We start from the raw sequence: 60,948 nt of genomic DNA, 5'->3' as shown, positions 1-60,948 counted from the left end.
GAGTGGAGAAGTCAGGAAAGCTACTTGAGAACTCAAGAAGATATCGACAAGCCAATTTAAAGAATTGAAGATTGGAGATATCGACAAGTCATTCCTTCACTAGAGAACTCAGAGTTTTCGATAAGTCATAGTGAAGATGTGAAGACTAGATATCTCGACAAGCTGAAGAACTCTACAAGTCAAACTCTATATGGAATGCTAGAGATCTCGATAAGCCTATGTACTTATTGAGATGTCAAGTGTTCTATTAATTCAAACTGGAGATCTCGAAGTACAGTCTCAAAGTAAAGAATTGCAGATCAGTTCAATATCCAAGATAAACAATCAACAAACAATCCAACAGCTAGATTGACAAGTCTACAAAAAGCAGTTTGAAGAGTGTGCAAGATCAATGACAAAGATTAACTGACAGAGGAAGATTAAAGTAAATACGGGATGCTAAAGATATACTAAGCCAGAAATGGAAGATTTGCTTTTCTATAAATAGAAATGACAAGTGACAGTTTAGAAAAGCTAATAGCATATTTATTATCCACTGTGTAAACCAGCAGTTAACTGAGTTATAAAGTTAATACTGGTCCTCTAGTTAGATATAACAATTTAGATCAAATCTCTTGTATCACTCTCAAGAAGAAGCTGAGCTCTTTAACATCAAAAAGCTTAGAAATTTTGTAGCAAAACAATCTTAATTTTTAATATAAAAATTAAGTGAGTTTTGAAGATTTGTGTTCTTTATTTTATGCAAGTTTAAATTCTGCATGAACACTTTTCTATACAAGATTTAATTTACTTTGTTCAACCATTAACTTTCAAGAAAAGCCTAAAATCAGAAAAAACACATTCACCCCCCCCCCTCTGTGTGTGATTCATTACCTAACAATTTTGATTCTTGAATCCGTACATTTTGACTGATTATGACTAATTGGTTGTTTCTAATGGTGATCATAGGCGCAACCCCAGAAAATCTGCTCACAAAGTGGCATGTGCTCGTCGGGTAGTATTCATGATCGTAGGCCAGTTTCAACATGTTGCTTTAGCAATCAACTGTTGACTGCAACAACCTCTCTTCAATGCCTTCTGTTACTTGCACACTTGGTGGAAAACATTTGACCTCCCTGCAGATCAGGTAATTGCAGGAATGCAACCATAGGCTTGAGATAATGTCACCTTAGTAATTGCGACTTCTGAGATTATGGACCAGTTACAACCAATTTTCTTTGAAACTTGCCAGTAGGAAATTAAAATTATCAAAATTTGGGTACCATATTTATATAATAATTTGGGTACCATGTGTATAATTACCTTTGTTTGTTTAAAGTTGAATGTATTTGTTTACCTTTGTTTGTTCTCATGTTGTGTATTCGATTTGCTATAAAGAATGATATAAGATAAACATATTTTTCTTGTCTCTCATTGTCTGGGGTTTCAAATCACTCCCTTATAACTGTATTCTTGTGATACACATGTTTTTGTTGATTCTCATTTTATGGGGTTCCAAATCACTCCCTATAAGTAGTTGTATTCTTGTACTTTCGAAACCTGTATAGACGTAATTCAGGAGAAAAAACAAGCATGGTTTATCTTGATTTTCTTCTATCAAATTACAAACATTAGTTGTCATGCCTGTTATGTTGAATTGCTTGATTTATACTTTCTTGCTGCATTTTTATGTGGTACACTAGGCTCATGTTTTTCACATTGTTGTTGTTGTGGTCATGCAGACAATGAAAATTTTGACGGCTTTCCAGGAGACTATTGTGTTTTATGCTTAATGCTAAGTATTTTTCTTCAAAAAGACTTAATCTGATTTTTATTTAATTGATTCTGAATTAGGCCAGCATGGAGAGTAAAAAGATGAGAAAAAATCTTACATTGTATCAGACGTAAGATGCTACATCATTCGAATAAAACTCCATATGATGTGAAATATCCTTTTAATACAATTAAATAGGATCTTTCACATCACCAGGATCTATAAGTTTTATCCGAATGAAGTAGCATTTTACGTCTGATGCATTGTTAGATTTTTCCCCTTAATTAATGCTCTTGGAAGATCAACCTCGATGAGTCAGAAAATTCGACAAAAGCAGCAGCAGAGTCCGAATAGTCGACAGAAGCTATCAAGTGGTCTACTGATTACCTTCTCAAAGCTATTGCCCATCCAATAACTTTTGTTTATGTAGTTTAACTTTTGTTGGATGTTGGATGTTTTAGTAGGGGGTTGGATGTTTTAGTAGGATGGTTGGATGTTTGTTGTTTTGGATGTTTTATTGAATTTGGGGTTGCTTAAATACCAATAGCACATTTTCAATTTCTTATTTGTCAAAGTGTTACATTAGTTTCATAAACTGTTACCGTAGACTGTGTAAAATGTTTCAGTAGCTTGCTGACAAATGTAACATTAGCTACTAAAAATGTTACCATAGGTTCTTAAAATACACCATAAAAGTGGGACCCACATGCCACATCATCAATGTGGGGCCCACACTGCCACATCAGCATGCCACGTCAGCATTCCACGTCATTTGAAAATTCATGGGCTCTCCAATGTAACATACGTTTTACGTTACATTTGGACTGTTTTTTGTCACCTTAGGGGCCTAGGGTAACAGAAAAGGCCATGTTACAGTAGGCGACGTTTATGTTAGATTAGGTACCCTAAGTTATCACCGAAAAAACTAACTTAAATTTTATGTTACCTTATGTTGTTTTTGGCCTTTAGTAACGTAAAAAGGGCCCTGTTGTAACATTTTTTTGTTACAACAGGCTGTTTTTGGTGTAGTGATTATACTAATGTGAAATTCAGTCGTCATGATATTTCATTTATGCATAACTTTGTTATTTGTTGTGATTTTGTTTAGTTGATTGTGGATTACACTAAAATGGGGGAGGATTGATGGATATTTTATTGTAATTGAACTGATTAGTTGATCAATGTAATCATAATGATACATCGAACAAGTCGGGAGAGTACGGAGTGTACGCTATGTTCCAGTTTATTATGATTTTGGTTTATTGCTTATGAGGCATATTCATTGGTATCAGTCACATTTGTTGGGAAAAGATGTGTCTGTTGGTATTAGACAAACCTGTTAAATTAAGATGTGTTAAGATGTGTCGACACATCTGTTAACATCTATATTAGATTAAGAGGTGTTGCATTGATCATTTCATGAATGGTTCATTTTGAAATTCACAACAAAAACACATTCTCTCTTCTTGTAGAATTTCTGACTTTATCCGGTTGATTTATTTGGTGAACTACAAATAACTTCAATCCGAAAGTGTTCACACGACTTCAGAAAAATCCAAGTTAATACCATTTATACAACAACTTATGTCAATTTTACTTCATCAAAATCTGTACATCAAAAGAAAATGCACCCTGAAAATACTATAATATCCTTGCACCCCTTGTCCCTGTGCCTCAAATGGTTTGCAAAACCATGTACATACATATGGTATATGAAATGGAGTAAACAACTAGAGGCCAAGTAGAATTTTAGTATCAGGGAAGTACTTTAAATTATAAACGAGTTCGTATAAACAATTACCCCATCCGTCCCTAAAAACATTTCATATTCATGTTGAACACGTTTGGCAATGCATAAATTTTATTGTTAATATCTTTAATTTCGTATTAATATTAAATATAAAAAATTCATTGTATTAAAGTACTCATAAATACGAATTCAACAAGATCACTCATGACTATATTTGATTTTATAGATTAGACGTAAATTAATAGTCAATCGTTGTCAGAAGTCAAAATAAGAAATGTAAAATGGGACGGAGGGAGTATCTCGCAAAGAGTAACGACTTGACGAGAAAATGACCGACACTTAAATATACTCGATGTCTCTCGAAAAAATTAATTCCTGAGTCCACCTCTAAGCTCCAGCTAAATGTTACTTGACATAAATGATACAGGGACTCACAACCTGTGCTCTCAACGTGGATTCTTACATGCACAACAAGTATGTATCCACTGTACACAACATACCTGTATCAACATTTATTCATTTAACAAGCTCATAAGATAAATTGTAGTGTAGTAGATAAGGTAAAAGAAAAAAAACACATACACACACAGTGTCACAAATGGTTAGATTGGTAAATGAATTGAAAAGGGCAGTCACGGGATGTGTTTTTACAAGATAAAGACAGAGTTTTCCTGAATCAAGGTCTGCAATTTTCTTAAAATAATGCAACTAAAATGAGTGATAACAAACAAGCACACAGTTTATAAAACCAGTCAAATACTCAAATCTAATTACTATTTTATATAAATCTAATTTTGGAATTCAGCATGTAGTTGGCTTGTGTCATTTTGCAACAGTTCATGAATGTGACTGTTATTGTAGTACAAATGTGTGTAGGATCTTGATGAAAATGATATATTAAATAATGTTTTTTTTTTAAAATTTTGGATGTTGAGTAAAATGTGACACTCTATATAGATGAAGTAAAGTGTGGATTAATGCATGTATTATTGGAAATGAAATTTAGTGCAAGAAATGTAAATTCTATTTCAGAAGACATGAAATTCAGGCATTAAAATGATTGCACAAAAATTTAGAACATTGTTTCTAGGTTCTAGCAAAGTTGAACTTTAATTTCCATTATTATATATCAGCTGCTACAGACCTATACAGTTCCTTTCTCACATGCCCATGTCAAAGTCTTTCTTCAGTATTTTCTCAGTGGCTCTTTCAGGTCTCTTTCAGGTCTCTCTCTCTCTCTCTCTCTCTCTCTCTCTCCCTCCCTCTCTTTCCCTCTCCCCCTCTCTACCTCCCTCTCTCTCTCTGTGGAAATTGTGATGTTACTGTAGAAATATGTATGTTGTGCATTTTTGTATGTGTTGAGTGTGCCAATATGAAATACAGAGGTAGCATAAAATAAGTGCAAATAGATGACCATGAGTAGGTTTCACAATTATATCTTGTTCTTGAAATCAACCATAATATTCTTGCAGTTTTTTTATCTTGATTTGTTACTTTCAGGGTTGGGAGTGAAATAAGTTGAGCATCATTGCCTGGCAGCTATGCAAAAGAATATAGTGAAAAGGACTCAGATAAGTGAGAAGATTCAGGTTAACTGCAAATGGAAACTCATTGGTATTTGTAATAACCCTCAGGCTCTTGTTCCAAATCAGAAGCTGCTTTCCAATGTAAAACATGTGAACAAACATGTCACTGGTAATTATCTGAATTTTGGCATGTAGATTTCAATTTAAGTACATGTTTTAAATTGGCTATGTTGTTAAAACCTGTTCCATTTTGATAATTGAACACATTCACGCCCGAACTTTGTCTTTGACAAGATTTGAACCCTCAGTCTCGGTAGGATAAGGTGGATGATGCTAGGCTAAGAGCCTTTTGATATTAGAAAACATGTTTTATGCTTGAAGCCATGTTTGATTTCCCCTTCTTTTTCCATGTTTCATAAATTGTAAGTCTATACTCACACTATGTCTTTGACAAGATTTGAACTCTCAGTCTCGATAGGACAAGGTGGATGCTGCTAGGCTAAGAGCCTTTTGATATTAGAAAACATGTTTGAGCCTTTTGTAAAATAAGATTTCCCCTCAGTTTTCTTTCTGTGTTTCATAAATTGCAAGTTTATATTATATTTTTTTCGAGAACAGGGCCTCGAAGGGGGAGTACTGATACACCAATTCTCAGTAAAAGTTGCAGAGGCCTTCAAGTAAGTATCAATGAATCTTATTTTACAGACATATGTTTACTTTCAATTTACAAGACAAGTGATGACATATAATGCCTAAACGCTATTGCATTGCTAGCCTTAGGTAAATGCTAACTCTAGTTTGTTTGTTCAGTGCGAAATACCAAATGAAGTTATGCCAGTTGTTACAAACGAGAAAAGCTTTAGCAAACCAACTGTGGATGATGAATTGCACAAGTCTAGGGCGCTTCTGAAAGCATTTGATATTTTGAATTCAAACAGCGATCTCTTCTTAAAACTCCTACGAGATCCGAATTCTCTACTGATGAAACATATCGAGAGCCAAAAAGGTCTGCAAGAGAAGACAGTAAGCACTAATCTCCGTCAGGAAAACAAGCTTCCAGAATGTGGCAGTAGTAAAGCTCCAAATAAGTATCGGAAGCCTGGACATACTGTTCGCAAGTCCTTGCTCGATATAATGAATGATGAACATGAATGTCCATTGAAGGATGATGAAATCATATGTACTTCAAATTCAGTTAGTCTTCCCAAGCCAAGCCAAAAAGAGCATGGAAAACACAAGTTCGGGAAGCAGAGAGATTTAGGATCAAGCAGTATGGCTCAGATACCGGCCACTACTGTGCATATGACTGATAATGTACAGTCGACAACTGTTAGCTGTTCTAACAAAAGAGATTTAGAGGCAAAGAAACGCCTTTCTAGAAGGTTAAAAAATGTAGAGAAGCGTGAGAATTTATCAAGAAAAGAATCCCCAAGAACGTTGAAGAGAATACTGTCTTCGCCAAAACATGACTGTGTGGTCTCTTCTTGTCCGAAAATGGAGACAGAGTTACATATGAGCAGTTTTAGCACAAGTGCCTTCCAGCTGTTCACTGAAGACAACAGTTTGCAGCCTAACGATAAAGATGTTTCAGCAAAGCAGAATTATATGAGACCTAACGAAGCTTTGAAAACCTTAAAATCCAATGGCAAGATTCTGGAAACTGGCCTTTTAACTGAGGATTTGAGCTCTGATGGTAACTCAACAATCACATAATCTTCCCATTATGCTTTCAGATTCCAATTTATGGCTTTTGTCATAGTCCAATATACTGGTCATTTTGCAGCTTGTCAAAAGAATTGGAAAGTGAATAATACGATACAGTCAGTATCCGTAAATCTTTCAGAAACGCCCTCAAAGGAAAACAATGCTCATTCTACCATTGCTGAAGAAGGAAATACAGCGAAAACACGACAGCAATACCAATATTTGAAATGCTCAACACAGGTACATTTTTTAACTTTGCAGTCATACTATGCCTCAATAGAATTATTTTATGACTTCTCTTCAGCTTAGTTTCTGCAATTGTCTTTTCTAAGGATGTATATTTGGAGAATAAGACCATAACATCATCAGCAGAAGTACCCTCCTCAAATCCTGTTAGCAAATACAAAGTCGAACTTCAGGAAAGATTTGATGACACAGAGGAACATCTAAGTCCAGTTTCAGTACTAGATTCACTGTTTAGCGAGGATGTCACTAGCCCCAGTAGCAAGATAAACCATCTTGGTAGGTTTTAAAGAAAATTAATCTGCAAAATATTGGCATTCTCTTTAAATTTCCAGTCACGTTATATATGTTTGAACTCACACTAAACAAAGAGCCAATCTGCAGCTAAACCTCAAGTGGAACCTAGTCATGCTAATTTCGAAGAAAAATCCATTGAAGTTGATCACATTGATCAGAAACTCAATATATGTAGCTGCATAAGAACAGTTTTGCAAGCTTCTGAACTAAACTGGAAGGAGCTTTCAGAGAACTCACGCTCATCAGGCCAACTGCTTAACCTTTTTTCAGTTGATAGAAGGGATCTTTTTGCAGATTTTCTAAATGACGTCTTACTGGAGGTAAGCCAACACAATGTGGAATGCATCACATGGGCATCATTTATTAGACCCGACACTCAAGCCTTCTCAGTACTTGGCAAAGATGTGGTTGAAGAGGTAATGAAAGAAGTTCAATGGTATCTTGTTCCATCAATGTTACCACGTAAACTCGAGCACATTGTTGAAAAGGACATGGAAAAACCTCAGTGTTGGAGTGGCATGAGGCGTGATACTGAAGATATTGTTATTCAAATTGTAGATGATGTATTAGATGAATCAATAATTGAAACAATTTTTTCCCTTGAAGAGTAAGATTACTTCTTGTAACTTGACAATCTTCTATCCATATTTACAGTTAAATTGGAAATATATCATAGTGATGAACATAGTTATAACTTTGTTCATCCTGCAAGACACACATTTACTTATGGCTTGATGTACCTAAATATATGATAGGGCTTGATGACACTAAGGGTGACCTCAGGTAACCACCCTAGGTTAAAAAATATAACTATGTTAATGGGCAATAGCAACAGAGGTTAAAAATATAACTATGTTCACGGGAAGCAGACTCAATAAAATTCATCTAATCTGTGTACATTTTCTAAAATCACAAATTGGTGAATGGAAAACTATATTCACAAGGTACATAGCCCCATTCACACCTCTTTCTATGGTAATTGTGATTCGGCCATTGAATTTGAATTTTTTTCAGAGATGTCTTAATCACCTTGGTAAATAACATATAATGTCAATCAAATTCTACTATTTTAATGATAATCAAATTCTAATATCATCAGTACCATAATGTTAATAAATTAACATGATGTACGATATAATATACATTAATCTTATTCTAATATTAGTACCATAACTGTAAGTTATGCGTATTGTAGTTAAATTAAATTTTACGAAACGAGCTATGATATGTTATTTAGGAATAAATATATATTATGGGCTGGGTTATAATTTTTAAACCGATTTAATTGGGTCCGGTTCTAAAAACGTCTCCAACTCGGCCAACCCGACCCATAAACACCCCTAACAGGACTGGCATCTCTGAATCATTATTTCTACCAGATCTTCTTTAAGAACTGATTCATTTAAGAAGAGCAGCAAACAGTTGTAGTCTTCGTACAAAACATACAACCATTTTAAAATATCTACAGTACAAACACAACACAAAACCACCAATTCGAGATTTGATATTCAGAAAAATTTTGTAGAATTAATATTATGTTTGGTCATAATTCGATGTATAGATAAATAAGAAAGATACTACTCTCAAGTAGGAGTAAGTAGGATTTAAGAACCCACCAATTACCAATAGTAACATTTGATACTATCAACTTGATAGGATACTAGAACTCCCAATCTACCAAGGAATGTCTAAAGCATGTCTAAATATCGTAATTACTATTGATTTCAAATTTTGTTGCAAGCAAATTACTATTTTAAAGTATTTTAAAGAATTTCAACATCAGTGCCAGTTGACAAGATACTAGTTGTACTACGGACTGTTAATAGTACGCACAATTTCACAATGCTATAATTGCATTTGGATTTTGTTGCGAACTTGTACAAAGTGTTGGCAATTTAAAAGAATAATGTACCTTAACAAACTCTGTCCTTGACATACTCAAGACAAAAACTTCTTTTGCAAAGCAAGGAGAGCAGGGTCCTCCCTGTTTGATTTGAGCAAGTCGAATACCATGGAGGTGGTAAATGCATCCGCTGCGAAACCACGAGCAACCATCTCATCTACAAGCACGCATCCTTGGTCATATTTCTTATTCTCAAAGCAGCCGCGGATAAGTGTGTTGTAAGTATGATCATCTGGCATGCAACTACTAGCTTTCATTTCCATAAATATATCATTTGCTTCTTCCAGTAACCCTTCCTTACAAAATCCTCTAATCATAACTGTGTAAGTTTTCACATTAGGCCGTAAACCCTTTAAAGGAAGATTATGAAAAAGATTTCTCGCCTCGTCAACTTTGCCTGCCTTAAACAATCCGTGAATTAGGATAGTATAGATATATAGATCAGGATTTAAACCATTGTTTTCCATCATGTGAAACACGGAGAATGCTTCAACAACAAAACCATTCAGGCAAAGTCCATGCAGCAAGGTACTACATGTCACTATACCGAGTTGAAGACCTTGGTTTAGCATCTTGTTCTTAAAAAACATTCGTGCTTCAACATGCCTGCCCGTCTGAAATAACCCATGCAGAATAGTATTGTAAGTTTCAATTGTAGGTGTCAAACCTTCGCTGGGCATCTGTTCTAAGAGATGTATTGCTCTATCTACTTTGAGCTTCTTACAATAACCATTGATCAATATAGTATAGGTACGAGCGTTGGGTAAAATGCCCTTGCTCCTCATGGTTTCGAGCACTGCTAATGCTTTATCAACTTCTCCCCGCAAGCAGTAACCATCAATGAGTGAACTATATGTGACTACATTAGGATATTGACATTTTCGAATCATTAAATTTATCAGATCGTCTGCATCTTTTACCTTTCCATCTCTGCCATGTGCATCAACTAATATATTATAGGTATGCACATCTGGAGAAATTTTCCTGCTGTGCATATCTTTTAACAGTTGCATTATATCTTCCCATCGCCCGAAGTTGCACAGACCTTGGATTAATCTGTTATAGGTTCTTACATTTGGTATGATGCCTTTGTCACTCATTTCACCAAAAAGACTTAAAGCATGATCGACTAATCTGTCTTTGGACAAACTATCAATAATCATATTATACGAAACCGTGTCTGGCATACAACCTTTCTTCTCCATGTATCGAAACAACCTAGTAGCGGCAGAAGTATTACCAGTTTTGCATAGGCCGTCAATAATGGTGTTAAAGATAATTGCATTTGGTTCAATCTCTTTGTACTGAAGAAGCTTCTTGAACAGATTCTCAGCCTCCGTAAACTTGTCCTGGGAAACGAGTCCCCTCACAAGAGTTGTGTAGGTAACGATATTCGACACAAAACCACGCTTAAAAATGCCAGCCAACAATGCAAACCCAAAATCAACTTGTTTTAAGTGACAACAACAGTTAATGACAATATTAAAAGTATATATGCTAACAGGAATGTTTAAAACACACATACGCCTAAATTGCGCGAGCGCTACTGAGTATTCGTTCATCTTAACAAGGGCAGCTAATAGCTGATTAAAGTCGATAGGATTAGGCAGAGGTCTCATTTTAAGCATTTTATCAAACAAAACAAGAGCATCGTCGAGATTATCGAAACCAGCCTTAGATTTCTCTAACAGTAATTGTTGAAGTTTCGAAAGATAGGAGGAATTGGGTTTGTAATTAGGGTTAGGGGAGAAATGAGAAAGTGAACGAAACTGAAACAATGCAAGAGAACAACGAGTTTTATAATTATTATTACCTTGTTTTTGGAATCGAACACAAGTCTTTGAAATTAATGTTAAAGCCCTTCTCGTCATCATCATCGGAAACTCCCCCTTTCGCTTCTTCCCTCCTGTTTTTAGAAACTCTGCTCAAAGTGTGAGTGTATCCTACTTGCTTACCTTCAGTGTTTCCCCTCAGTTATTCGGTTTCTCAACCAACTTACAAGTTCCAATTTATAATTTACCAATTAAGATAATTATAATTAAAAAATTTTTTGTTTCAGTTCATTTAATTAAAAAAAATTAAATTATAAATAAAATTATTCAAAAATTTATTTAATTTATAATTATTTATGTACTTATCACTTGTAACTTGTAAGTCAGTTATTCATGTTAATCAATAAATTACTTATTATAAAATTTTCCAAACGGACACTTTTTATGGACTACTTACCAGAATTCGTTTTTAAGAAAATGGGACGGACTCCTGTAGTATAATGCGAAATAAAATAAATATATATTCAAATCATATTTTGTTACAATATTAATTAATTGTTTAACTACAAATACAACTTCAAGTATGTCTTTTATTTTCGTGTCATACTGTGTATTTAAAGGATAATTCAAACACAAAACTGGATTTCATATTGGAACAAAAAGAAATTCTAGATATGATATGTGTACATTTCCTTGTTAGGTTTTATATGCTGCCCGATCTCCACGAAACTCGTTTGACCACTATAATCATTTTATATATCATTTTGATAAATCTTGAAAAAAATTGACCTAAAATTTGATGAATTGATGATGGGTTTATTAGAAGTTTTAATAATAAAGAAACATATTTTTTTTATAATCCATGTGAATCGCATATCATTTGCTAATTAGAATTTTATTAATTTTCTGTTATTTTTTTCCCAAGATTTTAATAGAGCGATATATATTTTGATTCTAATGACTAAAACGAGTCTTCGTAAAGATCGGATAGTCATTTTATAGTTTTTTACCAATTACTTTGATATAAAATCTTTTTTGTGTTCTTGTGTTCAAGGCAAGATATTAAAGAAAAATGTTAGGTATTCAAAAAAATCAATATTTCGTTCCATTCAAATATTAATACGTCAATATATAATTGGTTAATTTTCTGATAATTTTATTATAAAAAGAGTGAGGTATATAACACTACTTAGTCCTCTCAACATCTCATAGTTCAGTTTTTAAATAATACTCCATACATCCCACAATTATAATCTTCTTTGAGAAAAAATAATTCCCATAAGCCATGTCAATTTTTAAGTTTCAATTTATATTTATTGATATTTTTTTCAAAATTAATATTCATGAAAATTGTATGACAATTAATAAAGGGTGAATTTGAGTATATATTCATGCATGTATGATGAGGTTTAAGGGAAAATGTGTCTTTATAAAGCTTTCTTAATAAACTTAAAAATTTGTAAAAAAAAATCGGATTGTTGGATGGAGGGAGTATAAAACAATGAAATTCCATAAAAAGTTAATTTTGTTTCAAAATATAATTTTAATTTTAAAATAAAATTTAAAAATGAGGGCACTTCATTTTTCAAAATTAAAATAATAAATTTTGAATAATATGGGAATACAATTAATTTTTAAATTGATTCTTAGAATATGAATGTTGACCGTAGAGATGTTCAAAAAATCCGAAACCCGAAATCCGATCCGGAAAAAAACCCGAAAAGCCCGATCCGGAAAAAAGTCCGGCCCGGTTCGGCCCGGCCCGCGGGCCTTAAATAGGCCTCCTTTTTTCTCGAAAATCCGGCCCGGCCCGAAGCCCGGATTTAAAAAAGCCCGGATAAAAGCCCGGTTCGGCCCGGATAAAATCCCGGGTTTTTTGAAAAGTCCGATTAAAAAACCGATTTTTTATATAAAATTTGAAAATATACAGTAATTTTTATGATTTTAAAAATAATATATCATTATATTAGAAACAATTAAAGTATATATGATTATTTATGTATTATATTAAAAATAATTAGTTATTTCGGTGTCTAAACTACTCTATCTGATATATCAAGATATTATTTTTTCCGGTATTTAAACTACTCATAATTCGAGTTATAAAATATTAAAATATTTTTTTAATATATAAATAAAAAGCCCAGATAAAGCCGGTTCGGCCTAATCCGGCCCGGCCCGCGGGCCTAAAACGGGCTTTATATTTCTTAGGAAACCCGGCCCGGCCCAACCCGATTTTTAAAAAAGCCCGACCCGATCCGTTTTAAAAAAAACCTGGATTTTTAAAGGCCGAATGAAATCCGGCCCGATAGACTTTTTGTGCATCTCTAGTTGACCATAGTTGAGATTTATTGGCTCTACACCAAAATTATCCATTTTGTCATTTTGATAAGTTAACATTTTTGACATTTGTATGCCTTATTATTTTGGTATGACATATTATTGTCCCTTTTCGTTGTTACGTTTATTTTTTCTACAGTCAAATTAAATTAAAATTTAACTGAAATTTATTAATATTTAATAATTAAAGAAAATAATAAAATTATATTATCGAAAAGAATATTTAATATACTTTAATATGTACATTTTAGTTTTTTATATAATAAATGTTCGATTTGTGGGCAAAAATTAGTCAATTTGATTACTAAAAAGAAAAATATGACAACCTGAAAAGTATTACATAACAAACATTAGATTTTCTCATCCTATCCAGAAGAGCTCACTTTGAACCTTTACTAAATAATTTCTTAACGTTTTGTAAAAAAATGTTAAAACTGTTAAAAACACAAATCCAAAACAACCCAAATAATAATGAATAAATAAAATCATACCTATTTTTTTTAAAAAAAGAAGAAGAATTATTTAGCTCATTTTTGTAATTTAGTCACTTCCTTATATCTTATCTTAAGGTGTTGTTCAAATAGAAATTTTGAAATTTCTCCAAACTTGTTCTTGTATTGGGATTATATAAATCAACATCTAACCTGCTCCAAAGCCACCTTCGGATTTTAAATAAGGGATTGGATTTGTGATTAAGGGCAGGGTAAGAGTGAGGGGAGAAATGAGAAACTGAATGAAATTGAAACAATGCAAGATGATTATAGGGGTGACCCTGACTATAGGCGAGCAAGACTTGTGCCTAAGGCCCCGACACATAAGGGCCCTAAAAATTTTTAACTACTATGGCCCCTCGAATCTAGGGCTGACCAAGATGACAAGTTCTATTATTATTACATTGTCGTTGGAGTTGAAAACAAGGGTTCAAAACTAAGGTTAAAGCCCTTCTCATCATCATCACAGGTAAGTAGTGATAAACTATGAACACAGTATTTTTAACTTGAAAGAATAACTCTAGTACTCTGCTTTTACCTAAGCAAAACAGAAATATCAAAAATGAGGAGACTTCATGCTCTAACAAACACAAACTCATAATTTCTAGGAACTTAATAACAACTAGTATGACTACTTCAAACTTATTATCTTCCCTGATTGATCATGAACTTAATACAAGCAAGCTTCTGAATGAAACTGGAATGAGCTTTCAGAGAACTCCTTACCTACTCCTTGACGTCCCATGTCGAATGCATAACATGGTCATCATTGTCATCTAAATGGCCACCTTGAATTGGCATATAGATATACTGAGCCAGGGTCCTCACACACCCAAGTTGCATATTTCCCCGTCTTTATAAATGTGTATAGCAGATATGCAAAAGGGGTGCACTTTTGATCTATTCAAGTTAACAAGATTCACAATTGATAAGTGTCTGTACTAGGGAAAAATTAGATGAGACTACAAATAACTTTACAAGAGTCAAAAATTAGATGAGACTACAAATGTTAAGAAATATTTATGTAGCAACTCAAAATACTACTAGGGATGCAAAAGCGGCCTATTTGAGCTGAAGCAGCATAATAGAGAATTCGAGCTACAAAAGAATGCATTTATAAAGGACTGGCAAAGTTACAATTGAGTATGAACACACATTTTAATCATGGTGATTGAAAATAACTTAGAAAAGCCCTACTTAAGAGCTTCATTTCCTAATCAACATACAGCTGAGGTCCATGACCACCAATATACAAAAGCAAACCTTCAACTTTGGTGTGACCACATCTTTCAACGCTTTCTAGTAACTCTTTGAATTGCTTGTCTTATTATCTTTGCAGATGGCGTTGATCGATTCACCTGCTAATAAACATAGTTATCAGTTGGCAGTAATAATGTTTTTGAAGCTTAGTGTAATGTCGATATTGGGAGAGCTAACTAAAAACTTATTCTAAAAGCACTTTGGGCAGGGAGAATTTATTGCACTAAAAACTAAAAGAAATTTATTATCACAGCTTTGGATATAAAGAGTATAAAAATGGTATGGCATTTTATATTTCTATTGTATCTGTTAAGGACTTGTACATATTGTTGATGTTAATTGGAAGCAAACCTTAGATTTAATAGTCATAGAGAGGTTTCCATCAATATTGGAAGACTGGACCGAATGAAAATCCAAATGAAGATTGCTTGTTGCACCCATGACTTCTACAAATAAATCTTCTCTCCAAGGACAAAGAATTTCTATGGTAATATCCTTCCCTGTTTTAGAGACGTTCACATCTTCATTTAATATATCCTCCTGTTGGAATGGCCTTATAGCCTTTATCTCACTGATTCCAGAAGCTTTCCTCTTCTTCAGCGCCTGCTTCTTGCACTTATCTATTCTCTTGTCACCGTAGTTATCTGAAGTGCTTTCTATTACATCACAACTTCTTTTTCTCCTTGCTGCTTCTATGTCTTGCAGTTCCTTTTGAGATTCCAACTTCTCAACCTTTTTCTCAAGATTCCTAAGGTAATCAATTGTGTCCTCAAGCAACGAAACATTGTCAACCTACAATAACAAATAGATATGTGACAACATGAGCATGTTAAGAATGTACCTACATGAACAAATAGATAGATATGTGACAATATGAGCATATAAAACAGTTGAAAGTGCATGGGAAGAAGTTTGCTGTTTCACAAGAAAGTTTTTCTATTTGAATGATCCCTATTCAAGGATTAAGCTACCTTGGCAGTTGAAGGTACAATTGATCCAAGAATCACAAATTTTTCCTGCATCTTTTCTCTTTTTCTTCTCTCTGCTAGTATGTGGTCTTCATCAATTTCGGCTTCTGGTCTCTTTAGCTTCTCTCCCTTGCCATTTTTCTCCTGCGTCTCAAGTAAGTGATTGCTATGCATTACAGGAACTTCATAAAGTATTTTTTTTAGCAATCTTTGTGAAGTTCCACCTGTAAACTTGTGACTACCCGATAATCTGCCTTTTTTCCATCTAACAAAGCATGTATCTTTAATACTGCTCTTGAAGCATGGTCCCATTATTAATTGGTGGGAAGTCTTCAAAAGAGTTGACACAATACTTTGGTAATGAATATCATCATTCTGAACCTCAACTGAGGTCAGTTCCGTATCTTTGCAGTCTCCTTGATCAAGTAGATGATCCTCATTTACCTTATCTTCATACTGAAGAGGAACACTTCTTTCAGGACTCACAATGGTTTGTGATACACAATCACTTGAATCTTCAGAATCAAGGACACCGTTACTGATCTCATCATCCATCAACTGCCAGCTTTGAACATGAGAGGCGCCCTCGTGTTTAGCCGTTAATGATTTATTTGCCTGGCAATTTGGCTCAAAATCTTCTGAACTGCTATTCGGGGAGCAAGTGTTGTGTTTTTTCCATTCGGTATCTGAGTTCATTTTAGATTCAATAATATTCTCATCAGGCTGTGCACAGTTACGGTGATTCCCATATCTTGCAGATTTGGGGACATATGCGGAATTATTGGAAAGAACTGTGCCTGGGGTCTCCAAGAAAGATGTTATGTGCTGAATTACACTTAGATCCTCTTGAACCTTCAACAGGGATAAAATGTTGGAACAACATCAGAATTCAGACATGATGGAAACTTAAATGTGCTAAGCAAAAAATATCAGCTACTTAAACTTGGCTCAATCAAATTATAATTAACTCACCAGGTCAGTTGTACCTAGCTCAACTACCCCACCTGAATACGGAAAGCATACAACTGTCTGAAACACAAAAAAACGTATCACTGAATGAATAGTTCTCTAGTGAAAAATATGATCTTAGCAAGTCACGGTTAAAGTCAATACCTGAATAGATGCACTCTGAGAAACATCAAGGATCCAGATGTTAAAAAGAACACAAGAGAAGAAGTATGTATTCAGTATCTAGAAAGTGTCAAGCAGAAACGTCAAATTTTCAGCAAATCGTGGTCTAAGATTGCAGCATATACCTTTGCAAGCAGAGTGCGACTGAAAACTTTGCTATCTGCATAACGCGCATTGCACAACCAAATGGTTTGATTTTTTGCTAACGATCTTCCAGGCAAGCTGATGAAGTACAAAAAGTTCATTTTATGTGACAAAGCAGAAATAAGTATAACATCAAGCAGCTCATCTCAGCATCTATTATAAATTTTCAAAACTAAGCTATCTTTAGATGCTTGGCCACAAGTTTTAAAACTGAAGTTATTAACTCCGTTCAACTTCAAGTCACTAATGTACTAGAAACCAAGATTTTCAACAAGGGCTTCTTGGATAACTTAGAACTTATTCAGAAATATTCACTAATTAGTTTGCAACTTATTGTCAAACACAACAGCTAATTCAGAATTTTTACCTAGTTAAAGACCAAACAACCTAATGAATGAGTTGATCTAAAATTAGTAAAGTCAACCACATTTATATCAAGATGGTAGAAGTATATTTCAAGAAGATGAACGCGTGGATTACCCTTCGCCAATATTGAAGACAAATGACATGCACACCAAGAAAAACCACTCAGTATCAGTGAGATCTTCGGGCGATAATGCAGCAGAAGGCCTTGCCGATTGTGGGTTGGTTTCGGCATCCAAGAGACTCTCATAAAGCTCCCTCAGTTGCTCAGTCCTTTGTAATCCGAGCTGATCAGCATCTAATTGTTCTGATTGAACTGTTTTTCTTGTCTTAATATCACCATTGTAGTATCCATCATTCCACTCAAGTGCACTACAGAATTTTAATTCACACAGTATTAACAAAATCAACATAATTTGATAGATATAAATGATCCAATCAAGCCATCTATTAAGACCCTGAGCTCATAGGAGACATTTTAAGTTAAGATGATACCAGACCTCAGTTAATGCCGGAAGTCTCAAGTCCGAACCTTGATACCTCCAATACTCAAATTTTAGTTTAATTTGATCACTAAATCTGAATGTTAGCCCAAATAATGCACTCCTACTGATCTATCCTCAAACTAAAAATAATAATTTTTCGAGGGAGGCGAGTGTCAAAAACTTATGATCCAATGAACCCTCTCCAAACAACTTAAGCTACTAGGAAAGTTATGAACTTGTCAGATCTCCATGGGGATATGCATTTTGCCTAATCTTATAACAAATCAACATTTCTTGCTGATTTACCATGAAAATTACTTGTTACTGCAGTAAACACCATTTCCTCAGTTCCACTAAAACAGAAGTAAAAACACTCCAAGAATTTGATTTGTATCTATCTACACTACATAGTAGCAAAAAGCAAGAGCAATCAAATTCAGAATGTGAAACAAAATGTACTAATTCAAGTCAACAAATGCAAAGAAACACAAAATCCATAAAACCCATCCACCTAACTATCCCAATTCAATCTTATATCATCAAGAACCATCAAAACAATTCAAACAAAAAAACCCACCTCAAAAAATCTTGAAACTTCACCAACAAACAAAAAGAACAAATCTTTACACTAAAAACAGTCAAAATCTTGATCTGACATACCCATTTTGAGCAGAAGAAGCAGACCAAAAAATAGCATAGCTCCACTGCTTATTTTTGACAGCAAGAGCAAGTTGTCTTCTTAAAATCCCTGCCATGCTTTTTCTTCTCTGGCTGCACAAGAGCACAACCACAAAGTCTTAAATATTTGTCAGGATATAAAATGTAATAGTCCAATAAATATAATATAGGTTGCTTATTAAGATGACACATCTTCATCCAACCAAAATGTAGAAAGATTTAGCATGTGTACATTTTTTTGTGCAGAACATAAACTATTGTGTGAACATGCATAAAAAGTTTTTGTTTGGAAAGTACAAATAATCTATTGGTTTGACCCTGAATGGAAACATGTGATGTCTCATGTATGTAATCATATCAGTGTGCAGTGGTTTGGCCTTTTACTGTACTAATTTAATCTCAGATATTTTTCTTCTGCTAATATTTTACCAGTAGCAAACTATGTTTATAAACAACAAATAAGATCCTACAAAAAAATATAATATACAGAGACACTGCAGTTCTATAAAATTTTTATTCATGATCTCACTGTTTTAAGTAATTCAACAACAATTTATTTTTGTTAATTAAAATTATTATTTTGTGTTTAAAAAATACAATTTCATTAAAATAAATTATTATAACTACATCTAATTTAATACTATAAAAATCGGCAATTGTTATCAATTTATGGAATAATATTGTACGTATTAATTATCGGATTGTATGTTTATATAAAATAAAAATATTTTATTTTACCTCTCTTAGAATAATATATTGGTCCATGTGTTGTGCCTTTACTCTAAAGTGGAAATTGAACCAATTAAATGTATTTTTCTTTCCATCTAAATTAAAAAATATATAATCCTATCAAAAATGAATAGAAAAGTATTCAACTCGTTTGACTGAGTAGTTAAAATAATTGTTTTTTAAAAAAATCATTTTGTAAATTTTAACATAAGTTATATATTTTTTTTTCAGAAAAACCAATTTTTTGAAATAATTATTTTTATTATTCAATCAAACCACTTTGAATTGTATGATGGTTATGCCTCCTGAGTTGTTCACGTTATTGCATGAGTCCGTAAAATCAGTGCGTATCCGAGCGGTTGCAGATTATTTCCGATAAAAAAAATAGTCAAATGAAAAATATATAAAAATAGGGCGAGTAACTTCAATTTTTTTTATTCAAAATTTTGATTAGATTGAGATTTGATTCTTGAAAAGAAAAATGGCAACGTTTGAAGTATAGGATACGTGCACGTTCGACGTACCAGAACCGTGAATCTCACAATAAATATTTAGGAGTAGTTGTGCCTAACTTGAAAAGAGTAGGTATATTTATTTAGTAGGGATATTTATATTTTATTTGAATTTATTACTATTTTTTAGTGAAATTGAGATCTATTTTGCTGTCCCGACACAACAAATAGTGTTCATGGCGGCTTTTATTACGTTTCTACTAGTATAATATTCTCAAAGCAAAGGATCTCAAATCTTTTGCCAAATACTCACATATCACATGTGTAACTGAATTGGTAACTTCAATGATAAATAGTTTCAGAATAAATAGTACTAGAGATTCTGAATTGGGATCAAAAAAGTTTTAAAATAATTTATCATAAATGACGTGATAATATGAATTATTTTAATTCATATTTTTAACGTAAATATATGGGTTCCATTTTATTAAATTATATATTAAAGAAAGACACGTAACATTTCGAAACCATTTTAAAATTCAATTTGGGTGTGTTTATAACGTCATAATCAGTATTTTAAAAGTTGGTGATTAATTTTTTTAATCACGATTTGGTAACTAATCGATTCAATTATGTTAAATCAGGTCAAATATCAACCTAGACAAAAATCATCAAAAATTAAATTAACTAGTTAAAATCGGACTTATTAGTCAAAATTGGCGGATTAAAATAAAAAAAATATATTAAAAATAATGAAATATAAAAAAAGTACAAAGGATCTCCAATAATGTATGAAAAAACAAATATATAATTGACTATAATTGATATGCAACAAATTTAGTTTAAAATTAAAGTAACATGTTAATACAAGAAGTACATAATAAAGATGTACATGGTATATATTTATACAATAAATTAAAAAAATCGGGTTGGGTTTGTTAAAAATAACTTAAAACACATACCCAACCCATTAAAGTCGGGTTAAAAATATCGGGTTAACATATTTTTAACCCAACCTAATATAGGGTTATAACGGTTCGGTTTAATCAGTCCAAAATATGGTTGGGTTGAGTCAGTTTGATCAGATCAGATTTGTTAACCGCACCGTAGATATAACGTTCATTATTTAATAATTGATAAATTAATAACCCACTATAAATTAATATTTTCAAATACAAATTTTTAATCTCAATATAATAGTGACAGCCAACAGTGCATATTTATCCTCGATAATTTAATAATCTCGATAAATTAATAAAATTTATCGACACCAACATTATTAATATACAAAGATTTTACTGTCGTTAAATTTTTTGGGCAATTTAGATTCTTAATCAAGCCTGTACTGTGCATTAATTTTTCTTTTACCTTCACAACTTTTCTCCTCTTTCTTTTTATTGATTTTACTAGGGGGAAATCTTGAGCTATTTCAACGCAATGATAGACATACAATATAAGTAATATGAATTACTAGTTTAAATTGCAGTAACATCTTACTTGTGGATAAAAGAATTAAAACCAGGCTCATGAAACCACACTGTGAGCCAAACATAAAAATTGTGGTCATTGGCTGCTAGGTAGGGTCCATGTCACGAGACTCCCCCAAGATAGACATATTTTTTGTCAAAAGGCATGCACAAATGACATGATATTTATCAATTAAATATAATAAAATTTAATAAATAATTATTATACTAATATACAGTGAATTAGAATATAAAATTAAAGTTAGTTGACAGTAATAACCAAATACCATCATAATACTCATTTACATTAGTAACTTTTTAGATATTAAAAAATATATAAATATATTAAAATTATTTTTATTATTTCTGGATATTTCTAATATTAAAATAATTATTAAAAAATAAAAAATAATTAGTAAAAAGGCATGATTCGTAAAAAGGCATGCCGATTCGTGAAAAGACATGTCTGGCTAATTGACGTCATGACATGCCCATCTTGGTATGCACGTGGCGCCACCCTACTGCTATGGCTACCCGACCAAAATACGAAAGTACACAGATTCTGCTCCAACAAGGGAAATTACTTGCTATCACTCTTTTGCCGCATAAATTACATCCAATAGATGTGTACATCTCACAAATGAATTTTCTCATCTGGAATGGACCATGTTCTACAAGATTTTTATATCAAAACACCCAAACTGAGGATCAAGGGCACATACAAAAAAACATGAAATGCAGACGACAACTGTTTTCCACTTGTGCGGAAACATTAGTACAAGGGTACACATCAGATGTGAAGATTCATTGTGACGTATAAAGATCACATATTATTTTTGCTTTAAAATTTCGACTATAACTATCAGTCTATGACGTACTGAACTGACTAAACAACAAAGTTACATTTGTAAAGCTCAAATGTAAAACTTAAGAGCACCATAAACTGAATTACGTATACCCTTGAACATTTTAGTAAAGAAGCTCCTGAAATACCGGATCTACACTTCTACCCCATTTTCCATGATACAGCTCTAAAAGCTTCTCAGCAGGTGTCACGCCTGTGACAAAAGTATACAATCCGTCAGAAGATGTTGAGAACACATTGATAACCTACGTGGTAACAAGTGTTCTAAAAGACGGTCTGGGCGGCCGCCTAGGCGGCATGTAGGTGCCAGGCAAGCTCTCACCGCCGCGATTTGGAGAATTGGAGGTAATCGGATCTACAGGCGTTTTCCGGCAGAAACGGTCAAAATTGGTCTTCGGCGGTTCATCCGGGAAAAAGGCGGTGGTATCAACTTAATCGGCGGTAAAAAATTGGGGGGAAATGGTCATGAAACAAAGATGAAGGTAGTTTTGCTTTACTCCGTCGGTGTAGACGCGTGAATATGAAATCAAACAATAGATACAAAAGCAACAACACGAATACCACGATAAACTACTGGGAATTAGGAAGTTAGGGCCTGTGGGTATTTCAAATTAATTTACTTCGCAGTGTAGTTATGTAGATTCATGGCTATTTTCTATAGATTTATTAAAATTTTCTTTTATTCATTTTAAAGTTTTTTATCTTATACAAATAATATTCATTCTTTAATATAATAGAATTTTAAATTTATGTATAATTTGATACTCCCACTGTCCCACTCATTTCTTTACAGTTTTTTTGTAATGCTTGACACGCATTTTAAGGCTACTATAAGGTATAGTTCCATAACTTTTTTAAAAAAATTCTTTTTTTGTATTAAAACATATTTATTTAGAAGAAAAAAATAAAAAAAATATATAAGGAGGGAGTATAATATAATTAATATTAATAAATTATATATATATAATTTTAATTTAAATAAATAATAATATTTAAATACGTCCGATTTATCTATCTGATTAATCCCCACCTACCCGATTAATCTCTAGGCAGTACCCCAACCGCCTTACGATTTCTATAACATTGGTAGTGACTGATTCTAAAAAGAGAAAAGACAGCATATTTGCTTTAATAGCGTGAAGAAGTGTTGATCAGGGCAGCTCTTCACTGGATAAGTACATTAATGTTTCTATAGTTAACCTATATATGAAAAGAAAGCTGGGTAAATCAATCGCAGCAACTTGGTTTTCCTTGTACTTGGTTGTAAGAAGAAAAAAAAAACTAAAAAGATGTTATTCTCCACCAAACGAGGGCAATGCTTAAGGGCGGTTTAGGGTAACAGGTTAAGGTCAACCCCAACAACACCAAAAATCCTTAAGGAAGTTATTCCTATTCCTTTTTTCCAACAAAAACTGATAAACCTTGTAGAGGAAAAAGAAATATCTCATGACAAACTGTGAAATGCAAAATACTCACCCTTGAGAGAAGGAAGTTATAGTGGGCAAGTAAAAGAAAAGAAGAGTAACATATCTGACGGATAGTACCTGTTCTAGCCACCTCTGCCACTTCATTCAAGAACCCTGTTTCCTTGTAGCCTCTCCTTTCCAACCCATCCTACCAACGACAACAATAATAGATGGTGAGCTGCTATCAATTTATTTGGACAGGTAAATGCACTAGAATCCAAGTTACCTTCGCTAACTGCATAACATCTTGGGCAACATGCCTCAATAATCCGTCTCGGAATGGTGTTTTTAGACCAGTGACTGGGACCTACTACATACTTTTGGTATTAGATTGCCGCATCAATTATATAAATTATAAGAGAACAGCATAACTTAAATAGCATTTAGTGCTTCTATACAAATTATCGTATGGAAGTGTACACATATTACTTATCAACGATAGCTGAAAGGCAGATGCATAACCTTAAAAATTCCCCTGGGAACTTCAATGTAATGTTTCGAAAACAAAAAATTTATATCTATTCTTGTCAATAATAGAAGGATAACTACATGTTACACAGTGCATATTAGGATAGACATTTTATAGACAGATATATCAGATATGGTCTTGCTTAAAGTGCTTGCTTATTGACTAACTTTTATCAACTGGACCAAGACTTCTTGTAGCCCCTGAAGAGGAGCAAATTATTCAGTTACAAGATTCCTACTCCCAGGTTTCTACTTTAATTGGATTAACACTGCCAAGATATCCAGAGGAGATGCTACAGTTTAAACAAAAATTATGCATATCTTTCCACTGTACAGACCATAATCCAACAATGAAGCAGTGCCCTTCCTTTTTTTGCTAATCGAGGTAATGTACTTCTTAAGGAACTAGTGATAAATGATCCAAAATCAGTACGAACACAAATCTTAAATCATTTAAATTACCTTATTTCTCAGCATCTCTCTTTCTTCCATTGTCCAGTCAGCTATCATATCCAAAACCTTTTGCAGAGAGATCTCATCGTATAATATACCTACCTGAAATTCAGTGATTGATCAAATGTTTCACAAAACAATGACAGCATAACTTATTACAATAAGATGGCAACACAAGAGGTTAGTAAGAAAGGTTTGTTCTTATTCCATATAAATTCAAGTCTGCACATAATTAAGAAACTTGAATTTTGTTTAATTTGCCTATTGGCCCTCGCTAATATGTAATTAATTCGTATTAAAGAAATTGGGACCATATAAAAATTTTAGTTGGACGGATATGAAAAAAAATTAAAAAAGTATAGGCTTCCTAGTACAATAGTACAATTTCATGAAAGCTGCGGCAATTAATACATGGGACAATACATTTTTCATTTGATTCAAATGTGGTTTCCAGAAGAATAATTCACATTCAAGGATTAATAAATGGGGCAAGGACAATAATATGACAGCCATGAAATATACAGGCTTGTAGAGGAACATTAAAAAAAAATTTGCTGAACGGCTTGTAGAGGAACAATTATATTTATCGATATAATTATATTCCAGAGGGGTACAAGTTGTCTTCTCTGTTTCATATCTACATTTGTGAATTCACTCTCCCTGCCTACAGACGTCACTACAGTAAGCCAACTCATAAGAAATCATCCTATCAATCAAAACTCTCAAAGTTGTTTAGAGCACCTACAACTTTAATAATGGGAGATGGATCCATTGCCAATATACCAGCTGATCTTTTTTAACACAAGTAGTATATCATACTGATCTAAATATCTGGTATATTAGATATTCAATGACAACAGAGTAATGGATATTGAAGGGATGGCGCCTATTCTATAAAAATAGCAATCCATTGAATTATATGCTTGTATCATCAAAGCTTATATTTGTACCCAAAACGCAGGCAATGCACATAACCTCCTCCAAGGACCGCCATCAGCACCCCTCATTTCCAAGTATCTCTTAAGCCTGACCTGAATTACAGATAACAAATAGAAAACACAAGTTGGTAAGCAGTCTGAAGTAGCTATATCACATGATATGCCTGTGATATAGAGACATATGGAGTAGAACATTAAGTTGTTCAGAGTCATCATTATAAAAATTCTCAAGCATCATATAAGAACCTCTGGAAATATTGTTGTCAAATGATTCTCCCAATCATTGAGGTTGGGATATTCACCAGGAATAGGAGAAAGTTTTCCGGCCAAAAAGTCCTGTGCAGGGTATAACATGAAACCATAATTAGCTTATATGAAGTAAAAGAACTCTAAAAAATCAAATAAATTGAGAAATAGCACCCTTATCAGGGATAGGTGCCAACCCGGAAGGATAGTCCAGCACAATCAATATACTTCTTCTTTCGGTATACGAAGTACATTGGGACATCAAGAGCATAATCAACATACTGCTCAAACCTGTTGCAATCAGTCATTGCAGATAAAACTGTATCAGCATGTATTAAACTGCCTATGAACACATCGACCTCAAAAAAATGAAGCATAAGAGGTATAGTGTACGATTAGAGACAAGTATACCAGAAGATCATCCAAGAAGACACTGCCCCTATCGTGATTTTTAGATTAGTTTGGCCCCTATCGTAAAAAACACAGCCCTTAAACAGGGTTAGACACCTCTTTGTTTGCTCTAAAACTAGGTTACCTTCTAGTACGAAGGTACGAAAAGATGGCATGAATGAGGAATTACTTCTCTTTAAATATTACTCCTTCTGTCCCATTCAAATCTATACAATTTCCTTTTTGGGACGTCCCATTCAATTCTATACATTCCCAAAATAGTAAAGTTCTATAATATAAAATTTAACCACATCCACTTACATCCACTGCTTTCTTCCACTACACTTACTTTCTACATTTAATATTAATTGGCCCCACCACTTTACCCACTTTTCTTACTTTTCCCCACTAAATTACATTTTTTCTTAACCTCCTTGCCGCACCCCATACCCCCATATGTATATTATTCAATGGGACGGAGGAAGTAACTCTTATGCTTTTTCATATCAAGTCAATGCACACCTGACAACAGTAACATGGCGTTGAAGTGCATATTCATGACTAACTACAGAACATGCCACTGTTACTTTACTGTGTGGTAATCTAAAAAACAAAACTCTGTTGTCTTATCTCCACAATATGCCTTTACTGTTTACCAAAGGCGTAGCTCCCAACTACTTTTATCATAGACATACAGAGATTTTTCTCCATATTAAGTTGCAAGAATAAGAAGCACAGTAATGTAGGTAGTCTGTAGCACTTACACCGTTCTCTAATCTCCACAATCTCCATTATAATATTATTACACAAAGAATAAACACAGTTCTGAATCTTATCATATGTTATTTTGCTTGTAGCAAATCATGTATCAAATATAATGCATGTCGTTCCTGGTATTGACACGTTTTAACAAGAAATTCAAAATAACTTACCCAAAGGAATCGTCAAACACAAAGGGAAGCATTCCAGCTCGATTGTTATCTGTGTCTGTCCAAATTTGGCTGTTGCAAAAAAGAAAGGAGTTACTAGCAGGGAAATTAGAAGTACTACTAAAAAAAGTAAGTGTTGTGAAAACCTTCTCATGCTGAGGTAACCATTGGGCTTTCCTTCTGTGAAAGGTGAATTTGCAAATAATGCTGTTGCTATCTGTTTATTCATACCACGACTTAAGCATCATACTATCATGTAACCAAAGATATCTCAAATAATAAGATATAAGTTTTCTCACAGGCTGTAATGCAAGACCAGCACGGAATTTTCTAACCATGTCAGCTTCAGAACTGAAGTCCAAATTAACCTGTTAAGAGTGAAAGGAAATTTCATCACTGTTTATTGTAATAAGGATATAATTGACTTTCAGGGAAATGAAAATGTCATTCATAAGGACAAGCCACTAGTACCCTTGTACACTAAAGCTTTCTAAGCTTCTCCTTGAGCATAAATACGTAGCTGGAAATGTAGTCAAATATTTGTGGCAGTCAAAGTAATAAAGGGTAGTGACTCTCACCTGAACAGTACAAGTCCTGAACATCATATCTAGACCAAGTGTGCCAACTTTGGGCATGTAATTCCTCATAATCTCATATCTTCCCTGAGCCAAAATCCCATATTAGTATGTCTGTTTATCAGATTCCATCACTTTGAATAGACTACAGGTTGTAGTTGAAATATATAATTAAAGATACCATGACTAACAAAAGTTTCTTTTTGCAAGCAATAATTAAGATATGAGCTTATTGCCATAGAGAAGAGTACACCTTTCGAAGACTTAATATATTACACCTATAATCAGAGATATACCTTGGGCATAATAGGTATGTCTTTTATTCCCCATTTAGGTTGGAAGCCAATTCCTAAAAATCCGATCCCCATTTCTTCTGCTACAGCTTTGACCTGGTAAAAGTAGTACATAAGTGCAAAATTCCAGTTTGATAAAACTAGCATCAGCATTATCTCATACGGAATGACAACTTGTTGGGAAACGGGAAGGGAAGGTGATGTTGGCAGCAAATAGAGGAACTGAATGCCAGTATAAGACAGTGAATGCAACAAAGGCAAGAGCATAAAATGGATGTTCTAACCAAAATGAGAAAAAAGGAAAGCCTTCCTTAGTCATGATACTTTTACAGCTTTAAATATAGTTAAATGAATAAGCAGTGGGCTTGTTTAACTTTAAATCTTTAATACACTACAAATCCTTAAAATACACAGACACATGCTGATGAGGGGAAGACTTTGGCAGAAAAAAGAGTAACTAAATGCCCCTATAAGATAGTGAATGCAACAAAGGTAGTAGACAGATATACCAGAGGTTGACAACATGAAAGACTGTAAATTCAGCTTTACGCTATCTTATCTTTTTTTTTTGAAAGCAGGCTAGTTTATTTTTTATAATTCTAAAGCTTCATGATTGTTGCGACTTGCGACCGGGGAGTCGTTACAATAGAGGTTCGGCAGAAGTCGACGAGTTAATACTAATTATATATATATATATGTGTATATATATATATATCTTCCTAGAAGAGCAATTTTAGCAGTCTTATGAAAGCATGAGTATGGTCACGCAACTGCAAAATATGTTTGTTACTTGTAAAACATAACATGTATTCAAATTTTATGTAATTTGTTACAAAAAAGAAACGTATTTGTACTGTAATATATAATTTTTAATTTTTTATAATTAATGAAGTGTAATTGTGTAAATTGAAAATAGGATTGTATCTGAATAGTTAAATTTTCAATTCTATATTTGTTTGTAAAATCTAAATCTTTACTAAAATAAGCAATAGGTATCTTCTTTGTACCAAAAAAACGTTACTGCCAAGAGCAGTTACACCACATTCTACTTCAAAAGGATTAGAGAAATCCGGCAAAGCTCGTAAGGAGTCTCACAAAATAAATTCTTTACAGCCTAAAAAGCCTTTTAAGCATCCCCATTCCACTCAAATATTACCATTTTGATGCTTTTGTAAATCTTATATTTTTAGTCTATTCATTGATAGTAAATAAAAATTTAAAGTATTCAAACATGCTGTAACTCTTCACTGTGCTTTCGATGAGAAAAAACATTTATTACCACAATACTGATAAAGAAAAAAAGGTAAACCAAAAAAAAACTAATACTTCATGTTACCCACGTCTCTTATACATCACACGTGTGTCAGATGGAAATGATATCACAACACCAATTACATTTTAAAAACACTCGAACATAAAAGAAATCTTCACAGAAGGAAAAAATAAAAAGAAAGAAAAGCAAATATAATGGAAAAAGATAGAATAACACAGGCAAGGAAATAAAAAGAGATAAAAACGAGATTGGCAGTGACTGAGAAAAAAGAAGCAGAGGAAAATTGTGAAGAAAGAAGCAGAGACCAGCTGGAGCAGGAAGGTACGTTTTTCTCTCTCTAGCAGAGACTTCAATTTGTATGAGATAGGAATATAATTTTCCAAAGAGGGTTTTTAAACAAAGACCCGCTGCCTTTATTTTAATCAAATAAATTATATCTAAGGATTTTTAACCAGTCGACAAACTGAATCATCCGGCCATTCCAACTAGTTGAATGGCAAGACAAATCGGTCGACCTTGATGAATCGACTCATCTGGACAATCCAATTAGTCGACTGGATTTGGAAGAACTTAGTTGACTTTCTCCCAAATTCAAAGTCGATAGCAGCATACCAACTTTCCTACTAGTTTTGAATTGCTGGAAGTCATGACAACCATGCAGAGCTTCAATAGAATATGCAGAGCGATTTTCCAACTGGAAGTAGCTACGTTATAACTTTTTGTATCCACTAGAAAATGAGTGTCCTACCTAGTGCTTATCCAAAATAAATGATGTCCGAACCAATAGAAGGTCCACATAATCTTTATATAAGCTGAGCTACTGAATACACAATAACTAGATGTTGTATTCCTCGAATTAAATTTATCTAGAAGAACATGCATCTAATATGTTCATAAATATGATGGATTATTTAGAGAAGTAGATTTTCACAATGATAAATGTAACTTGTCAGAAAATAGAAGACAAGTTTGCCCAGCTTTAAGTATGTGACAGACCTGGTATAGGTGGGAATTGACCTCGGCACAAGTTTGATGCAGAGTTTCAAGGGGTGCACCACTAAGCTCGAATTGACCACCGGGTTCCAGCGATATGCTTTGCTTCCCCTGCTCAGTAATATATGCAGACTTTAATGAATAAACAGCAATTACAAACAGGGAAATGAGGAAAAAGAAATAATTGACAGCAGCAATTTTTTTTCTGGAGATGAATTTGCCATTAAATTACGTCCTAAATAGCATGCCCATAACACGAGCGAGATAACAATCTATTATAGAGATATTTAGACTAGACGTAAACTTGTAAACTAGGAGTTATAATAACTTGAAGCACCTGCTTGAGTCCAATAATATAATCGCCTTCCATTATTTTATCCCAATCAAATCTCTCAGAAATACCATAGAGCAACTCGGAAATCTGTTCATACTTCATCGGTCGCAATGTTTCAGACTCAAATCCAAACTTCTCGTGTTCAGTTCCTATTCTGCAATTACAGGTTGTACCAATATTCACAACTATATAGAAAGAAGGAAAGAGTTTATTTGATCAAAGAAAGATATATTGAAGAGGTATTATGGTAGTATCATGAGAAATTGATATTTTAATTGCTCTCATGAAACTGAAGACCTATAACATAATTCCAGCAATGATTGCACCCTCAATAAGATAATGCAGCAAAGTCATTCTTGTCAAAGAAATGTTTAACTTTGAAACTGTTTGACACACATATCTCAAACTAGGAAACTTTGACAAGAAACAGGTATATATCTATAAATTGGAATATTAGGCCTAGATTTAATTTGTAAAACATATAATTGAGCAATTACAACAATCAAAAAACTAGCAAATAAGATCAGAAATACAATAATAAGCACTCTTGGTATCACCCCAATTATGTAATGAGTGGTGGAGAAAGGAAGATGGAGACATAAACTTTTCATGGAGAACCAACTTGATCAAACAAGTACTCATAGTGAGACAAAATAATCGGTCTCTCATCTTCGAGCTTATAACTTGTTTATGGTATTATATTATTCTCCCATCATCTTTAGCCAACAAAAATTAACTACTGCATTCACTAAAACATAGATTATTTATGTTTCAGATGATTACAACCCTTGAACCTGTATAAACTGTTCTTCTATACAAGCTGTTCAACCAAATAATACCAATAAGAGCTAAAAGTTGAACCTCCAATTTTCTTTGGTCTTGCATCCAGAAGCTAAATATGCCACTAGATCCTCTTTTGTTAAAGGTTCTGTAGCAATTACAGCATCTTCTGTAGGAGGACTTGCAGCAACAATAACCTGTTGTCCTCGCTTTCTACCCGATCTGATGCCATCGGAACGTAAATTATGTAACGTGTTTCGCTGGTCGCATGCTAAAGAAGCAAAGCTAACACAAGATCCTTTTATTCGGGATGCCTCCACATTGTTTGCTATGCTATAGACATTCGGGCCGGCTTTACATTGCATGCTTTCAGATGGAATACAGTATGACGAGCCCATTGACAAAGTTGCCATACTTTATCCTGCCAACGTTCAAGTCAGTTTTGCTAACAGACGGGTGTAATCTTCATAGTATCAATATGAGTTTAAATTATAAATTTCACAGAAAATATTCTAGTGTTTATCCTGGTGTGTGATAATATATAGTAACTTGCATCCCAGCTACATTTAAACAATATATTCAGCAAAATTTAAAAACGTTCCGTATTCACTCCCTATTTTTCTAAGCAGACCTCTATTCAATTGACATTAATATATCCGTTTCTAGTAACAAAATATAACAATTGTTCACTGCATCATGTTTATAAAATAGTTAACATGAAAACATTGAAAAATGAATTAGTGGTAACCTTCCTTATATCATCTAGTAATAAACAAATAATATATAAATATATATATACACACACACATTATATATGTATATATTCACATCTAGAATAGAATTTCCCTATATGTTATACAATTCACTCTCTCGTATATCACTAAAATTTTAAATAAGTAAAACCTGCATACACTTTCTTATAAAAGTATACAAAAAAGTCGAACATACGCTCAAACACTGATGTAACTCAAACATTATTTACTACACAGAAATTTACACCAGTACACAATCTCCTCGCTCAGAAACTTTATCCAAAACACAGCAGCTTAAGTCTACAAATTAAAATCACAGACAATTACACTAGAAGCCAATCTATCTCCCTCTCTCTCTCTCACACACTCTCTCTCTCTCTCTCTCTCTCTCAGGCAATACTATCTCTCCCACTCTCTCTCTCTCTCTCTCTCTCTCCCAGCCGATACTCTATCTCTATCTCTATCTCTCCCTCTCTCTCTCTCTCTCTTCAATTCAACACTCTACGGCTCTACTACACATCAATCCACAACAATTTCAACTCAAAAATTCAAATTCACCCAAAATCAAACCAAAATATCCACAAACACACACAGACATACATACACACACCACACACAAACCACAAACAATAACAATAAAATCAACTTACACAACACTCGATTCGTCTCGAAACACACACAATTACACACACATTGAAACGAAATGAAAAAAAGCGATGAATTTAAAAAGATAATTGAGGGCGAATTTACCTTTATTTAATCAAAAAGCGAGAATAAATATGATTGGTTTTGCGAAGCCAGAGGTTTAAAATTCAATTATTTTCGAATATTTATTCTTTTTTAAGTGTGAAATGGTGGGAGCTTTTTAGTGCTGTGTAAAAGGGGTTGAGGCGGCGAGAGGGGATTGATTTGGTGGTGCGGGGTGTATGGTTGTTATGGTGGGGTTGTTACGTCAGCTCTTACGTTTATGGGAGAGTGGATAATTATTGAACTTTGGTGAAGGAAAATGAAAATGATATTTTGTCTTAATTGATTAATTTAATGTTTAGGATAGCAGTTTTAAAAAAAAAATCAGCTATTTAATATAATGGTTTGTCCAATATGCGCCCATAGGCACACTAGGAATGATAAATTAATCCAATCTGACGGATATTTGATCTGAAACCGAAATTTGGGATATACTGAACCCGAAATTTTGGATTTGGATTTGGATTTCAACTATACCGAATTGATACCCGATCCGAAATCCGAAATTCAATTCAACCCCGAAACCCGTTTAAAACCCGACACATTTATTATAGACTATATGTAATATTTTAGATGCAATACATATAATTTACATATTTTTCTTGTATTATTTAAGTAATACTAGATTATTATCAAGATTGTCAACACTTATTTAGTTACTTATAAGTTTTTATTTTAAAATTAACTTTTTTATAGTATAAGATGTACTTTGTATATATTTATATAAAAAAATAATTTGTGATGAAATACTTAATATTATGTTATCAACATATCTTAGATATTACTCACTGTGTCAACTCGTGCAATATAACGTGTTTAACTAATTATTAGTTAATATATTTTAATTTTAGCTATCATATAAATGTAATTAATAGTGTTTGTATGTATAAATAATATTAAATTTGACTACATTTTTCATAATTTTGAATACCCGAAAAAATATTCGATCCGATCCGAAAACCGACGAATTTGGATTTGGATATTACAATATCTGATCTGAACCCGACCCGTTGTCATTCCTAGGGCACACGCTAACAAAGTGTGATTGGTGAGTTGTAAATTTTTTATTGGTGGGGATTTTTGTGCATGCAGTGGGTCCATCATTATTAATAAGTTAGTGTATTTATTAATATTTTGTGTACATCTCATCAAACACTAACTCTTAGCATGTACTCATGGCACACACTAGAAAAATTCTTAATACAATATTACAGTTATTTTTTTAAAAACTAATATTATAGTTATTTTTTTTAAAACTAATATTACAGTTATTATAATAAGCATTTGTAAGCAATCAATTTTTCGTAATAATATTCCTTTGTTAGGACTGAAAAAGTATATATATGATCTTTATTAATAACCAAAACCATGTTTTATCGGAACACAAAATGATCATAATACCAAATTTTGACTAAATTTTGACTAGAACTATGACTAGATTTTGACTAGATCTATAGGTCATATTAGTCAAAAAAGAACTATACGGTGAAATTTCATAATTATAGTTGACATTGGTTTTTTTAAACTACATAATTTAACATAATTTATTTATTATATTTTGATCATTTTTTACACGGATTATAAGATTCAATTTTATATAAATAATAATATTTTAAATTTTGGGCATGTGCTTCGCACGAATTGCCGACTAATAAAACTTTATAATCAATCAATTCTTAATAATGAGATACATTTGTCACGGGCATATAAAATATAGTTCCTTTAATTTATTTCAATTTTTTTTATGAAATCAATGATTTATTATAATATTTTGTTTATACCAAACATAATATGACGACGAAAGATTATATTACAAGTTCTTTTTATTTTTTCAAAAAACAACATAAAGGGAGAGTATAAAAAAAAACAAAGGTCTTACACTAATAAGTAATAACAAAAAAAACAAGGAAACTAATAATTTCCAATCACATAAATTCATTAAATTTGATTGCTATCCAAGAAATTTAAATGAAACAGCTATGAACGAGTTAATGACTTAGGTTATGTTTGGTATTGCTGTTGTAGACAGTAACAACAGCTTTTTGCTAAAAAACAGTTAAAAAACTGTTTGGTAAAATTTAAAATATACTTTTCGGAAAAGTGATTTTGGCCTAAAAGCTGTTGTTAGAGAAAACAAGTCCCCCCATGCTTTTAGAAAAAGCTGTTTTTCAGCTGTTGCGGGAAACGGATGATGATTTAACCATCAAATCTTACCAAAAACATCATTATTTTTAATTTTTTGCATCAACACATATACGTATTAAAAAAATTATCAAACAGTCATCTGATTTTTACAACAGCACTTTTTTCAGCAGCATTTTTTCTAACAGCACAATAATTTTTAAAAACAATTCCAAACAGAGCCTTAATGTGTTATTATCATATTACCTTCAATAATTGCATGACTTCTAACGCAACACCTGTCAATAATTCTCCCCGAAATTGTATTTTTAGATTAGTCGCTAGGACATAATAATCATTTTGGTATTAGATTACCGCAGCAACAACAAAAAATATTTATCAACTATATAAAAAAATAACTAATATAGTTTTTACTGAACATGAAAATTATTAACTGATATGTATAATAAAATATTTTCTCCATTTGAAATAAATGCCATGTGAGAATTTAGAGTGTGATGGTAAGTATTCACATCAATCATTTAGATGAGGGTTTGCCTCACAATCTACTTGATTTTATGAATTTATTTTTTTTTAAAAATCATGTTATGTTTGACAAGGTGGAATGAAGATGGTGGTTGCACAACACACATTAGCATATACATATAGGGATTTTATATTATGTGGCCAAGTACACACAATAGTCACAATAGTCACTAACTCTCATATAAATGGACTTTTCTTATTGGTGGTTGAATAATAAATGTTAATGGTCCCCGCATTCACATCAATTTCATCAATAAAAAAAGTCATTTTTTATTGAAGTTAGTAATTAATGTATGCCGTTGGGCACACGTTAGAAAGACCGATAAATATATTACATACAGATAAATCAAAGATGGTCTAGTTCTAAGTGCTTGCTTGTTTACCAAGCTTGAATTACTAGAACTGCATTGGATCTTGTAGCCCCTATAAATGTGCATATTATTATGTTACATGATTTTTTATCTCATCTCTATAGGTATGTAATAAATTGTCAAGTAATCAAACAATTAGGTAAGATCACTGAATAATACGGTGCATCTTAAATTAGCTAAAAACCTTATTTCTCAGTATCTCTCTTTAAATAGGGCACATGCTGACAAAGTTTGATTGGTGAGTTGTAAAATTTTAATTGGTGGAGATTTTTATGTATGTAGGAATCCATCATTATTAATAAGTTATTCAGTAATATTTTGTGTACACCTCATCAAACACTCTTAGCGTGTATTCATGGGTTGCACAACACACATTTATTACAAGTTATGATTTATTAAATGATTTGACCAAAAGACAGAATTTAATAAGAAGGAAATTTTATTTTTCTTCTGTACCATTATAATTGTTATAATCACCTCCGCATAAACATGAAACTTGTGATTTTTAGCTCTTAATTTTAAATGCGTAATTAGTTTTGTTTAAGAATTTGCACGATGTAAATTTTTTAGCTATAGGGTATTATTAAAAAAGAGGATTAATCATTTAATAAACAACAATTTTCTAGTGTACGAGGACAAATATGTTGCAAATGATATGTTAGGCTAACTCATTCATTATATTACACTGTGATCAGATATATACTAAGCCTTCCTGATTCCCTTATTCACATGAGTCAAAATTAGGTGTCATAACTTGGACTCACTGAGATGAATACAATATTGTCAATGAACAACTGATTTTTGGATCGCAAGTAGTTTATCAAGCTGGTTTAAATTAAAGTAAATATTACTTTGCACCTCTTTATCGAATCACCTTTTAATTTGATCTTAAATTTTTAATGTTGTCAGAATTCATCCATTAGCTTTAAATTTCGCTTCAGATTACACCCTTTCAGAAATTTTCGTTCAATAATTTTAAGTTTGCCTATAATATGTTTTTTTTTTAAAATTTAATTTTAATAACCCATATTTTATAATTTAAAAAATACATATAATACATTTTTTTTGAAATATAGGGTGCATATCGTCAAAATATTAGAACTCTAGGGCCCATATTGTCATTACCTAAACTTGAAAAAAAATTGGACTTTACCCCTTAACGGTAATAGTTGTTTTGGACGAAAATGTTAAAAGGGTGCAATATATAGTACATACAATTTTAAGTTGTGGGACGCATTATCCTAACATTAAAAGTCTAAGATTAAATTGAAAAAGTTAATATAGATACGTGATGTAAAGTGCTATTTACTACATAAGTAATGAGTGTTGAAGGAATGTTACTCAATTTATACAAAATAAATGAAGTTAAACTAAAATATCTACAAGTATTACCTCAGCCGATAAATATCACTTAACTGAACAATGAAAATTGATGCAATATTTTTTAATTTTGATTAAAGATTAAAAGTCATGTATAAGTTTCATGACCAAATGACTTGTCGATAAGTCAGTTAGACTTACGGAGAACTCAATTTTTCATATACTTTTGATTATTTTGATTCTATCTTGTGTTTATTTTACATACTAAAAATGTAAATCAACACTTAGACAGTTTACTTAGAATTTTAAAATTTCTAAGTTGAATTTTGAATTTTGAAAAATAAATATGCGGAGATTTCTGAAATATTTATAATTCATATTTCAGTTAATTTCTAATTAAATCAAATTAATTTTGATTTACTAGAAATTAATCTGCTGTAACACATTGGCTGAGTTCTTGCCTTAGTATGAAGAATTTAGCATTCCAATTTCACCTATAAGTCTAGTGAAAGTTGTTTCATCCAAAGGTTTAGTAAAACTATCAGCTAATTGTTTTTCTGTTGGAACAAAAATGAGCTCAATGGTACCATTTGCAACATGTTCTCTAATAAAATGGTACGTTAAATGAATGTACTTTATCCTAGAATGATTAACTGGATTAGCCACAATAGATATAACACTAGTATTGTCACACATTACTGGAATTTTGTGTAACACTATGACATAATCCATTAGCTGATTTCTAATTCAAAGCACTTGAGCATAACAACTTCCAACAGCTATGTATTCAGCTTCAGCTGTGAAAGTTGACACAAATTGTTGTTTCTTACTATACCAGGATACAAGTCTTTGTCCAAGAAACTGACAGCTTCCACTAATACTTTTTCAGTCAACCCTGCATCTAGCAAAATCTGCATCTGTGTATCCAACAACTTCAAAATCAGTTCCCTTGGGATACCACAATCCCAAGTTTGGAGTCCCCTTCAAGTATATGAAAATTCTCTTCACAACCATCAAATGTGATTCTTTTGGATTGACTTGAAATCTTGCACATAGACATGTTGCAAACATGATGTCTGGTCTACTTGCAGTTAAGTAAAGTAATGATCCAATTATTCCTCTATAACTTGTAATATCTACACACAGGGTCGGCCCTATGTATTTGGGTGCCCTAGGCGGGATTCAAAAATGGTGCCCCATATTCATAACCAAAAAATCACAATAAGATATATTCATTATATAAAAGAAAACTTACTTGAATCTAAAATAACAAGTGAATATAATGAATTTCTTGTACGCTAAATATCCAAGTTTTCAACCTCCTGCAATAATCTCCTGCAAGCCACTGATGTAGTATCATGAATATAGAACAATAATCATTACTAGTACACAACAATGTCAAAATAAAGTTATAAAAATGAGTTTACCTTTATTGATTTTGAAACTTTTTTCTGGGCTTTTGAGATGTGAATCTCTCTATGATTTTGCTATAATCTAGAGAACTTGCCAGTTCACTTTCAATAGACAATAAAGCCAATCCATTAAGTCTATCTTGAGACATCGAAGAGCGGAGATAAGATTTGATGAGTTTCAATCTAGAAAATGTCCTTTCCGCAAACCTGATGTATCATCAACTATCACAAACTGTATAAAAAATTCTTCAACTTTTATTGGAGATACAGTAATATCAACGCACCGAATTACTAAAGACATTTGCTCCACACGACTTTTATCTGGCGTACAATCCAAAATGACAGAAAAGTATCTTACTTCTAGAATTTTTTTTATGATTGAATCCTTGATCTCATTTGCCAATGCCATTATTAAATCATTTTTAATTTTATGGCTCAAGTAATGTGTATGTAAAGTACCTTCCTTGACTAGTCGGACGTGCTCTTCCATTATTGGATCAAATTGTGCAAGCATCTCAATGAATTTATAGAACAATCCATTCTTGCGTTTACCAATTTTCTCTTCATCTCCTCGAAATGCTAAATTATTGCAAGCAAGAGTTTGTACCACATCAATAATCCTAACCAGGACCTTTTTCCAGCGCTCTATCTCTTTTTTAATCCGATCTTGTTCAATCTTATCAATTGTTTCATTTTTCTCCATCCGCACTTCTAACTCAATCCAAGCGCTCATATTTACTAGATGACCATTACTGCTTTCATGAGATCTTAACTTAGCAGCAAGATTGTGCCAATCATAAATTCCATCTTCTGCAAAATTTGTCTTTGCCACATCATGTTTAAATAACATACAACAAAAACAGAATACTTTGTTTGTTGAGAGTGAATAAACAAGCCACTTCCTATCTTGTTTGTCTCCATTAGGTAGAATCCGAGTGTAATGCACCGAAGAAAAATGTCTATTTCTTGAATGTTTTGGAAGATGTTCTAAAATTATTCTAATAGGTCCTTTTCTTACCAATGAATCTCGTAGCTACTGATCAATTTTCTTCCACGTACCAGGATCATAATTGATACTAATATCTGAAATTTCTTTCTCAGTCTCTTCTATATTATTCTCGACAAGCCCATCTTTTAAATTTTGAGTTTCTGGCTCCTCAGTTTCAGTCTCCTGCTCAAATTCAATATATGTAGCTTCATTCTCAGATTCTTTTCTAATATCTGTATTCTCAATAGGAACCCCAATATCACCACTATTAGTTGTTTTTTCCCAAAAAAACTTGTCAAGAGAAACTGCAGTTAGTTATAGTACTTGCTTTTGTACATAACCTGAGAAGATTTGAGATCATGAGGAACACTTGCACTTGACATGATGCTTAGGACTTGTGCTGTTTAGGTGACATTATACTTCTGATCTTATACTGCTCCAAACTGCAAAATGATTCTGATTATTAATTCTATTTTGCTTGATTAGTTTTAGCAACCTCACAACCGTCAACTCAACCCTTCCTAGCAGTTTTCTTCCTGATATCATCAATGCATAACTTCCATTATAGTTTTAGCAACCACACAAGCAACTCTTTCCTTTCCTTGTAACAAATGCCGCGGTAGCAACATGTCATTTCTTGATGATCAAAACGAAAATTTCTTTAACACAACGAAGCATGGACATACAATTAGAACATATAATTAGAAGAATGAGAACAATGATAAGATAGAGAACAGGAAAGCAACAACGTTGTAATTGTCCAACAAGTTCACATGATCCAACATTTCTCGGTCACAACTCAAGTTTGCATACAAAGCTAATTTTTTACATAAATTAAAATCCAACAGTTCAACTACATTTTCACTGCAGACAATACAGAAGTAAAATGACAACGAAACATAACACCAAAAGTTAACAGCACTCTGGTTGTTTCTCGCTTCATCACTTCTGCCTGCACCACACTCATCTAGCAGCAGAGTTAAATATGCCACAGCGATTCCAAATCCCTGCACAAGTATACGGTCCTTTGAATGAGAATCAAATTTAAGCACACAAACACCACACAGAGAAATACTGATTTAGAGATAGAACACAGCAAATGACAAGCCATTTCATTGAACATTACAATAGCTCCTGTCATTAATAGAAGATTTACTTGTAACAATACAATAAACTTTTCAAATGCATGTTTTCACCCAGCAAGGGACTAAAGATATTTGAATTAATAAATCAGTCTACTCCATAACAAATTGAAAGAACGCATCCACAACAGTGAAACAAGATGACTTTGAGGCTGAAGGGACTAAGGATATTTGAATTGATCAATTAGCCTACTCCATTATAAATTGCAAGCAGTATGTTGTTCATCTACTTTTTGAAATCAACACACCAACATAAGCTATGCCTATGTCACGTTAATCACGTTACAGCTGCATTAACTTATCGAACCTAACACAGTCCAGAACTTTAACAGTGAGATCAGCACATACATGATTTGATTAACGACCAAGAATGAAATACAAATTGAGTAGGTTATTACACAAAAACTAAAGAATGAGTTAAATATCAAATAGGTCATTTACTGCATCCAAATATTCAAGTGAGTCACTGATTACAAAACTGACTCAAATGAGTCACTCATTTAAAAATTTATATAAAAATTATCACTCTATCGTTAGTCGAAATTCTTAAAAATATTATATATTGAGTTTCGCACATTTTTTATGAATGATATTACATCCAAATCCAAATGAAAGATTCTGAGTTCTAGTATTTTAGATAATATTTTTAAATTTTTAATAATTTATCTATTATTTATTTTTATTTAAATAAAATAAAACAATCAAAAAATTAAAAATAAATAGTTGATAAAATTTTAAAAATCTAACAATATTATCTAAAATAGTAGAACTCAACCTTTCATTTGGATGTAATATCATTCATAAAAAATGTGCGAAACTCAATATATAATACTTTTAAAAATTTCGACTAACGATAGAGTTGATATTTTTGATACAAATTTTTAAATAAGTGACTCATTTGAGTCAGTTTTGTAATCAGTGACTCACTTGATACATTTGAACGCAGTAAGTGACCTACTTGATATTTAACCCCTAGGAGAATGGATTCTGCAGAAAGCATGTAAATATGATAAGCAAGCACACACGATTACACAGACCTCAATCTAGATAAAACACTACCAGGACACAGATGACTGTGAATTTTAATCAACAAAGAGTACAAGGCAACTGCATACAATGCCGCACTACTAGAAGTTGTTTGTCTTGGACGAAGTTATAAGTTGAACGGTTTTGACACATGTATAATTACATTGCCCGGAAACTTCAACAAAACCACATTAATACTGACATTTGGATTGTTCATTTCTCATGCTTTGTTAAACACTGAGCACCTGCAATTTTGGATTGACATAGCAATGCTGGCTATAACCTCATGTTCTCATTATCAGGGGTTCTGTTTGGAAATTTTAACAGACACATATTTTCTTTATTTTTAAGAGTAATGCTACGTAACCCAAAATTGGTACCAAAATAGTTACAAAGTGACGTGGCATGATACGTGTTTAAATATAATTCGTGGGTACATATAAATGCACGCGGGGTCCCATATTATTACTAGAAAAGTTACCATTTATAAAGTATTTGAGAACAATTTTTGTAATAATATTTGGGGCCTCTAGCATTTTCCTATTTTTAATGTGGCTAAATAAAGATAGCAGCATAACCTTCCAATACTGATGCTACACGAGTGTGTGCAATCAGCATGCAGACCTAGCATAATAGGTATAGTTAATTATATTTCACTTCACACACTCTATTAATTTTCATAAATATACAGATATAATATAAAGTATAGGTACACTAACAGATTAACTACAATTTCCAGCATCCATTATCTAATAGCTTGATTTTGAAAGATGCAAACAGGAAATATGGAGCAACAGCATAGTCAAATAAGTGTTAGATATTAGGCAAAACACAGCAAGACAAAGTGCTGGATATCAAGAAGTTTTAACATGTATATGATGTTAACATGTCAATTGTACCAAGTACCAGATAACAGTTGTATATAGACTGCACACGCGAAAGTCCGACAAAATTAAAATACAGACATTGAACTAGGAAAACGAGGAACTTGTAAAAACAGTAGAATGACAATCCACATGGAAACATTATCAGGACTAATGTTACTAATAATTTGTACCATAATCCGCCGAAATTAAAATTTAGCATATCATAACTTGCAGAGTATGCAAGGGTAACAATATGTGCTGCCTATAGAATAGACTAGTTTAACTTTCCTATATAAATCTTTTCAAGATAAACTTTTGTTGACTTTATTGCAGGCAAACCTAGAATATTGTCAATTATATTTTTCTTCACTTAGTGATCATGACAAGAACATAAAATTACAGGTACAGTGTTCTTTCCTCTCCGGTAGGGTGCGGCACCATCCTACCTGATTGCACACTCAATACGTTCGGGTGCGGGGGTGCGCCGCGGTGCGGCTTCATATGCGCCACTGTGGCTTCTTATGGTTGTGTTGTGAACTCGTGTTTATGTCTACTCGGTGTTGTGTTTATCTGCTGACTGTGTCACTTAAAAAAAAAGGTTAATTGCTAGTTTCTATAATTGACTCTTATCAATGAGATAAAGTTGTGTAAATAATACGTATAAACGTAATCAAATTTGAAAAATGAAAATTTAGTATTACCAGCTTAAAACCCGTCACGGATTGTACAATATTTTTTAATATTATATAATTATTTTATAATTTTTTTCATTCAATTCTTAATTTTATTTATTTAAAATTTTAAATGACATGACTTCATAATAATTATAGTAGTAAACGTATATGTTCATAACTTTTTAGAACATTTAAACATATTTAAAATGATAGTATTGGTAAGAGGGGAAATATTATAACGAAATCATTATTTTAACGTGGGGAAAAATATAATGTCTCCAATATGTTGGGACCTTAAAAAATATTATATTAGCATGGTGATTACTTAATTGATTAACTATAATTTCATAAAAGATATTTGAAAAAGACAATATTACTGATTAACGATATAGTTTTATTGATAATTTTATGTATATTTTAAAAAAAATAATATTTATGTTTTAATTAAAATTTGATTTTGAAGTTCACATCAATAGAATACGAATTATAATTAGTCTAATATTAATTTGATTTATCTCGGATCAGTGGTTTACATTATTTTATTTTAGCTCGATACCCAATACACCGACCAAATCAAACTAATTATTTTAGTTTATTTTTTTTTAAAGTCTGGCCTCAATAAGATTATTTTGTTTTAGACTGAATAATTAGTATATATGATTTTATTTTTGTTGGTCGAATTGTATTTTTATTTTAGTTTTGTGTTAGTCTAAATCAATTGTATAATGTATTTTTTTATTCTGGATAAATAAAATATATTATATTGTTTATCCAAGTTCTTTAATATAATTTTTTAGGAGGATTGATAGTATTATTATTTTATCTTAACTCGATTCACATGCTATATCAACTAAATTTTAATAATTATATTTAGTTTTCTTAAACTTAAGTTAGCCCGAAGTAACAAATTAGAACAATATAAAAATTGATATGAATTAAAATATAAATGTAGAAAAAGTTGAATTTAATATAAAATTATAAGGATATAGTGTTCGATATAAAATAAAACTGAAATTGGTAAATCAATAGAGGAGTTGATTTCAATATCAATTAGAATTAGAATTGATCGACCCAATAATTAGAATTAGAATAATTAAGTAAGGGTAATTAAATAATTTCAGCAAGTACCGACCGACCGACTATTTTTATTTTAGTTTTGTGTTAGTATGAATCAATTGTATAATGTATTTTTTTATCCTGGATAAAAAACATATATTTTTTTGTTTATCCAAGTTCATCGGTATAATCTTTTTAGGAGGATTGATAGTATTGTTATTTTATTTTAACCCGAGTCACATGATATATCAACTAAATCTTAATAATTATATTTAGTTTTTTTAAATTTAATTTAGCCTGAAGTAACAAATTAGAATAATATAGAACTCGATATAAATTAAAATATAAACTGATAGAAGAAGTTGAATTTAATATAAATTATAACTGTTGTGGAATAAAAACCTGATTACTTTTATATTTAATGCTAGGGTTGGTGAGCTTCGAGCTTTAATGGTTGTTCTTGCGTTCAGGACTATCGGTCCTTGCAAGATGCATACGTATCTCTGTGTTGTAGAGAATCAAGCCAAAAACGTAGTTTTAGATTGAGGGGTAGAGCCCATTATATAAAGGTGAGTCTAGGGTTAGACTTCTGTTGGGAGACTTGGTGGACAGGTCTCCAACTCAGATGGTGATTAGGAGTCCTCTTGGGGAAGGAGATCCAGAACCTTCTATGTAGGACTTTGAGTCCGTTTGGGACACATGTCTCTGCTCTTCTAGCCGTATTGAGTCTAGTCCGTGAACAGCTCGTGTTCGTGGACTTGGACGACCTCCGCTAGTGGGCTTTGGTTGTTTGGGCCGTCATAGGCCTGTTACGAAGCTTTGGACCAGACAGGCCTGCTATGAAGTTTGGACCAGACAGGTGTGTATTGGACTTTTCGGACAAGAAGCCTAAGTGCAATTAATGCGACATGTAATGTGTCTTTAGGATGTATTTTTTATCCATATCATTTGCCCCCCAACTTCCGTGAATACTGCTCGAGTTTTCGTGGAAGTTATAATGGTCTAATCGCGACTCGGGGTACTTTTGGCCCTTTTCGGGTATCGACCTTTCACGGGTATCGGCCCTTCACGGGTATCGGCCCTTCATGGGTATCGCCGCGTTATCGTAAAGTATGGAGCGACCTATACGTTTACAACGACTTATTAGTGTGAGTATACACACTTAAGGCCCCCGCACAGGCTATTTGGATGGTGTTGAACACTAAACGGTCCTAATCGGGACTATAAAGCTAGCGTTTATCACCCCTTAACCTTAATCAAGGTTAATTCTAGGGTGAAAGCTACTAATTGGACCTAACCGGGGCTAATCGACCCTAATCGGGGCTAATTTCCACGTACAAGTCGCTAATTATGCTTAAAAGAGCCTAATTTTAGGCTATATTGCACTAATTGGCCTTAATCGAGGCTATTCGACCCTAATCGGGGCTAATTTCCATGTACAAGTCGCTAATTAGGCTTAAAAGAGCCTAATTTTAGGCTTTAATGCACTAATTGGCCTTAACCGAGGCTATTCGGCCCTAATCGGGGCTAATCAACCCTAATCAGTTTATCCCTAATTTTGGTAATTACGCTTAATATACACTAATCAGCCCTAACCTGGGCTTAATTTCACTAATCGTCCCAAATCTGGGCTTAATCTCAAAATCCTGAAATTTTAAAAAATCTTAAAATTTTTCTGATTTTTTCTTCTTTTTTTTCCGAAATTTTTCAAAAATTTTCGAAAGGGGGGCTCGGGGCCAAGCAGAATCTCCTGGGGCAGGAAGCTCTGCTTGGCCTCAAGCCCCCATTTGTGGGCTGCTCGGCCGGTTTGGAGGAGGATCTCCTGGTTGGCCACCTCCTGGTCGGCTTGGAGGTGGTTGGCCAGGGGTTCCTGCCCCCCATTTTTTTTATCTTCTCACCAAGAGTACTAGGTTTCTACTCACCTTAATATGCTCTTGTGGTCCTTGATAGTCCATGGAATTAATTTCAAAGTTGCCTTTGAGTTCCTCAGGGTTCTGCTATGGTTGTTTCAGCGAACATTCTGTACTCATCCTGATGGATGTTCTGTATTCGTTCTTGCTGATCACTCCATGTTTTACTAAACTTTTCCTTTGTAGGAAGTCTTTTACTCCACTAAATTTCTAAACTTCTCTTATAGGATGTTACACACTCCAACCAACTCGTTCTCGTAGACGTTCCAGTCTTTACGAAACTTGGTTCCGCAGGGAGCTATCCTTTACTAAAAATCTCCAAATGACAACTCAGGGAGGCCTTTGAAGAAGCTTTTGAAGGTCTCAAGGCTCTCCTACAAGAGCTTTTAGTGAGTAAAAAGACCTTAATTTGTTGGCTGGTAGGCCAAGGCCTCTACGGAGGTGAGTTGTGGCCGTCAAGGCTCTGATACAGAGGCTCCTGGTAGGCCAAAATGCCTCAACATATTGGCTGGTCGGCCGGGGCTTCTCCGCACATAAGTTGTGGCCGTCACTGCTCTGATACAGAGGCTTCTGGTAGGCCAAAAGGCCTCAACATGTTGCCTGGTTAGCCGGGGCTTCCCCGCACGTAAGTTGTGGCCGTCACGGCTTTGATTCAGAGGCTTCTAGTAGGCCAAAAGGCCTCCATATGTTGCCTGGTCGGCCGGGGCTTCCCCGCACGTAAGTTGTGGCCGTCACGACTCTGATTCAGAGGCTTCTGGTACGCCAAAAGGCCTCCATATGTTGCCTGGTCAGCCGGGGCTTCCCCACACATAAGTTGTGGCCGTCACGGCTATGATTCAGAGGCTTCTGGTAGGCCAAAAGGCCTCCATATGTTTCCTGGTCGGTCGGGGCTTCCCCGCACGTAAGTTGTGACTTTCGCGGCTCTGATTCAGAGGCTTCTGGTAGGCCAAAAGGCCTCCATTTGTTTCCTGGTCGGCCGAGGCTTCCCCGCACGTAAGTTGTGGCCGTCACGACTCTAATTCAGAGGATCCTGGTAGGCCAAAAGGCCTTCACATGTTGCCTGGTCGGTCGGGGCTTCCCCGCATGTAAGTTGTGGCCGTCGCGACTCTGATACGAAGGCTCCTGGTAGGCCAAAAGGCCTCCATTTGTTGCCTGGTCGGACGGAGCTTCCCCGCAAGTAAGTTGTGGCCGTCATGGCTTTGGTATGGATGTTTGGGAGTGATCCTAATCTTTACCAGTTTTGCTAATCATGGTGATTAACATAATCATCCGTTAATTAAGGCTAATAACTTGTATTTAGTTTTAGCCAGGATTTTTTCGGAAGACTGATACGATAAGCGGTGTCCTGCACCGCTTTTCCCATCTATTATGTCGTCTTTTATTACCTTTTGATCATTTTTTCTCACCATTTCCGGTGTTCTTTTAACGAGGTACCTGCTAGCGCGAACCAGGCTGACTTGCGACCTGATGTAGCAGGTGACCTTTTTCCTATAAAAAAAGATGAGAAGTGCTCATTTTCATTCACACCTTCATTTCTCAACTTCCTAAATTATCAAATTCTCTCAAGCTCTTAACTCTCTTCAAGTTCTCCAAGAATGTCAGGTGGACAAGGCCCTGTCAAGTCCTTTTTCTCCGAGAAGGAATCTATGCATAAGAGGGCTACTCTGCGTTCACTCCAAGGTATAGCTCTTGTTTCCCCCTTCTTAATTAATCATTGTTCGAACAGTTTGAAGAGCATGTTGGATGAGAGGGCGGACGAGTACCCTAGTACCGTCCATTTTGATGCATTTCAGCACCAAAGTATACTTCGTAAGAAGGACGTCGAGGTGATTAAGTCGACTTACTCATGGCCCGACTGCTTGAGGGTTCATAGAGCTAAGCCAAGTGAAAGGGCTTGTAATCTTTGCCATCAAAGGATGTTTGTGTTCAAAGCGGCCCTTAATTCTGGGCTGAGGTTCCCTCTGCACCCCTTCATTCCGAGGCTTCTTACCGAACTCAAGATCCACCCATGCCAGCTCTACCCTAACGGGTGGTCTTTCATCATTCTTTTCATAGTGAGATGTCACGACTTAGGCATCCCCCTCAGCGTGATAATGTTTCGTAGCATCTTCATGATGAAGGCTTCCCTTATGACTCGTCCTGGTTGGGTAGTGATTCAACACCGAGCCTATGTTCCTCAAATGGTGAACATCAGTTCCCTCAATGACTCAAACTACAATTGAAACAAGAAGTTTATGGTCATTGAGTGGAAGGACGGAGACTGGGGGGTTTACTTCAGATGCAATTTTAGTTGCCCACTTGACAGTTCCCACTTCATTCTCAACCTTTCCGATACCGAGCTTCGTGCCCGAGACCTCCTGATTGACGACGACGAAAAGACCCCTTACTGGGAGTTCATGACAGAAGTCAAGCTTGTCGAGGCTGGCCTTAGCTGCCTCTCTTTAGAGGGTATTTATCCTTGGTTTCCCTTACTTTATGCAAGTTTATCCTTACATCTGTTTCTTTTCTTATTATTTCAGCTGCTAAAGCTCTTGACGCCAAAGATAAGCCGAGCGATGCTGTTACTGGCAGGATGGCCAGGGATGCCGTTAAGAAGGCTAAACTTGTTCCTAAAGTCCCTGCCTTCCTTGAGGCTTCAGGATCTGGCCTTAAGAGGACTAAGGACTTTGACGGGAGTTCCCGGAGCCCCTACGAGCCCGGATGAGGTATTTCTTCCAACGACTCTGTTCTCGGCAACCCATTTCTTGCCCTCGAGTGGTCGAAGAACTGCATCATTCCTCCCGACCTATTGTTCGTCTCTTCTGTTGAGAAATTCCTTGAGGCCGAGATGTTGGGAGCTCAAGCCCTCTATCAGGTATTTTTCTCCTTGTGTAAATTTTCGTTTAAGTTCTCCTTTTTTCTTAGAACTTGGAGAATATTGTATGGATCATTCCTTGGGGGCTCGGCCCTTCTTAGTTAAACTCATATTTTCTTTGTCAGGCCAATGCCTATTTCGTAGCGTCCTCTACTCAAGCTGTGAAAATGAGATGTAACTACAATGCATTATAAGCTTCCACGAAGCAGATGATTATTTTCTCGGGGGAGTGGGAGTCTAGGGCTCACGAGGTGGAGGACAAGCTGGCCATCATGGAGAAGAGGTATGCTAGCTCGAAAGAAAAGAGGAAAAAGGAATGGAAGGACCTTGAGGCTGCGTATCACAGATCCACTATGTTCACCACGATGATGGATGAGCATGCTGACGAGATGCGCCCTGTCAACCTGGCAATAGGTTGGAATAGGGGGATCCAAAATGCTCAAGGCGTATGGCCGGATGTGGTTGATACAAGCCTTCTATCTTGACCTTGGGAGCTGCCTGTTATCGACCTATCTGGGCAAGCTTCCGAATCTGTGCCCTCGATTCCTCGGATGAGGCCTCAGTCGAGCTCAAGTCACTCAGGTTCCGGCTCCGGTTCTAAAGGCAAAGCCCCCTCGGGTAGCTCCAAGTCCAGGGCAGCCCTTCGAGGGAAGATGAGGGAGCCAATTCCAGGGAGCAGCGGTTCTTCTTCCAAGGAAGGGTCAGACGGAGAGAGGGAGGATTCCTCTGACGAGTGAAGGAAGCGGCCTTGCATGGCTTTGAGTGCCATATGTGGCTTTTGATTTTTAGACCTTGTTAATTTGAACTTTTATCGGTTTGTAACCTATCGGTCGTTCAGGACTTCGACTTATGATCCTTCAGGATCTTATTTATGCAATTTGTTTGATCTCATTTCATACTTTTCTTTTATTTTCGGTATTTGGTCCTTCGGGACTTGCATTCTTTAGATGCTCATACTTAAATAAACTGGTAGACAAGATGATAGAAATAAACTTGCATTAATAGATAATATCTCTAAGAAACGGGTTCAATCCTTATATAAGATGGTTTCATCGACCTTATTTAAAAGCTTAATACTAAGTACTAGGAACATGTAGTGAATGTCCTAAACATAATAAGCCTTTAGGTTCGAAGCATGCCAAGTACGAAACACTTCATCACCATTCAGGGTCTCTAACTTGTAGGATCCTCGTCCCAGTGTCTTCCTGATCTTATAAGGTCCTTCCCAGTTAGGGGCTAGCTTTCCTCTCTCCCCTATGCCTGATGCCTCAGTCTTCCTCAGAACCAAATCTCCCTATTGAAAGAACCTTTCTTTAACCCATCTATTGTAATAGAGGGAAGCTCTTCATTGATGCTCTGCATTGTGGCGTTGACCTCATCCCTGACCTCGTCAATGAGATCGAGGGCGAGTCTCATGCCTTCTTCATTTGTCTCTGGGCTCGTAAGCTTCGATCCTAGGGGATCCATGAGTGATTTCAAGGGGCACTGCAACCTCAGCTCCGTAAGCCAGCATGAATGGGGTAGCTTCAGTTGTCACTTTACAGGTGGTACGATATGCCCATAGTATAGGCAACAACTCATCCACCCAAGTGTTTCTTGAGCGTTCCACCCTCTTCTTAAGTCCATCAAGGATGATTCTGTTAGCAACTTCCGCTTGCCCGTTTGCCTGAGGATGTGCAACCGAGGTGAAGCGAAGTTCTAGGCTGTTATCGTCACAGTACTCTCTGAACTCTGCATTATCAAATTGTTTCCCATTATCCGTGACAAGGATGCGTGGGATTCCATACCGGCATATCACATTCTCCCAGAAGAATTGGGCAATTTGCTTGGTGGTTATCTTGGCTAGTGTCTTAGCCTCGATCCAATTCGTAAAGTAGTCTATTTCTACCACAATGAACTTCCTCTGTCCCGATGCTACAGGAAATGGTCCAAGTATGTCCATTCCCCACTTTGCAAAAGGGATGGGTGTGCTGATCGATGTAAGCCTCTCTAGGGGTTGTCGTACTATTGGAGCGTGCCTCTGGCACCTGTCACATTTTTTCACATAAGCCTTTGCATCGGCTAGCATAGTTGGCCAGTAGAACCCCAACCGAGTTATCTTGTGAGAGAGGGCTCTGCCCCCAAGTGCCGTCCACAAATCCCTTCACGGGCTTCTTTAAGAGCCTCCTCTGTTTCAAGAGGTCTTAATCATTTTAAATATGAAATAACAAAGGACCTTTTGTAAAGAAGGCCTTCAATCAGTGAGTATCTCAATGCTCTAACTGACAACTTACGTGCCTCCTGGGCATCGTCGGGGAGCCACCCAGTTTCTAAGTGGGTTTTGATCGGGTCTATCCAACATCTTGCCACACCAACTGGTGCTATCATATTTATGACATGAATAGTACGGGTCTTCAAGACCTGAAAGTAAATACTTCTTGGATAGTTCTCGATTTCAGATGAGGCGAACTGAGATAAGGCATCCGCCGTAGTGTTCTCCTCTCTCGGAACATGTTATGCGTACCATTCATCGAACTGAGTTAGTATTCCCTTTACGACTCTCAGGTACTTGGCCATTGTTTCATCCTTGGCCTCAAACTCCCCATTAACTCTCAGGTGTATTTTGTTATTTTGTTATCTTGTTATAACAAGATAACAAAATACACCAAAGTCAGTTATGAAAGATAACTTGGGGGTGTCATCCTTATGCATTCTAATCTGATTGTAACCACTGAAGCCATCCATAAAGCTTATCATCTCATGTCCAGCAGTGGCATCGATCAGGGTATCAATCCTTGGTAGGGGGTAATAGTCTTTGGGACATGCATCATTCAAATCAGTGAAGTCAATGCACATCCTACACTTTCCATTGGCCTTCTTAATCATTACGGGGTTGCTAACCATTCAGGAAATTGCACTTCCTCAATAAACCCAGCTTCCAAAAGCTTCTCGACCTCCTACTGAATGGCTTCCAGCCAATCAGGGGCATAAGTTCTCTTCTTTTGCTTTACAGCCTTTCGAGTTGGATCAATGTTCAACCTATGAGTTATAAGGTTCGGGTCAATCCCAGGCATATCAGCTGCTGTCCAAGCGAATACATCATTGTTCTCTTAGAGGAAAGTTGTTATTCGACCCTTCAAGGGCTTGTACAAAGATGCCCCAATGTATGTGACCTTTTTCAGGTCTAAGGGATCTAAGGGAATTGGGATGAAGTCCTCAGCTGGCTTTCCTCGAAGCTCATCATTCTCTCGGACATTCATGTCTTCTATGGGGAGAACCTGCCCCCCGGTTCCATTGGGCCTAACTGCTGCGATATAGCAACTGCGGGCCATTTTATGATCTCCTCTTGCTTCTCCAACACCGTTCCTAGTTGGGAACTTCAGTACCATGTGGTAAGTTGAGGGCACAACCTTAAAAGTGTGGATCCCTGTCATACCCATGATGGCATTGTAGGTAGAGGCTGCCTTGACAACCTGAAAGTTCAACATTTGTGTGGCCTCCCTGGGCTCTTCCCGATAGTTACAGAAAATTGTATTACTCCCTCGACTTTACATTCCACATGGTTAAACCTGTAGATGGGTGCGTTAGATGGAGTTAGTTGAGAGTCATTATAGCCCATCCTTATGAATGTATCATGGAACAGAATGTCCACGGAAGCTCCATTGTCCACTGGGACCCTCATAACATGACAATTTCCAATTATCGGAGTGATAACCAGAGGATCATCCTGAGGGAATTTCAAACCTTCAAGGTCTGGTTCACCAAATTCAAGTGTCATCTCTGACTTGGAACACTTAGATGGTTCCCCAACTATGCTCATTACTTCTCTTGCATATGCTTTTCGAGAGTTCCTTGTAGTGCCAGCTGCTGTAGGACCCCCTGAGATTATATTGATTACTGGCCCTCAAGGCTGTGGGTTGCGATCTCTATCGTTACCCCTCCGATCGTCATCTCTTCGATCATTATCTCTCTTCAGGCTTCCGACCTCTTCACGCTTGGTGAAACGTCCAAACTTTCCCCTTCAGATCAGATACTCAATCTCATCCTTGAGTTGCCTACAATCATCAGTATCATGACCGATATCTTTATGAAACCTGCAGTACCTACTCTTGTCTCTTTTCTCGGGGTCCCCCTTTAGTGACTTCGGCCATTTGAAGTCTTTGTCCTTCTCAATTTCCATAAGGATATGGCTCCTTGGAGCGTTCAACCTTGCATACTCAGCAAACCTTGGTTGCTGATTCTTCTTAGAAGAGGAGGAGTAAAAGTTTTTGCTAATTCGTGGATACTTGTCCTTAGCGTCGTACTCCTGATCCGTCTTCCTCTTCTTGTTTCCAGTAGGTTCATTATTCACAGCTGTCTTCTTCATACTCTCCTCCACCTTGATATACTTTCTGGCCCTATCCTGGAGCTGCAACATACTCTCGGGAGGGCGTTTAGCCAGATACATCTTAAATAACTCATCTCTAGTCCCTTGGTGTAGGGTTATTATAGCTAACTTATCATCAAGATCAGGGACCTTTAAAGCCTCTTTCGTAAATCGATTCAGATACTCTCTCAAGGACTCCTTTGCTCCTTGGATTATGCCCATGAGAGAGGCTGAACTCTTCTCGTGCAGTCTGCCACTTATGAATTGCTTGATAAAAGCTTGGCTCAAGTCCTTAAAGGATCCAATAAAGTTCGGAGGCAGACGACTGTACCACCTTTGAGCCATACCCGATAGGGTTTGAGGGAAGGCCCGACACTTAATAGCATCGTTCACGGGCTGTAGCAGCAGGGCATTAGAGAACGTCTTAACATGGTTAGCAGGGTCGTCAGTACCATCGTATTCTTTGATGGTGGGCATCTTGAACTTCCTCGAGATGTGAGCGTTCATTATCTCATCAGTAAATGGTGGGTTTGGATCATCGGGATCTCCTTGGGGCATAAGATCACTTGGATCAGCCCTTGGGGCAACTGCCCTTCTTGGTATTGGACCATCCAGATCTATGATTGGGGGATGACCTCTTCGTCTTGGAGCAAGTGGGGGTCTTGGAGTCAGTTGTGCCTCTAGGTCACGTTTCAACCTATGGATCTCATCTTCATGAGCCATGATCCTCTCTTGAACATCATGGGGGATCGTCCCTTAAGTGCTCCTGGAGCGTTGTTCTGTATCAGACATCGGGTCTTTGCCAGCACGTCTCCTTTTTGGAGCAACATCATCATTAGATGATTCAGAGTCTCTTTCAGTATAAGGTCCAAAGAATTCTTGATCCTCCGGAATAGGAGCCAAGCCACTTATGTATTGGGGCGTCCGCCCTTGTGCATCACCCCTATCAGAGTGTCCACTCCTCCAACTTCAGGGTATAGAGGCATCCCGTAAGGGGGGTTAGTGGTCATGATCGTCGAGTACTCAAACCCAACGGGTTGAGAGCTCACAGGTGTATGTACCTGTTGCAATTGGGGATTTATCCCTTGAGGAGCCGGGGGATTTAACCCTTGTGGCTGAGCCTCAGTTGCCCCTATCAGGATTCCTCCTTGGGGGGAGGCATATGTTGAGTGTGGTGGTACTTCCACCGCTGATGCGACTGTTCGTTGTGGAACATGAGTGTCTGTTCCACCATTGTTTCTTCGCCGTGTATTCACCATGGTTGTTGTAAGCTTTTCACATACGGCGCCAAATGTTGTGGAATAAAAACCTAATTACTTTTTTATTTAATGCTAGGGTTGGTGAGCTTTGAGCTTTAATGGTTGTTCTTGCGTTCGGGACTATCGGTCCTTGCAAGATGCCTACGTATCTCTGTGTTGTAGAGAATCAAACCAAAAACGTAGTTCTAGATTGAGGGGTAGAGCCCTTTATATAGAGGTGAGTCTAGGGTTAGACTTATGTTGGGAGACTTGGTGGACAAGTCTCCAACTTAGATGGTGATTAGGAGTCCTCTTGGGGATGGAGATCCAGAACCTTCTATGTAGGACTTTGAGTCCGTTTGGGACACATGTCTATGCTCTTCCAGCCGTATTGGGCCTAGTCCGTGAACAGCTCGTGTTCGTGGACTTGGACGACCTCCGCTGGTGGGCTTTGGTTGTTTGGGCCGTCATAGGCCTGTTACGAAGCTTTGGACCAGACAGGTCTGCTATGAAGTTTGGGCCAAACAGGTCTGTATTGGACTTTTCAGACAAGAAGCCCAAGTGCAATTAATGCGACATTTAATGTGTTTTTAGGATGTATTATCTATCCATATCAATAATGATATAGACTTCGATATAAAATAGAATTGAAATTGATAAGGGAATAGAGGAATTTGACTTCAATATCAATTAGAATTAGAACTAATCGACCCAATAATTAGAATTAGAATAATTAAGTAAGAGTAATTAAGTAATTTCATCAAGTACCGACCGACCGACTACCAAACTTCTAATATAGAACTCGATATAAATTAAAATATAAATCGGTAGAAGAAGTTGAATTTAATATAAATTATAAGGATATAGAGTTCGATATAAAGTAGAATTGAAATTGATAAAGTAATAAAGGAATTTGACTTCAATATCAATTAGAATTACAACTAACAGACCCAATAATTAGAATTAAAATAATTAAACAAGGGTAATTAAGTAATTTCAGCAAGTACCGACCGACCGACTACCAAATTTTTAATATTTCGTCTATATATAGATATAATTAAAATGTAACTTGGAATGTATACATATATAAATATATTTTTAATATTTAAATATTTATCGTCCATCGATATTATCCTTTTGCCTTTATCGATCATCATTATCGCCAAACAATAATTTTATTTTTACGTGATTTTCCCCTTTCACCGTGCCTCTAATATATACACCTTTTCAGTTGGACCTGGGCCTGGACCATCGAATGTAGTTTCAGAAAACTGCTTGTTTTCTTCTAGGCCCGTTTGGAGTTCCTTTAATTTTTTTAGTTATATACACATTTGGAATGAATATAAACCTAAAGTTAAATAAAAAGAAAATAACATATGATGAAAATAATTCTCCTACAAATTAGAATTAAATAAAAAAGTAGTATATAATAAGTTAAAAATTTACTTCAGCCGATTTCTCTGGCTCTCGATCCTCGTCACAAGTCAGATCGACCTTAAAAGCACTCATAATAAAAAGATGAATATTGAAAAATATAATTAAATATTTAAATTTAGCAATAAGTTCATCTTAATTATGTGGGAGAAATCATGACTGTATAATTGATTAAATCAAATATATACAAGTTAGAGAAAGAAAATTCTTAATACTGGTTTTTCAAAACATACATCTTTCTTTATAAAAATTGAGTCTACCACACCATATAGTTAGCCAATCAGAAACTACTATTTCAATTTCGACCTATAAGAATTCACGAAATTCTTTCCTTTTTCAGAGATTTAACCATGATGTTAATCACCTTGGGTTAGCCTTAAATCACTCTAATTAATATTTATATTTTTATCATTAATTCAAATTCAAATTTGACATAACTTACAAATTTAACAAATTCATTTCCTTTTTGAACTTTTTACCATTACTAACAAATCTCTATTTTATAAATCTATAATTTCGGATTTTCTCATTACTAACAAATCTATAATTTATAAATCAACTATTTTTGATTTCACCATTTTTTTTAAATCTCTAATTTTATGACATAGATTAAAATCATATCTCTAGAATAAACAAGTATTTATAATTTATTAATTATAATAATATAAAATGTGACATTCTAAGTTCTTTAATGTATTAATGTGATATTCCGTTGATTTTCAACCAAACACAAACAAAGAATTCAAAATTGATATGTCATAAATCACGCACATGATTTACATAATCATTATGTTTAACTGTATCATTTTATATAGTTAACGAGTTAGCTATAATTATGACATAATATGCATTAGCTTAAATCATGCATGTATAAATAATCATGAGCATTATTTATTCAATCTTCAGATTTGACTGTATCTTTTCCTTTATTTAAAGTGTTAGGTATAATTAAATATAATTATACGATTAAAGTCAATATTGCATGTAACTAAAGTCGATATAGTTGTCAAATTTGATTGTATCTTTACGTGTAATTAATGTTGACAACTAATTTTTATTTATAAACAAATAATGTTTCACCATAATCAACTCAAATTAATTTGATATTTGAGAGATTTCTGATTTCTGACCACTTACAGTTGATTTATGTAACCCTATGATATTTGACATAAAACAAATTTAAGAAATAAATATTATCTTCAAAAATATAATTATTGCATAATCTACTCAACGTAATTTATGCATGTAATTAATGTTGACCACTATATTTTTCCTATATAAAGAGCTCTACACATATTTTTAACTCACATTCAAAAAATTCTCCCAATAACAAATACTTTCACTTACATCTGCACAATGCAAGGTTCTCGTTTCAGTCTTATTGCTTCTTTGAAAATCGATAAGACAAGTTGGAGAACCAAAATACGCTTGACTAGGATATGGCCTGGGTTCAACAACACAACGGGTGACTTCAAAGGCCTGAATCTCATCTTCCTCGATTATAACGTAAGTACTGATTCCCACATATCGTGCACATAACTCTTCACAATATACTATATCCATATATCATACAACAGTTTAATTAATTGTGTCTGTCACATGCAGATTACTCACATTCATGCTTATGTTGGTCCGGAATTTTGTAACGGTCAAGATGCGGATTCTAATTTATTTTTTTTGTATATTTTTAAAAAGGTATGATGTATATTAATTCATATGGATACTCAAAATACTATATAGATTTAGACTATGAAGTTGTCCATGATCTACGTCGAAAGTTTTCACTTGCACACAACGCAATTGATGAATCTGAATTTATTCGAGTTAAATTCGAAGAAATCATTGAATCGTACAAACTATTGAATTTATTGAATGTGAGATAATTACCGGAAGTCATGCAGGAGCTACGCATATTATTCTGAGATTTACTACAACATCAATTGAAAGTAACTTCAAGTCGTCTTTCATATTTAAGAGGAGACAACTGTCATTGCAAGTTTGTTTTGCAATGACGATTAATAAGAGTCAATGTCAGTCTTTAGAAAAGGTTGGTGTGTATCTTACCGGTCCTACTTTCCGTATCTTCCCGGTCCTACTTTCTGTAATGGTCAGCTTTATGTTGCTCTCTCACGTGTCACTTCACCGGCTGGTCTCCATATCCTCTTAGGCTACTGAAAATAAATATAGTATAAAAAATATTGTGTACGGAATTTTTTTCTACAATTTACCTAAGTTGTAGTATTTTAATATCATTGTCTGAAATATTATACCAACTCATTTTTTTGAGAACATGAAACCCAAATTTAATTCTGAGCATTAGCTTTCAATTTTTTAATGTGATCTTATGTCTGAAATTTATTTCACTTAATTATTTAATGAGTTTAATAATTTATCTTCTAAAAATAGATGGATTAAATTAAGAGATATGTCATCTTTGCAATTTTTAATGTCATCTCTTGTCTAAACTTTGTTTATTTCACTATCATTCGATGGGTTTATTAATTTTTTTCATGTCAATTGTTAGAACTAAAAAATTTGTTTTACATAATTATAATAAAAAATAAATTATTTGTATTATTTCTAATTAATATACATACATTTATCATTAATTCAAATTCAAAAATAAGAAAATAAGCTAAAGATATGTAGACTTCGTGGAGAACAACCCTTCTAAAATAAGAACTTTGAAACTAAATATGCATGTGCTTCTCTCCTGGAAGGAACGACTGAATGTAGAAGTTAGGACAACTTACATTTTAATGCCGAGTTGTGCCATAACATTTAGAAGTTACGTGGAGGAATTGAAAGAAGTGGAAGACGTGTTTGTCAAATTGAAACCAGGTGAAAATATGCAGGGCAAATATATACGTTCTGTTCCATCAATGTTTGTATGAATGTCTACAAGTAGTCAAGTACTAGCATTGTGCCCGTGGTTTCTCGTATACAAATTATAAATGAGTAAATATTGAAGGATTTTTCAAAATCTCAATTGAATACCCATGAACTTTGAAAATCCTTAAAAATCTTGATTGATTACACCCTCTTTAAGGTCGTTTGCTTGAAGATTTTCAGATGTGTTGGTTTGGTTAATTCCAATCTCATATTTTAAGTTTGGTTGGAAATTCTTGGACCACCTCATCACAAATCCAAGATATATGAAATATACGAGAAATCAAATATATTTTTTTCTTGGGTATAAATTAATGTAAATATTTAACAAAAAAAATTAGATTAATGACATTGACAACTAAATAAAAAACACTAACATCTTATATTAAATAAAATTAATAACTCACATGTATTATAAATTAAACATATTCATGTCATGATTCAACTAAATATGTGATATCAAAATGGCATCTATATTACGTACCACCTTAATCCCATTTTTTTTAATTACAAACACATAAATCAAGCGACCTATGGGAGATTTAATATAGATAATTTTACTAATCAAATTTATAATAATTGTTCATTGCATCTTAATGTTTTGGTTAATCTAATTTAGGATGAAATTACATAATTTTTTTAAATTAAAGGTAACGTAATTTTATCTTTCATTTTTGATTCGTTTATTTTACCTTTTAATGTTAAGAAGACGATAAATTATGCAACACAAAGAATTACTATATTTGTTTATTTTTCTGATGTCGCCTATAATCACACTCTAATCACTAACTTCTATCCATTTTTAAATAGTTGGCATAATTTTATTGGCAGATTTTTGGATTAAATGGGATCCATTATATTAATGAGTCAATAAGAAGAAGGAAAATGCTAAATAACTCAAATAATTTTCTGAAATCCGTAACTTGTAAATTTTCTAATAATAATATTGACCATGCGTGTATATATATGTGCGTCCTGAATTAAAACTCGGCACATATATGACATATTATTTAATAAAAGAATTCTTGGGAATAAATTTGGGGTATCTAGCATTCCCTATTGTGCCCAATAAAAAAATGGTTTAAACATAAGTTTATTCATACACTCCCTCTCTCTCTCTATATATATATATCCCTGTCTTTTTTTTACGTAGTCGTACTACACACACTAACAACACATTCCACTTCTTCTTTCACCTGTATACATTTGTGTGTATATACTGATACAGTACTGCCACCCACCCACAATACTCTTGCTCTTCTTCCGTTTATGGAGGTGGGTTTTCTCTTTCATACATATGAAAGATGCTATTTATATATATATATATATATATTCATTCCATGTTTTATCTTGAGATTTGAGATCCTTTTATCTTGATATTTATGTGTTACAACTTACAGTGTGGGTTTGAGTAAAACTTCATAGATGCATCTTGTTTGTTTGTGTATTTGTGAGTAATATGTATTTTGATTTATATTTGCGATTTTAAGATCTATACAAGGGTGTTGCTATTTTGGTGTACTTGGGGTTTTCATATGATATCAACATAATTTTTTTCATGGTGTTAAGTGTGTGTTAAAAGTGTGAATCAATCTTTACTAAGTTATGAACATGAATCAAGGATTAAGAGTATCAGAAATAATTGTTTGTTAGTCAACTTGTTTCAAACATTTATTTAGGCTTTAAAAGTACACGGTGTTTGTATTTTTAGCAATAATCTGGAGAAGTATTTATTTTTTATTACATCTTTCAGGTGCAGTTTGTTTTGTTCTCAAATATATACTCTAATTTGATTACTT

At 34.4% G+C, this 60,948-nt stretch overlaps 4 protein-coding genes across 8 annotated transcripts; 1 reads left to right on the top strand and 3 right to left on the bottom strand.

The window, feature by feature from the left end:
• The first annotated feature begins 4,582 nt into the window (after positions 1-4,582).
• On the top strand, positions 4,583-7,943 carry LOC141671413 (uncharacterized). Of its 2 annotated transcripts, none has more exons than XM_074477654.1 (7): positions 4,583-4,727; positions 5,004-5,198; positions 5,648-5,706; positions 5,840-6,722; positions 6,813-6,973; positions 7,066-7,255; positions 7,361-7,943. In XM_074477654.1, the coding sequence occupies exons 2-7, from the start codon at positions 5,045-5,047 to the stop codon at positions 7,882-7,884; spliced, it is 1,971 nt and encodes a 656-aa protein (XP_074333755.1). In that variant the 5' UTR covers positions 4,583-4,727; positions 5,004-5,044; the 3' UTR covers positions 7,885-7,943. The 2 variants fall into 2 exon arrangements, with proteins under 2 accessions (XP_074333755.1, XP_074333756.1); XM_074477655.1 differs by lacking the exon at positions 4,583-4,727 and adding an exon at positions 4,829-4,922.
• On the bottom strand, positions 7,821-11,158 carry LOC141671414 (uncharacterized). Its single transcript, XM_074477656.1, has one exon. The coding sequence runs from the start codon at positions 11,051-11,053 to the stop codon at positions 9,212-9,214; it is 1,842 nt and encodes a 613-aa protein (XP_074333757.1). The 5' UTR covers positions 11,054-11,158; the 3' UTR covers positions 7,821-9,211.
• Positions 11,159-14,878: 3,720 nt separating this feature from the next.
• On the bottom strand, positions 14,879-19,153 carry LOC141671830 (transcription factor EGL1-like). 2 transcript variants are annotated; one of them, XM_074478215.1, is made up of 9 exons: positions 19,041-19,153; positions 18,791-18,901; positions 17,763-18,017; positions 17,264-17,360; positions 17,121-17,135; positions 16,980-17,036; positions 16,011-16,859; positions 15,391-15,831; positions 14,879-15,140 (listed from the first exon to the last, which is right to left on the bottom strand). In XM_074478215.1, exons 1-9 carry the CDS (start codon positions 19,079-19,081, stop codon positions 15,069-15,071), a joined length of 1,938 nt encoding a protein of 645 aa, XP_074334316.1. In that variant the 5' UTR covers positions 19,082-19,153; the 3' UTR covers positions 14,879-15,068. The 2 variants fall into 2 exon arrangements, with proteins under 2 accessions (XP_074334316.1, XP_074334317.1); XM_074478216.1 differs by having other exon boundaries at positions 14,879-15,137; positions 19,041-19,150.
• A 2,934-nt stretch (positions 19,154-22,087) lies between these two features.
• On the bottom strand, positions 22,088-33,116 carry LOC141675073 (glutamate--cysteine ligase, chloroplastic). Of its 3 annotated transcripts, none has more exons than XM_074481783.1 (16): positions 32,961-33,116; positions 31,540-31,879; positions 30,682-30,832; positions 30,348-30,455; positions 28,082-28,174; positions 27,789-27,872; positions 27,510-27,578; positions 27,357-27,427; positions 27,214-27,282; positions 26,089-26,182; positions 25,892-25,981; positions 25,658-25,738; positions 24,717-24,809; positions 24,013-24,093; positions 23,865-23,934; positions 22,088-22,513 (listed from the first exon to the last, which is right to left on the bottom strand). In XM_074481783.1, the coding sequence occupies exons 2-16, from the start codon at positions 31,869-31,871 to the stop codon at positions 22,425-22,427; spliced, it is 1,575 nt and encodes a 524-aa protein (XP_074337884.1). In that variant the 5' UTR covers positions 31,872-31,879; positions 32,961-33,116; the 3' UTR covers positions 22,088-22,424. The 3 variants fall into 3 exon arrangements, 2 of the variants coding, with proteins under 2 accessions (XP_074337884.1, XP_074337885.1); XM_074481784.1 differs by lacking the exon at positions 32,961-33,116 and adding an exon at positions 32,861-32,953; XR_012555879.1 differs by lacking the exon at positions 22,088-22,513 and having other exon boundaries at positions 23,882-23,934; positions 24,013-24,096.
• Positions 33,117-60,948: the final 27,832 nt, after the last annotated feature.

This window comes from Apium graveolens, chromosome 7 (assembly GCF_009905375.1).
Source record: "Apium graveolens cultivar Ventura chromosome 7, ASM990537v1, whole genome shotgun sequence".
NCBI lineage: Eukaryota > Viridiplantae > Streptophyta > Magnoliopsida > Apiales > Apiaceae > Apium > Apium graveolens.
This window is presented reverse-complemented; position numbering and strand designations above follow the sequence as displayed.

What these genes read in the sequence shown, in the direction of transcription:
- LOC141671413 (XM_074477654.1), top strand. Translation starts at nt 5,045, where the DNA reads ATGCAAAAGAATATAGTGAAAAGGACTCAGATAAGTGAGAAGATTCAG. An exon ending in AAAGTTGCAGAGGCCTTCAA is followed by an intron (nt 5,707 to 5,839) that starts GTAAGTATCAAT and finishes TTGTTTGTTCAG; the next exon opens with TGCGAAATACCAAATGAAGT. An exon ending in TAGCAAGATAAACCATCTTG is followed by an intron (nt 7,256 to 7,360) that starts GTAGGTTTTAAA and finishes GCCAATCTGCAG; the next exon opens with CTAAACCTCAAGTGGAACCT.
- LOC141671830 (XM_074478215.1), bottom strand. Translation starts at nt 19,081, where the DNA reads ATGCATGTTCACACAATAGTTTATGTTCTGCACAAAAAAAT. An exon ending in TATGTTCTGCACAAAAAAAT is followed by an intron (nt 18,902 to 19,040) that starts GTACACATGCTA and finishes GCTCTTGTGCAG; the next exon opens with CCAGAGAAGAAAAAGCATGG. An exon ending in GCTTCTTCTGCTCAAAATGG is followed by an intron (nt 18,018 to 18,790) that starts GTATGTCAGATC and finishes AAAATTCTGTAG; the next exon opens with TGCACTTGAGTGGAATGATG.
- LOC141671414 (XM_074477656.1), bottom strand. Translation starts at nt 11,053, where the DNA reads ATGATGATGACGAGAAGGGCTTTAACATTAATTTCAAAGACTTGTGTT.
- LOC141675073 (XM_074481783.1), bottom strand. Translation starts at nt 31,871, where the DNA reads ATGGCAACTTTGTCAATGGGCTCGTCATACTGTATTCCATCTGAAAGC. An exon ending in ATATTATTGGACTCAAGCAG is followed by an intron (nt 30,456 to 30,681) that starts GTGCTTCAAGTT and finishes ATTACTGAGCAG; the next exon opens with GGGAAGCAAAGCATATCGCT. An exon ending in TCAGGACTTGTACTGTTCAG is followed by an intron (nt 27,579 to 27,788) that starts GTGAGAGTCACT and finishes CACTCTTAACAG; the next exon opens with GTTAATTTGGACTTCAGTTC.